A 52,286-nucleotide genomic window follows, 5' to 3' on the forward strand; every position below is an offset into this window, starting at 1 on the left:
AGCAGGTGTTTTAAAAACCTGCACGCACACGCTAATTTTGGTGGAAAAGGGATGTTATACATTGACACCTGGGGGGCAGTTATCTTTTTCTCCCGGGGGTGAAGGGAACCCAGTGCACTGCAGCAACGTGCTTCAGTGAACTGAAGCCTTACAATGTTGTGTCTGTGGATGAATCAAATCCATCACACAAGCTCATAGGGCACATATCAATGACATTTTTTGTGATCAGGGGTCACCAACAAAGTACTCTAGAGCATGTGTTGTTTGGTGTTGTTGATATAAGGACCAACAGTACAGACACAAACAAGAAGGCAGAGTTCAGTTGAAAAGAGTGACTTTGCTGAGGACAACAATCAGTGTGTGGTTGCAGCCTTACCTGGTAGAGGTTCTTCATTGTTTTGGGGGCTGAGGTTCTGCGCTGGAGAAGGCGGTCCATGAGAGAGGCCGAAGATGCAGGACTGAGGCAGATTTCCAAAGAGTTGAGGGATTGAGGCAGACATAGATTTCCAGGTGTCTCAGTCTGACTAGACAGGCCCATGACAGGAAAAAAGGAGGCTGGGGTCTAAAGAACTGCAGAGTCAACAAACAGAGCACAGGGAAAATTAAAATGATTCTCAAATGTCTCAGTTGACCTAAGCAGAATAACATAAACTGACAGTCCAGGGATGTGGGAAGACCGGTCCCTGACAAAATAGTTGTCAGTAGGGTTGTTTTCTTACTTTGAAAATAGTCTGCAGTAAAAAAAAAAAAAAAAAAAAAAAAAGAAATACATCAACATTCCACGTTGCAGATTCTGTACTATTCGCAATACTATTATGAATAGATAAATTAAGACACGGTCAATAGGCTCAAAAGCCTAACTCTATCTTTTCCAGTTATTCAGAAGTGAGAAATATATGGCGCCTATATGGAAAATATCCTGTAGAATCTAAATTTATGTTTTCTATTTAATCTATTATTTCTCTTTTTTCAGAGTAAGAAAAAGCTGACAAAGTCTCAGGGTAGTGGTAGCTAGGCTAATGTTTCAGTCTTCAATGTATAAACCTTTTAAGGTAAGATAAACATAGCTTGTTACTTTTCATTAACCTACATAGTCTTCATCATCCTCTGTCGCGACACACATGAGCATAGACATGAATAAGGACACACGCCACTGCATTGACGAGAGGACTGATGTCAAGGTCAATAAATGGTTTGGTCCACATACGGTTAGAGTCTTCCCGGCATGAATATGGGAAAATATATTGAAATGTCAACAATTACAGTTAAGAAAATTAAGCATACTTTTTGAATTTCCCAACCTGTCATTTTGACCTCTTTTGTACACTTATGCAAGGTCCCCGGAGGATGAATCCCACTACCTTTTGGTCAACCTCACTTTTCCACTAGTGCCACCATGAGGCTAAACAGTCATTGGATGGATTGACATATATTTAATAGGGACAATCATGTCATTCTCAGGATGAAATGTAATAAATTAAAGATCCATTAACTTTCCACCAAGGTCCATCATCAAGCCAAAATTCTAATTTATCCAATACTTTGGTTTATGATTAAATACCTGCAAAACTAACTTTCCCATCAGCCTCAGCTGTACTTTGGATTTAATGCTAATTAGCACATGTCAACATGTTAATACAGTTAACTGAGATGGAGAAACACTGTAATAATAATATACACAATAATATACCTGCTAAACATTAGCATGTTAACATGCTGACATTAAGATTTTGCTCAAAGCACTGCTGTTCCTAAGTACGGCCTCACAGACATGGTAGCATGGCTGTGGACTCTCAGTCTTGTTATGTGTTGAGTGTGCAGTCACGACCACAGATATTTGTGGTTGGGTTTTTTTCTGACTTGTGCTGTAATTTCATCTTTTTGTGCTTGTATTAGTAATCGACCACATTTCCTGGAGCAACTGCCAGAAAAAAAAAAACTATGTCACATATGGCCTTCATCAGTCCTGCAAGTTTCGCACTGCAATTACTTTCTAAAAGTCATATAAAAATTACTATTGAACTCGCAATTAAACAGATACATCCCCATGACCACTGAGCAAACTCAATCAGCTGATGAGGACTGTGTGACATTGTTTAAAGATCCTGAAAAAGCCAAACTGCTATTTTCAAGGTCAAGAATGAACAATTGACAAAAAAAAATTAAAAGTTGTCTATATTTGTTTAAAAATGTTGTGAGTGAGAGTGCAAGACTTCAATCAAAATGCAGCAGGTGTGAAAGTTATGTTGTATTATATTACGTTTCTGTTGGTGGAAAACAGGGTGTTCTTTCTGTCTTCAGTCTGTTTGTTTGTTGGATATCTGTACAAAACAGCAAGTCTTGCAAGAAAGATATTACACTACAGAGGGTGACAAAAAGTTTATACTCTGAATATTTGATTTTTTCCATGTTTATTAACAGTTTCAGGGGGAACATCTTAACATGAATACACCTGTTTTAAAGTGACTTTAACCCTAAACAACAACTACATCTGTTTGTCTGGTGGTCGTCACCACCTCACGAAGGTGAGATGATTGAAGCCATGTTTCACTCACTATCAGAGGCTGTGATGCATAAGCACAATCTCTAGACGGACACTCAGTGCTGCTGAGATGTATCACTAAAAGTAATTGACTGGAACTCAAGCCAACAGATACAGGAAGGTCCCTGCAGAGTGGCTGCAGCTTTGGTTTTTTAAACACATTACTATTGATTTTTCAATGTTCTCTTGTCACTACAAACTGTGCAGGCAAGAGTCAGAAAGCCATATTGGATAAAGCTTCTTTGAAAGGTGAACTACTTTGTGATGATTCATATATCTAAAGGATTTGAACTTGAACTAAAACACTTGAAAAGGCAGAAGTGTTACTGGCCAAATTAACAAAGAAGAGTACTATAATGATAAAAGTAATTATAGTAGCCTTTATTTAAACAGACTGTCTTCTGCAAAGGTTAGTACATACGTGTTTAGTATCTAAGGTTTGGATCATGTACTGCAGTTACAATATTTAATGAGAGAAGAGGTGCGAGATAGTTAAAGGGCTTTAACAGCAGAGCATTATAGATAAATATCATGGATGATTATTCATTCATGTCATTAAGGAAGTCCATCCAATTTTGTGATTCCGAGAGCAATAATGACATTAAAACTTGACATCAGTGACAAAGTGTAACGCACTGAGGCTATAATGGGGCAGCGTGCCAGCACAGAATATCTCTAATATCTCAGGTACAGACGTAAAAGTTCACTGTGTTACAAATTAGAAAAGACCGAAAGTCTCTAGTTTATGTGCAGACATACTTGTTTGACTTATTTCCTAAGTATCTGTATGACCATCACCATTTAAATTCTGATGGTAGGGGTAAATGTGGAGAACACCGCGTACTTGGTCTTATCTGCAAAACAGGCCTATGATTATGAAGGGATTTCTCAGAAGCAGACTGAAGACGGGTCAGAGCCTGAGCTGGAGTGGAGCCAGGGTCACATAAAATTGTACCATGAAAAATGGATTTACATGTCAGGAAGAAAAATATTCTTGTATAAATAGAAATGGACCCAAAGACCGCTGTGGCTCCTGACATTAACCTCATCTTGAACTATAACTACACTACTAAGAATACTAAGAATAATTTAATGATCAAATGCTCTTGAAAGATCAATTAAGAGAGCAGCTCAAGAGTGGAGACCATGTCATCAGTCACTGAAGCTGCAGCTATTATACATCATTACACTGAACAAAGTTTAAATGCAGCACTTAAGGTTTTGCTGCCAATTTACACATGTTTAAGTTAAAGATTCATGACTTTTTATGCACTCAAGAAACTCAGGAATGATTTATCTTAAATTTTGTTTGCGAATTTGTTAAAGCCGTGCTAAAGCACACGTCTCTTTTTCCAAGATAATCCTGACACACCTGACAGGTGTGGCATATCAAGATGCTGATTAAACAGCATCATTACTGCACAGATGTGCCTTGAGTTGGTCACAATAAGAGGCCACTCTAAAATCTGCAGTTTGATCAAACAACACAATGCCACGGAGGTCACGAGTTTTGAAGTAGTGTACCACTGGCATACCAGAGCTTAATTTCTCTACCATAAGCTTTCTCCAAAGTCATTTCTGTGAATTTGGCAGTGCATTCAGTGGTGTAGAAGAGGGTATACTTGGGTATAGGGGGTATAGGGGGTATAACCACCTCTATTTCTGGCCAATTGCACCTATCAGCTAAAAAGCCATTGGAATTTTGAAGAGAATATACCCACTTCCTCCTCGGTAATCTACCCATCTACTTCGCTGTACACCCAACTCATCACATCACTGAGATCATCCAAACAGCTTCACAACCACAGATCACATTTAACCAAACCTACTCAGACACCGCGTATATTGTCATGTGGATGGGCAGTTTGTCAACATGATGGCGGTGAGGTTACGGTATGGGCTGGCATAAGGTATGGACTACAAATACAGGTGCATTTTATTGAAGGCAGTTTGAGTGGAGTGGGCTAACACTCACAGGCCACAATCTACAACCCCATAGAAATTGTGTCACCCAATGCTGTTTTTCTGGGGATATTTGTAACAAAAAAAGCATTTCTGTAACCCTAGTCATGTGAAATCCTAATAAATATCTCTTTTCAAGATAAAGCTGCAAATTTTACAGTCCCAAGGCACACCTGTGTAATATTTGATGCTGTTTAATCACTAACATGATATGTTATACCTGTCAGGTGGAGAGATTATATTGGAAATGTAGAAGTGCTCACTTATAGGGATTTTTAACAAAATTGCAACAAAACTGAGAAAAGTGTTGCAACCTAATTTTTGTTTAGTATATATAAAACTAAACGTTTTAAATATTTCTAATAATATCAAGACTGAACTATAGTGCCTCCAATTTTCTGTGCACCAGCTGTCAGAATGAAAGAGTCACACTGCTGTCTAAACAGTCAACCACAAACCTGTGCAGCTATATATGTGAGAGTAAACAAAGACACAGACTGCGCTGCCTGTGTAAATACAGGTGGGATTTGCTGTGGACAAATTGCCTCTTATTACTAATGCAAACATAAAGGAACTCCAGAGGGGAAAAACATCATCCATTTTCAATTAGGTGTTACTGCTAATGAGAACTGAAGCCCTTCATTTTAATTACAAAACAGTGCGATCACAATCACTGGCGGGCAGGACTATCCACGTTAATAGAAAAATTATGCATTCAACAATATGTGATGGGAAAAACAAAGATATGAGAAGCATTTAATATTAGTACATATTGTGTTAACATAGCAAAGATATAAATGGGATAGTATATTTGATTAAGAAAATGTAGTCCAAAAGTAGCACCAACTTGCAAAGAAAATGCCTATAAATCCTTACGTAATTGAGCCAATTAGGAAATTTATACAACGCACTTACTTTAATTCAGAAAAAATAATGTTTTAGCCAGGTAAACAACAACAAAACATACAGATTAACACTAGAAATGGTTGAGAAAAAGGGACAATATAAAGGGAATTTAAAAAATGTATTGCACAGCCTTTTATATGTGCATTACCATGACACATATATACAGTCTGAATAAGAAATTTATGCTTGCAAAGGTGAAATCTGACAACAAAATACGTGGAATATTACCTGAGCATCAATACAGCATCAGTGTACATCATCCAAATAAATAAATTATGGACAGGAAATGGCAGATGATGAATCCTCAGAGGGCGAACGTAACCTTGCACTCCAAACTGCCAATATTCCCCTGACATGTGCTCATGTTCACTCCCTCTCCAGAAAATGCATTAGACACAGATGATATCCCAAGCCCGGGCCTTCAATCTACCCCACACAACCACTAATCTGTTAATTGATCTGGTGAGGGGAAGGAGAGAAAGGGTGTGTGTGGGGGGGGATAAGGGGGGATGACATTACAGGAGAAATATATAATCTTTCATAATAGGTTCAGGGACCTTGAGTGCGATGAAAGCTGGCTGTTGTTTAGAGGCCCTCTTTAAGAATTCATCCATCCCAGTTTATTGTTGCAATCTCTGAGAGCGATTTATGCTGCTGTCTTACAATAAAGATCTCAAACTGTGTTGAAGATGTAATTCAGATGCTTAAAGGGGGTAATTTTTGACAGATAGTACCGCCAGGAATAACTATATTTTCCACCTAAGAAAAACATTTCGGAGGGCACTGCATTAATCACTTGCATGATCTGGAGTTGCCAACTCAAATAGTAAATCTGGAGAGGTCCATGTTAAATGGGATGTTTTGCACAGTAAATTCAAATTAGAAACTGATGTTCTGCCTTGTCTTTCATTCTCATTGTAGTAAGAAGACTGAGACTCTGCAGCCATGCTGGCAGCTCTGTGAGGTTTACTTTTGGCTTAATGCTAACGTCAGCATGCTAACATGCTTACAATGACAACACTCTGGTCTTAAGCATTTATGGTGCGTTCCCTCTGCACTGGGAAGTCAGAATTTTCAAGTTCCCAGTTGGAAATTTTAACTGGAACACCGCCTGAAGTCTTATTCTGACTCAAAAAGTCGAAGGAGCCTCACCAGCCCTGGCCCCAGGGATGACGACGTTTTTCAGCAGGACGATATGGAAAGCTAGCTTCGCCCTGGTTCCCTCATCAAAAAGCTTATGGGATTTTTTCATTGGATTTTGGAGCTGTGTTCAGCGCAGCCTGGCATGATGACGATCTGTGGTCTCATTGAATGACTTGTTAGTAACCCCCTTTTTAAAGACACATTAAAGCTTTAAAAGTTCACAATTGGGGTATTTTCTGATGTATTTTATGTTGTAGATAAAAACGTCTCTTAAGCTAGTGTTAACCATAGACCTTTTTCAGGCCTCTTACCAAAAACCCATTCAAAAAAACGATTGACTCTGAGACAAGGGAGCCGGAGGTGCTGTATACTAACTCATCAGGTTTTAGGACTCATTCCTTGGGGTCTCTATATGGCTGCATCATGTATAGCAGCAGTGAAAGCTGTAGCAATATGTTTTTCTAAGCATTTCTCTCTTATTTGACTGTGAGCATGTTTCTGTGGTGTTTGTATGTGCATAATACTTAATGAATTGTTATTAAATGGCATTGTTAACAATCGCTAACCTCTCTAGAACTGGTTTTGCTTACAAGTTGGGTCTAATGTCATTCCCAGATCTGACCTTCAACTTCTAAGCTAAATAAAACGCATCATTGTCACGTTTACTATGTTTACCATCTTAATTTAGCATGTTAGCATGCTAACATCTGCTAAGTGGCAAAAGCCATAACGTAAAAGTCAAAGTTTTGCAGGGTATTATACTACTGTATAAAAGTTGAGTTAGAGGCATTTTTGCCTTTTCAAGCCTTTGTTTTAACTTTTGAACAGTTTATCAAAAGGCATAGAAATGTCAGGAAACATTAAAATTAGGTGAACCAGCTAATTGCTCAGTTGCATCAGTTAGGCTGGTGATGTCACAGGTGTGCTCACTCTTATTGCTTTTTAGATAAAAGATCGAACGCCAGCACTTTTAACATCAGGGAAACAAATGCAGTTAGCAGAAGCTTTAAGATCACTGTTCAAAGATCAGTGCATGATCAAACAAAGGTGTGTATGATATCTAACAAATCAGAGCCGTATGAATGCCATATTATGTAGGCCTACTTAATGCAAAGTTACATGGGTTAGGGTTTAGGTAAACAAACATGATGACAACATACCTTAAAAGAACCCAAAGGTCACTTGCTTCATATAGTCCTGAACACCAGTCTCCTCAGGGAAAGTCCTGTATTAGAAGTATTAGGGTATTAGGCATTAAGTCAGTGTAGGTGAGGTTTAGGGAAAGAAACATGGCCATGAAACATAGGTAGACCTGATTGTGTGCACCTGTGACGATTATCCACTGCTGCTCTGATTGCCTGACACCTGCCTTGGTATATCTGTGAATTGCCTCTTGTTTTTACATGCCCTGATCAAGACTAAAGTTAAAAGCATAGGCACTAAACCCATCTTTTAAAGGCTTTTTAACTTTTGCAAAGTGTGCCTGGGTATTTTTCCAGTTATGATTTATTGACCATGAAGCAAAGCAAAGGTCTAACATCTCCATCCTTTTTTTACCTGAGAGTTCACTTGGTTTCACACAGGACTCAAACACGAGTCTCCTGGGGGAAATTCCTGTGTTTGACCCATCCAACCTGCCTTCTTCTGCAGACTTTCGCTCTTTGTACTGCTACCTTCTTTACTCTTGTCGGTGCATTTGTCACGTGATCACAGCCTTTCCTTTGATGTGGCCGATACAGGATTTATTGGCTCATGATTACATGTGATTACAAATTCTGGTGCATTACTTTTGAGAGCCTGAACAGTTTTACCTGCTAATGTCAAGTGGTTCTTTAAAAAGCAGGATATCTCAATATTAATCTGGTGTATTACTTCTGTGTTTTTGTATTTTGTCTCCTGATAAATGCCTCCAGGAACAAAGCTAGTCTATCAGCTATTTTTTTCTGAACACTCTACCTGATGAGGGTTTGGATGTAAAACTAAAAGCCTGAAACTGCAGCAATCCCTCTGTCCCATTGGAAGATCTCCAATGCTACTATTCAGTCCATCCACAACTAAACTATTTTTATTTTTACTTTATCTTTATTCAGCAATGTGTTGCCACATCGAAACAGGTAGAGGTCTTTCTCAAACTGTTGCCATGAAATTGGAAGAGTGCTAAATCCTATTGATTGATGCACCACTTTTTTTTTTTTTTGCTCCCATTTTTTGGCAGGTTTTAGTTAAAGATCTAAGATCTAAGACTTTATTAAGAGCCCAGTGGATATATTTTTGCCAAATGTTGGTTGCAAATTTCATTGTTGGTCAACATCCATGACTGACGTGCGGCTTATCAACATGCTAATTAAACAGCATCATTATTACACAGGTGTGCCTCAAGATGGTCACAATACAAGGCCACTCTAAAATGTGCAATTTTATCACACAACACAGTATGTAGAATTTTGTTTTTGTTCCCCTTTTCCACAGGTTTAAGTGAAAGATCTAAGACTTTATCAGTTATCAGTGTTCTCCTATTTCCCAAATTAAAGGGATCCTGTCCTATCATGAAAACAGCTCTTCATCAAAGCCTATAAAAGTATGAAGATGAAATGTAAAATATTAAAGCCAAAGTTCCCCCCAAAACCCAAAATGCACATTTTTCCTTTTACCTGTGGTGCTATTTATCAGTCCAGATTGTTTTGGTAGGAGTTTCCGAGTGTTGGGAATATATAAGCTTATTATACCATGTTTTATACAAGCTCCAATACGAGTGAGGATCACATTTTGTAAAACCGAGAAAGAGAGAGCTTTGATTTGACTCCACCTGGTACCAAACAGCCTGCCTACTTCTCTGAGGGGACCTGGAGAAGCTGAAGAAACCTCAGACCGGGGGAGTCTGGAGGATGACAGCAGGCATTATTTCACAGAGAGGATAATGAATGCAAAAGTGTTTTGGTATTACTCCGCTTCTCAACCACTAAAGGGATTAAGGGCCCGATCAAGGCTGCAGTGTAGGTGATAAGAGTCAAAAAAACAAGAACAAGAAGTGAGTCACACGCTCTAATCCCTTCTCCACCGTTCTCACCAGCAGACATTTAGCATCCTCCTCTGCTTGACACGTCCTCCTCTGAGACGTAAGGAGCTTAGATGATGCAGCATATTTTTTTACACCTCGAGAAAAATGTTTAAAAAAAAACTGAAGAAGAGCTTGTGCTCATTGCCTGCCAGGTTATTTTGACACTTGTGGTTGAGGTTACAGACTATGACATGCAGTTGGGTTGATTTTAAGACAGCTATGATACGATATTATTTTACCATACCTTTTTTTTTTTTACTAAGAAAGCTATTCCTTTAATATATGGCTGCACCAGATTATTGCTGTCAAACTTATTGATTAATTAGCTCTGTTTTAAGGCAATACGGGCAGTTTTTTACCAAAGTCAAATTCAAGAAATTCAGAAAAATTCTGTCTTTGAGGTGAGAAACTAAAATGAATCCAGGTTGTGAGGACTCAGTGTACACAGAAAGAGAAACACTGTGAGGTTTGCTGTCCTTCCCTCCTTATACCCACAGTGCTTTTGTGCCAATATGAAATATCATGAAAAAGTTGCAGTAAGTTCATCATGATCGATTGTCCGATTATTCCACCTTATAATACTCACTGCTGGGACGCAGGCTTTGAATCAGTTCACTCTGTCAGCGTTTCGCTGAGAAACATTTCTTTTCATATACTGACACCTTGTGGTGACTAAAAGTGAGGCAAAATATTGTTGAACATCATACACTTAAAGGGTAAGTTCTGTATTTTTCAACCAGGGACCCTATTTTCCCATGATTTTGTTTCAAAGTGACTAATAGGAACGAAAATTTCTGAAACTGGTCCATTATTGAGATTGTTGCAGCCAGCAGAAGCGAAAAAGGCTGCCATGTAACACTTTGGGCATGTTAATGTACGTCCATGGAAAATACTTGTTTACAAGTTATGGAAAGGATTCCTACAGAGGCAGACCTTTTGTTACAGAGAAATATCCTTTGTGTTTAGCAAGAAGGAGTCCCTGAAATTTCCATCACCAGTTTCAACACATGAACACAAATTTTAACGAGTACAGGGCCAACATATTTTCACATCTAACTGGATGAATTAAGGCATTTCAACCAAGGTTATTTTAGCTTAGTAAAACTAAACTAAAAACTCAAACTAGGCGTGGAAAAAATTCAGTTAAGTAAAATAAAAATAAGAACTAGACACTGGAAAATACAAAAACTGAAACTATACTGTGTATTTAGAAAACTAAAACTAAAACTCTGGAAACTAAACTGAATCAAAAACAAAAATAAGAAATAATATCCTTATAATCCCTTCAACAAAAAGGTCCGTCTCAGTAGAGATATTATCCACAAGTGGTCAGATGCTTCAAAAAACAATCAGAGCCCGTCAGTGGTAGAACCAGGAACTTTTAGTGGACGTAAATTCAGGGTGTGAACATTACCCAGCTGAGGCACTCTCGTTTAATAATGGACAAATTAAAAATGTTTTGTTCCCATTTTCACTTGGACACAAAAACAGGATTAACTGGGCTCAGGTTGAAAAATATTGAAGTTTAAAGAGGTTAGTGGTACAGTGCACATACTGTAATATAACGACACAGGGTCTGCCCTCTCTTTGTCATCTGTTCATCAATGAAAAGACTTTCACTGTATAAAATGAATAACGTTATAGCCAACAACATGTCCCCATGCAATCCCTATATTCATTCAATATGAATTTTCCAACCCTTAAAAAACACCTTTTAGTTTCACTCTTTTCAAATAAGTCAAATCCGCTTTGGATAAAAGTTTAATTCACAAAAATACATTGACCAATATAATGAAAATGTACTAAAATGTACTTTAATAATCCATAAAAGCTGGAACATCATTGACAGAAAAACACAAGAAGCATTATTAGAGTTGGTTTAGTATAATATATTTCAGCTTCAAGAGACATAGAAATCAATCCTTATTTTTCCCCATATTTCTTCTATAAAAGACCCATTTTTTTCTGAAGCATTATTATGCAAAAAATGGCATTAGAATATATTATGGGAGCTATGAAATCCCAGTGACTGAGTATAAAATTAAGTCACATCAGAGAGAGATATTTGCAGAAGAGAAGTCCATGAACAACAGGGCGAACAAAGAAAAGAAATATATAATAAAAATAATAATACATATTATAGACCTTGATCTATCATCACTGACATGACAGGCATGGAGAATAGGTGTATGGCTATAAAAAAATTCTCACTTTTCCACTTGATTTCACTTGAAAACATCTACACTTAATAACTGATGCATTTTTTTCATGCTCGTTTTTGAAGAATATTTATAATCATACAACTAAAAAGAGGTCAACTTCCATGTCTTTCAAATACAATATTGATATTGAAAAAGATGAAAAATACTGAATCTAACTTTTGTTTTCCTTCTTTTTAATGCTGTTATTTTCTTTTTGTTAAACTGTCAAAAAAATGAAAATAAGTGGGCTGCTCTCTGGCCATGTAGGCAGCTCATGGACACTTTTTTTTTTTTTTAACTTTCAGAGGCTTTTATCATCATCATCATCATCATCATCATCATCATCATCATAAGTTTGTGGTGTTTGTTGGTACAGAAAATGGAGACTGTCCGTTCAGGGTTCACACTGAAACTGAGACACAGAGGAAAGTCCTCGGAGGCGACAGACCAGAGTCTTCTCTCTCTCTTACTGTCTTCTCGTTCTCTCTCTTCACTCTCTCCATCCATCTCTCTCTCTCTTTCTCTCTTTCTCTCTCTCTCTTTCTCTCTCTCTCTGGTGTAGATCATCCTCGTCTTTGATAGGAGCAGTTCAGTCAGCTGATTCACCGTTTATGGCTGATGGAGGGAGGGGGGCGGGGCTGTTGGAATGCTGGCACGTTCCAATCAGGGCAACAGTTCTTCATTACAGCATTTCTGAAAAACAGCACAGCGGTTTAGTCGTTTCACAGCCTGACACGAGTTATCAGTGCCCTCTAACGGCCGGTCAGTGACATCACAGCTGTAGAAGGAGTGGGAGGAAAACGTAGGAGGAGAACACAAAATTCAGAGCCACTATTACATATAACCACCCAAGAGTAAAATTTTGGTCCTGAGAGCAAAGATGCATTGCACATTCTTATTCTTAGAATCAGGATTAAGTCAATTTTATTTGATTGAATATTTGATTTATTTGATTTCAAGCTTCCAGGCTGCAAATGCAGCAAAGCGAGAGACATCCGGTGGTTCGTAAAACTTTAAGCATCCCTTCAAGATTGGAGCCGGAGCACTACAACAGCCCTGTTACTGTAGTCTCATATATCATCAATAATTATCAGATTCAGTAAAGTGTGTCTAACTCTGATATGTGAGCACTAAAAGTTGAACTACATGTTATTATTAAATTTGTAATGCTTTTACTCAGAATGTCTTTTTCTTTTATTACAGGCTTTTTTGGGGGAGGTTTTCCTTAGCTGATGTGAGAGTCTAAGGGCAGAGGGATGTCGTATGCTGTAAAGCCCTCTGATGCAAACTGTGTTTTGTGATAATGGGCATTATGAATACAATTGAATTGAACTGAATTTTATGTTCGTAGACAAAGGTGGGATGCAGTTATCTGATCTGTTGTTTAGTAAGTTTGGCTGACATGTTCACTGTTGCATTGGCTGTGCGTATTGGACTACAAAATTACATCTGTATGCATTTTTTTGTTTTAAGATAAAAACCTTCATGAATAAAGTCACCAAAAAAAAGAGATGAGGCATTAAATGTAGATGGTATTGCTTCCGAGCTCATATCATCACTACAAATCAGCCTGGAGGGGCTTTACAGTCTACACAGCATATGACACCCTCTAACCTTAGATCCATGATTCACATAAGGGACAAAAATCTATTCAAAGAGCAAAAAACTGTAGGAAACCTCAGGAAGAGGAACAGAGGAGGGATCCCTCCTCCCTGTCCAGGACGGACAGACAAGCAATCAATTGATTTTGATTGAATTGATTGAGTCGTAGTGCCAATCATACAAATCGACTCTAAATATTTTTACTGTTTCAATACTCATTTTCTGACATGTTAATACACCAGTGCACTAATCTAGATAAGTACCAGAGTGCGGACAAGTATAAGCTGAGCAGTAAAGTGCAGGAATTTCAGTGGGTTTGAAAGGTTATGAACACAAACATAAAAATGTCTGCTTAAAATGATTCTAAATACATGAATTCATATGTAACTCTTATATGGAGGGGCTTTTTTTTGCTTTTCTCAATAGGATTGCTAGAAATGACAGGAAAGGTCTAGAAATGCAATTGAACCCAAACTGCTGCATTGGACTCAGCCTATGTGGAGCGCACACTACACCAGGCAAGCTAATGGTCACCCAACACAGACATCAGTCTTGCAAGTGAACGGCGAGGTGGCTCTTTGAGTGACGAGCATGTAACCACCCAATCAGACGGTCAGGGCAGGTGACTGGTCTCAGGGAAGTAAATCAACGGAGGTTTTTCACAGCAGACATGTTGACTGGTGACAGTTATAAAGCACAGACATTATTAACAAGATTAATGATGTCTGCATTCCAATTAAATGTTCTGAGACCGTGTTATTGTGCATGATACTGTAGCTCGTTACGTGGCATGGACAACTGGAGAACGTCAAATGAGAGTAGCCATAACTAATGTTGTTGGTTGCACCTTTTTTATTTCATTACCAAGTCTATAACTCTAATGGAAAAGTCGTGTATTGTGGTGATAAAACAACATGTGGGCACATCTGACTCATCACTGAGCAGAGTAAAGTTTGGTATAAAATGTTCCATAAATTGATTTTTAAAAGCTTAAACAGGTCAAGGGAAAAAAGTAAACTATAATTCTGATTATTATAATTACATATTTAAAAGTATGTTAAAATAGAGAGAATTATTATCATTTTTGAAGTACATTTCTAGGTCATTTTGTTATTTGTGTTTTAACTTTCTTTTTTTTATTGTTCAGGTAATGCACTTGTACTTTTAACAATTTTTTTGCTAATTTCACTTCTTTCATTGCTCATTGCCTTCTTCCCATGTTTTTGAAAAAAGTCCATTTGCTCAGGTTTCATGGGTAAAACGCTGCGTGTACAGTAAACTCTACAAAGTCCAGGTTTCAAAAGGTCTACAAAACAACAAAATTGCAAACACTAGGACTGTATTTGTTGACTCCTTAACTGTGGTATGAACCAAGCTGTGACTTTTGTGCATCATTACACCATTACCAAATACTTGTAGTCTGCATCAATATTCCATCATATCAAGTGTCAGCTTCCTGTCAATTTCTGTCCTAGTGAGCAGCTAAAATCAGAGGCCGGCGGCTCATGAGGTCAGCAAACTGGAAAATGCCCATGTTACACAAAGAGAAACGTCCCATTAACTCTCTCAGTGTGTCCTGTCCGAGGCTGGCACTGTAACCCCTCCCTCTCTCTCGCACTGTATGAGCTTGTGTGTTGTGAGCAGTGGAACAGGGGGGCTGTAATCCCGTTAGTGCTGGTTCATTGGGCTGGCCAGCGTGTGAACGGGGGCGCGGACAGACACCGCCCCAGGGCCTGCTGACAGAGGCCCCACTCTCACACTGGACCACTAACTGACCAACACAGATGGATTCAGACGAGGAACGCAGTGGGTGGTTCAGTGACCCTGGTGTCTGGGCTGGGCACAATGGTACTGTCTGTTTCACTAATCCCGTGTTATCTGTAATATCAAAGTTTTATTTCCCCCCCTGCCCTGAAAGTTAAAAGTGAAGGTAGATGTCAAATCTCTGCTGTTGGCTCGTTTGGTTACGCTGAGGTTTTGTGTTTATAGTTATTAAAAGACGCTCTGACCGAAACTTTTGGAAAAACTCTTGTAAATTGTGACTTGTTCAGCTACACCCATTTTTAATTTCTGAGCAACAAAGAGGCCCGACTACTGACACAAAACCCAAAATATTTTATGTCACATCTGTACACTTTTAATGAAGTGTTGATGCTCACTGTAAAACTTATGCTTACCGTAATATCCTAGCCTGGGATATTATTTGCTTAAATCGCTGAAGTCAACCCGCTTATATTTGGGGCAGGCGTCTCGATGGGACTGGCTTTTATTTCTTTTCACACAAAACGGTTGCTCAGCAAAAATGGGAAATACATTCAAATTGCTTATTTAAACCTCTTTTTTGCATCTCTCTTGTTTACTATGCCAGTATTCATATCTGGTTTCAGTGAAATGAACTGAATGACTGAATTGTAGAGAATCTTACCAACCTAACGATGTATGAAGTATGTCAATATTGACAAAAGTTTAAACATTTAGATTTTTATGCGTGATCTAAGCAGCTAACTAACTTTAGCTCCAACAGGTAGCCAACAACCAGGTTTTATACATCCAACGAACTTCTATAAAAAATGAACTGCATGACAACCGGACCGTGCCTCTAATAGAGACAGGCCTTTATTTGTCAAAATGTGTAGCCAAGCCGGGCTGGTAAAAGGGACTGGACATTTAATTGGACTAGGCTTACATATGAAGATTTACGGTATAATTTTACAGTATGTTATGCGACTTCTACTGAGATAACGTTCCAAGAAGCATGGCGATGGATGTTCACAACATTAGCAGGTATTGCTTTTGCAGCCAACGCACTTGCCGTCATTATATCTTATCTATGGAGACGTAGATGTGTTATCCGAGCGATAATGGAACGGCAAGCCCCTTATATTTGGGAGCAGCCACGTGTGAGGGATTTCTAGGAGGTGATAGTCCACGACTTCACAGAAGAATTGTGGATTCAAAACCTCCAGATGATCTGCTCAACTTTAAAAGGATCAATCAGTGCAATAACACATCTTGTAGCGCCTGCTGCATCATGCCCGAGGGAGCCAGTTCCTACCGATAAGCACATAGCCATAGCATCATATGACTTATAAAAGCCAAGTTTCCATTGCAGTTTTGCAAAATATGGCCCTTTCGACCTTTCGATTTGCCTGAAATACCACCTCATGCGAGTGTAAAAAAACTTTTAATTGATTTGATCCATTAGGTGTATTCTATATTCACAATTTCAATTTGTGCAATTTGAGGGTTAATGGAAACCTGCTTACAGTCTCATATAGAAGGTATTACTCATCAGGATGTCTAATGTCTGTGATTACAGTTTTTTCTTAAACTGAGAAAATCAGTTGAAGTCAGACATATTTAAATCTCTCCATTCATAATGTCCAGTAAAAAAACTCCCCTAAAAATATGTAGGCCTAACACAGTTACAACAGTAAAAGAAAATGGGGGATTACTTTCTATCCTCCTACATTTGTACTTTAAACAAAAAACACATCTTATATTGTGACATTTCGTAGAAATGGTACAGAATTAATATAATTTCTAGAATAAATAGAAAACACAGTGTCCAACAAAGTTCAGCTCAGGCCAACAGAAACCACTGCAATCAAACTGATTGTCGCTGACGCTCATCACGTCACATTCAGCTAGAACATGGTGTAAAGCTGAAGGAAATTCTTTGTGTCCATTTTTTTGGAATAAAATGTACAAGCAAAAGCAGCCTATTTTTCTATTAGCAATATAAATCTACATATATTTACTATGATTTTTTTTTATTTAGCCTGACTATTATTATAAACACAGATAATTTTTCAATAATTTTTTGGGCATTTTCACATTCACTGATAGGACATCTAGGAAAAGTGGGAGAGTTAGGTGGGATGATATGCAGCAAAGGGCTGCAAGCCAGAATCAAACCTGAGCTGCTGCAAAGTAATCAGCCCATGAGGGCCACTCACAGTCTACCAGGTGAGCAAGAGGTTGCCTCATGCACAGATAACATTTTACTGGAAAGTCTCCATTTTGTCTGGGACATTAAAATCTGCGAGGACATGTGGGCTGGCGCAGAAATCCAGAGTCTAATCTATTTTGATAACAACAGCCCTGTATGCTATAGCAATGCTGACACCAGAATTTAGGGGATGAATGAAGCGACCACACCAGAGACAACAGTCTCTCTCCTGCAGCTGTAACTCAGACCTGAATCCAGAAACAATACAAGAGATTCACCAAAAGAGGTTCATGTTCGGATGCTATCAGCTGATAATACTGTTATGATAATATGATTATGACAATGTGTTATTGAGGTCCTTGTAAAGAAAGTATTCGTCCACTTTGATATAGGACAGCAGCCCTAAGCATGGTTAAGAGTCGGCATCAAGGACACTTCAGCCTGGTTGACACCCACAGGATGACAGCTCATACTGAAGTCCTCCAGTTTAAAGACAAAGTGTCCTTACTCAGCTTGCCACCCCTGCTGGACATTAGCCTCACTGACTAAACGCAGTGCGGGTCCAACAGGATGCTTCTAAAAGTTCAGTCAGCAGCATTGTGTGCAGAGGTTCCTTTATCATCAACAAACACAGGCCGACTAACAGAACAAGTGCTGAGGCCTTAGTTACAATATTTTTAACTGTCGACTGACAAATCACACCCCCTGGCAGGGTTTGAACTTCTCTGACAAGCTTTTATTCTTCACACACCGTGTCCTTCAGTTTTGGTGTTAATCCCAGTACATCATGAATGCTTTTAAAAAGACACAATCCAGCTCTTCAGCCTGCCTGAAAGAGCGGCCACAGAGAACAATTCTTTCAAAGTATAGTGAACCCTCTATAGGCTTATACCTTCAATGTTTGGAAATACTGAGGCTAAACTCCGTAATCTCCATGTGAGGCAGGATACACGTCATGAGGTCTCCTAAGATTTGCACAACTGAATGAACCTAGACTCATCTTTCAAAGGAAACTTTCCACATCAGGGTGGAAACATTCTTACTGAGACTTTTTAAGTCTGTGAGCAGCAGGTCAACTGGGGTTAAATCTTATCAGGAGCTCAAAGTGACCTCTGACCTACAGTGGGTTTTTAGTTAGTGTGACCTGCAGCAACTGGATCAAAAGGCACAAGACCGGAGAGGATGTACAGCTTTTGTTGATGGCTTATGTTTCTTTGGGAATACAAAGGCCTGAGTAAGTACAAATATATACTGTGAAGTGACAGAGATTTGTCTCCCTACAGTGATTTTGCCTTAGTGCTTAAACTCGGGTCGCTATGCCTTTAATGTTTCTGGCTGTTTAAAGCGATTAGGGACATTGTTACAAATCAATAAGCACGACTAGGTTATGGCTATTTTGGCATTATAGGAACCTTGCATCAACGTGATGAGGTACATTGATTTGATCAGGTATTTTAAGGAGCAGCATGTAGGATTTAGTGGCATCCAGCAGTGAGGATTGCAGATTGCAACCAGCTGAAACTTCTACTGTTCAGGGTTCCTTCAGGTGTTTATTATTTAGGGTTTTTTTTTTTTACCAGGAGCCTAATTATCCACAGATGTGTCTTCCTCTCCAAAACAAACTGGTCCAGTGATTATACTGGTAAAAACAAAGAATAAAGCAGTTCCCTGTTAAAAATCTGTGTTTTTCCAACACTGTTTGACTTGTCTCAAAGGGGCTACTAACCACGGTGGTCGACTCAAGAACGAGAAGGGCCCTATCTAGAGCCTGTGTTTGGTTTGTCAGTTCTGGGCCACTGTAGAAAGATGGCAGTGCAACATGGAGAAACCTGTGGACGAGGACACGCTCCCTAAGTAGCAGGTGATTATACTCTAAAGAAAAACAACATATTATTACATTAACTTCCATTTCTGCCAATATTCCCCCCTTTAATTCTACACAGTGGACCTTACAGTCACTAAATTACCCCCCAAACATGTAAAGCTACCTGGTTATAGATTCTCACTGATAAAAGTTTTGCAGCTGAATTTTCTAGAAAATCAAGATAAATAGTGTATAAAAGTAGATGTATTGTCACAGAGGACCTTGTTTACATTGATAACCAACTAAAATAAATGTGTAAAATATTTAAGACAACTGTAGAAAATGTCCTTAGAATTACAGCAGAAGGGGAAAAATGCAGCTACTAACGTTTACAAAAAGGGCTACAAGGACAGTAGTTTCAGTTTACTGTCAAACTGCAATTCGACACAGAGTATGAATTAAAATTTGTTACATCATATACAGTAAATATAAGTAAAGGCCAGATTAAGCCAAACCAAATCAAACCAGGCCGAATTAATAGACCAGCTTCTCTGTTTAGATTGACGGGAATAGGCAGCATGGTTTACAGAGCGTGTCTGTTGTCAGACTTCCTCATAACCAGTCTCCGGCCGAACTGTAAAAAACGCTGATAAATAACATGAAAAAAGAAGAAGCAATTCTGATTTTCATGGGAAACAACCTGATGACAGATCCGGATTTCCTCAGATTTAACCAGCGGCTTCAGTCTGCTGAGGTCCATGTTTTCAATCCAGCCATAATACAGTGACTCATTCATTCAACAGCAAAGAAGATGTAGAAAAATTTGCTAATGAAAGCACTTCACATGTTTTGAAGGCTGACTCAGGGGATGTTTGCCTGTCCAGAAACATTTATTGGATCTGTAACTAATCAGCATCAAAGAAATGCTATTCATTATCAGAGGATGACAACTGCAGTCATTTAGAGCAAGTGACAAGACATATTGTACATAATATATCACTTATGCGAAAGATGGCTGGTCTGTTGTCACATGGAGTAGTTCCTCTTTGAATCACTGCATTTTTAAGCCAGGATATAGAAGAACTACACTGCTCAACAACAATAAGTTGCACAGTAAAATTAGAGAGAAGTCATTAATTCCAATTTTTTAACAAAAAGCACTGCTATTCCTATCTGTCCACTAGGGGGTTGTACTGAAACGCATTCATTTTTTTAAAGAAAAATTGACCAGTGAGCCAGTTTAATTGGTGTGCTCACAGCACCTTTCAGCGCTCAACAAATATAATATTCCCCGTCACAATCAGACTCATTATGTATAAAATGAGGGGAGAAAATTGTTAGTTAGCACATACATAAAACAACCTCATTGAATTTAAAATGTGATAGCTAAATGAGAGCCGTAGAGCAACTGTGAAATTCACAATCCGAAAAGTCAGTTGTTTTAACAATTGATATATTATTCAACTATCAAAATAGTCTTTATTTGCAGCCTTTTTTTAAGCGCATTCTACAAAAAATTAGACATATGGTTGAAATTGTAATCATTTTTCTTAAGACACCGGACATTAGACAGTTCATCTGTTTTTTGAATGGATTGTTCATTAATTGTGAACGTTTTCAGTATGTACTTGTACTTCTTTATACTAGAGGAAAGGGAAAACATTGGAGGTGTTGTCATTTATAGGTTATTATGTCATTGTTTTATTGGTCTGAGCGACTTGACCAAATGGGGCTGTATGTGGCCAATGAACTGAAATGAGTTAGATGAATCCAGGTCAGGAGTTACTGTGTAGTCAGTTTATTTGAAATAAACTGGCACTTTTTACCTAATAATTTAACTAAAATTACCAAAGAGACTTTATTTTGTAACCCTTTAACTCTTTTAGTATTTGTTGCACCCCCATCTGCCTGGAGGGGGGCCTCTCTACTCCAATATTCCTCATGTGCTGTAGTCCTTGTTAGAGAGCTCAAGAACAGTCAGTAAACACTGTTGACACAATGTAATATCAAGCTATACAGATGAATTTGACTCTTCTTCACTGCAGGTTAACAAACTCGTAAAAGGCCGTGATGAATGATGAACTGCACCTGATGTTAGCCGCAGCATCATGTAAGGTGACACAAAGATCAGAGCTATTATGTAACACTAATTAACCTGACAGCCTGTGCCCATGCATCATGACCTCATGAATAGGTGAGCTGCTGGCCCTTTATGACTTACACTATGTGTTATGAAATTTTAGTCGCACACACCTGGCTCAGAGCTGCTGCAGGGGCTGAAGGGGGGTCTTTAAAGCAGGACACAGTTGGATTTCTTTTTTGCCTTCTTCTTTTCCACTGGCGTTTTCCTATTTATCTGTCTGACCAGGTCATAGAAGATCTAAGAAAGAAACAACAAACAAAAGGTAAAGCTGTCAGTGATTTAAGAGTGGAAAAAACTCTTTATTCTTACAAGGAAACATACTGTGGCATCTTTAAAGGGGGCCTATTATGCATTTTTTCAGGTTCATACTTGCATTTTTGGTTTCTTCAAGAAAATGTTTACACGCCTTAGTGTTTAAAAACACTTTATTTTCCCCATAATGTCTGTGCATGAGCACCTGTATTCACCCTCTGTCTGAAACACTAAGTTTTAGCACCTGTCTCTTTAGGCCCCCCTATGGAAAAACCCCAGTCTGGGTGTTCCTGGATCTTGTGAATCTCTGCGTCTCTGCAACATCATTGCAGCTGAGGAAATAACCGTAAAGCAGAATAGCTTCACTTTCTACCATAAAAAACTCACCAATAAAAACTTCTAAGCTCACAGCCGGACGTGTTCCAGTAGGAATATGATCCAAAACTGGGGAGAAGTTAACAACATCGGCAACCAAGAACAAACGTTTCCCTGACCTTAGCATGCAGCTACATGTAGCAGTGTTCTTACAGCCACAGAATGACTGTGTGCAGTTTCTACTGTTACCAATGAACAATAAAATCTTCTTAACACAACTGGACATGTTCCAGCAGGAGTTTGGACCAAAATTGGGGAGGAATGAACATTTATGGCCAAGATGACATGCTTCCCAGATGTTAGCATTTAGCTCTATGTAGCAGTGTAGGCTTAGTAATGTACATACTTGCAGTAGCATGCCATGAGCAGATGACCATATTAAGAAATCTCTCACTACCTGATATCATCTTTTCACAAAAATAGAAAAAAATGGAAACCGTATTCAGAATAGTCTGAAGCATGAGGTTTTTGCTCAAAGGAATTACTTTTAAATATGTTTTTGTTATTTTTAAAGTTATCATTATTTGAAACTTTAGCCACTCTCAGTATGAACATTTAATAACATAATGATATTGTTACATGTTAATATGGCAGACATACAGAAAAGCATTATAGGTCCCCTTTAAGCAAACAGTAAATAACATAAAAAAGCATAAAATGGATTGATACTACTGTTCACACGCACTAGGTTTAAACCAGGTGTATCACTGAGTAGCAAGAATAACCCAGTTGAGCTCATTACCACCACCATACTGGTCTTTGTTAACTCTCACAAATCGGTCAGTATTCAAATAATTCTGAGATATAAATGCGATTGTTTACAACATGTGCAGTGTCACCAGTGGTTTGCATCTGTGTGTACTCACATCGAGGACGTTGATCTTTGACTTAGCAGAGGACTCTAAAAAGGCACAGTGGTTCCACTGTCTGGCCAGGTTCTGGCCCTGTTCCTTCCCCACCACACGCTCATCCTCCAGGTCGCACTTGTTCCCCACCAGGATCATCGGCACCTGCGGAAAAGCAAACAGAAAGTCGGCATGAATCCCTTTAAGGCAAGTTTGTGATTTTGTGTCATGAAAATTTAAACTTTTCTTGACTGAATACATGCAACTAAAACATATAATTCTCCCTTTTAAAATGTTTAATTTATGTAAAATTGTGGAAAAACAACAGATTTAAAGCAATGAAAAATGTTAATCAAAAACAGATGTGTGTGACATTTATTTTGAGTAAGCCTGAAGGTTCACAAAAAAGCCCGTAAAAATAAATAGAGAAAAAGAGGCCAGTGGAGGAGAGTAGAAAGAAACATTTGGTAAGAGAGGAAAATCAAGAGTTAGATGATAGAAAAGAGAATAAAGAAAAAGTAAGTAGAGCAGGAACTGGAAATGGGAGCTGGAACAATATTAGTGTGAATGTGTAAAGTTTGAGCAAGATAGCATCTGAGGTGTTAATTATTTTAGATTATTTATTTATTTATTTAAATTACTTAAGATTATTTTTTGGGCTTCTTATGCCTTTATTTCATAGGACAGGTTGAGCGTGAACGGGGGAGAGAGAGAGGAATGACATGTAGCAAAGGGCCGAGGCCGGAATCGAACCCAGGGTTCCTGCAACGTAAAGCAGGTTAAATTTAAGACGTTTTAAGACTTTTTTTAATGCCTCTTGGAATTAATTTTAAAGACTAATTGTCTGATAACCAAAATTAGATTAGGACACTTAATTTTGCCCAAATGTTTAACATGACACAAAACATGAAATGCCTTTGGTACAGTGAAAAAGTTAGATTATTTGTGTCAAATATTGAAAAAAAAAAACCAACTCAAAACCTTTTTATAGTGAAACACATGGACGACGATGAGTAAAGTATATTAACATTAAAGTATCTTTTAGGTTAACCAATTGAAGCGGGAAATATCTGGCCCTTCTGTCTGATTTTTTTGGCAATTTAGTGTTTTTCACTCTGCATGTGAGATTCAACAGTCTAGATTCCAATCATGATGAGTTTAAAAAGAGGAATTTTTCAATTATTTAACAAAAAAATAGATGTTAGTTGTAAAAAATAAATAAATAAATAAATAGATGTTACCAGTTATTTTGAGATTTTACAATGCAACAAAAAAAATTCAGAAAATCCTACATGCCATGTCTGAGCATTTTAAGACTTTTGAAGGATGAATTTGAGTCATTTTCATATTAATAAGGCCTTATTTTAAGATTAAAAAATATTTAAAAACATGTTTATTTCTGCTGTAATGTCGGTCCGTTGTCTTCATTTTCAAACCCCTGAGGTTGAAGCTTGGTGGAGACATGATTAACAGCTAAGTAGTTTATTCACTTCAATTTGAAGCCCTGATTACAGGGTCACAAAGACAATCAAGAAAATCAATGCATCCCTGGGGGAAGGCAAAAAAAATCATTTAGGTTACACAACAGTTACAAAAGAGATTAAAGAATCAATATGAACTTGCAATTAAAGCAGTTTCTTTTGGTTTTGTTTCTTTAAAAAGGAAACTCTTCTCAACCAAAAGTGAGAACACAACCACTGACATGCAGCTGGTTTTGGAATCTCGCAAACAGCCAACACTTCTTCTTTGTGCCCTGACTCAGATGTTTCAACAAACCAAGGTCAAAAAAACAAAAATTCTCAGAGGAAGAAGGAATATTCTGGGCATAACTTCATCCCTAACTGTCACAGTAGGCAGAGTCGGGGCAGTCAGGGTGTTGGGATGCGTCTCATCCTGCCTGCTGTTTCCTGACCGTCTATCTAGGGAGCACGCTGGCCCGGAGGAAGTCATGGCAGCCCCGCCCAGCCGGGATAACATCGCTTTCCTTCCTGAATGTTTTCGAACATTTCAGCTGGATTCCACGCTCTGACTACACTCTGGAATTACATGATAGTGTCAGATTGTGTGCGTGTTCATTCTGCATTAAAACTTTATTATTAATCTGCATGACAACCGATTCAAGTTTGAGAAAGAGTTCAGTTTTTTGTCTCAGTTTTCAAGGGGGTTCACAGGATATTTGTGTTTGTGGTGCAGCTTAGCAAACAGACATAATCAACTAGTGGAAACTTTTGCAGGCAGCACAACAGGCGCCAATAATATATCAGCTGGGGAAATCTATTTGTGGTGGGACTGCAACAAATAAATCCATGCATGGGAAATCCTGCCTTCAGTGCCTTCTCCTGGTCTAGAAACAGCACCCAGACATGCCTTGTGAATCTGGAAAAACGGGATATTTTTGTGAGCAAAATGGTAGTACCCTGACATGCACTAACTTGCTTAAACTTGAGACCTTCTCCCACCCTCTGGTACTGTTCAAGGGTCGTTTTTGACAGCGGTGTGACCTCCCTCCTCCACAAAATGCAATACTTTTGAAGGCATAGGATGAATATTCCAGGGTTTTCTTTTCTTTCGCTCTTTCTGGGCTGTGGGCAGACGACAGGAAACTGCGATGTTTAGATTAACCCCATGGAGGTTGCTGCTTGATGTTTGATATCCAAACAAGCCCTCGCTCTGGACTGCTGAACGACATTTCTCCCAGGGGTCCTGGGAGAACGGGTGTTATGCCCCTCCTAACACAAACTCTGAGCCAAGCTGGGATGAAAAGGATGGAGAGCGAGGGGATGGTAGGATGGAGGTATGCAGAGTAAGAAAAAATGTTCAGTGTCAGCAGCACACGAGGCAGCATTAGCCTACTTTAAGAATCCACGCAGCCCACAGAGAATCTGTTCAGAGGCTGTTAACATGCTACAGACAGGTCCTGTCCCGCCCACAATGGCATGCTGAAGATTGGATTGCGGGGAACACAGAACTCAGTATAGAGTAGCTTAAATGAATGGAGCCAGTCGTTCCAAATGGAGCGGTGAGTCACAAGCATGGAGTCAGGCATTAGTCCCATCCGAGTCACACAAGCAGAGAAGGAGATGGCCCGGAAAAGTCATAAGACCTCTCTTACATAAGAACAGTGGAAGGAAGTAAAGAGAGCGAGCTTTTAATACACTGGTGACTGCTCACACACTTTATTCTTCTCTGCTAACGACTTTTTCAAGGAGATGGAATTTGGCCCTACTGTGTTCATTGTACAGTCATTAAAAAGGCTTGTTAATTGAGCTTGGCGATATCAAGTGCTTCTGTGCATTTCGCCAGCTATGCAGTAAATGTTGCGTGGAAGAGCTGAGAGTGAGAACAGCTGCAGCAGCAGCTAGAATGTCTGCTTTAGCAAAAGCTTGAAAGCTTTCACCAAATAAGAAAATCGGTACTCTTGGATGGAAAAAAAGAATGAATGTTAAGCATTTCCTTGATGCATTCCTGCAAGGGGCAAAGAGAGATAAACAGATGTCACAGTCACAGGTAAAGGCTTAAATCACAAGTAGCCTGATAGCCAACAGAGTGGCCGTAACACTCAGATAAGCACAACCTGGAGATATATTCAGAGGGAGCACAGTTAAGAATAAGGATGACAACTGTTTTCTTGCATGTTGAGGAGCCACTGATCCTGCAATCCATCTGTTAGCCTGAGGCTAACCTCAGCTCCCTAACCACGTAGGCCCTAATGAAGAACCACAACCTCACGATCCTGTGTGTTTTTGATGAGCTGAAGCTTTCCTTGCACATCATCCCTGACAGTCCAATCACCCGCACAGAGTGCCAGACCACAGTAAGACCACAAGGCAGGCCATAGAGGAGCGGGGGGAAAGCAGAGAGCAACAGGCGCTGAAAAGGCCAGTCACAACAAAAGGCAGGGGAGTATACTGGCACAGATACAGAGGAAGGGGCACAAGAGAAGGACTGACAAAAAGATGGACAGAAAAGACTGGCAAAAAACGTCTGCAGCAGGGTGCAGAAGGACTTTTAAGACGGTTGACAGGGCACAGGGAGAGAGCGAGGGAAGGAAAGAGTGAGTGAGAGTGAGAGTGAGAGTGAGAGTGAGAGAGAGAGAGAGAGAGAGGGGCAGAGAAAGAGGGTTATGGTAACATTCCCTCCAGAGATCACCAAAAAAGGGCATCTGAGATCTTGCTGACGCACTATCTGCCCCACCAGAGAGGGGACGGAGAGCTTACTCACTCTACAGCCTCACAATTAACCAGAAAAATGGAAATATGCTTTGAACAAACAGCAAACCCAGAAAATAATGACACATCCTCTTTTTATTTGCACAGTTTCGGGCAGACTTGGAGGGGAAAACCACATTGTACGTGTGTAAAAAGCAAGACTAAGAGTTGAACGTCCACTAATGAGACAAAAATATTCATCTGCTTTTTACTCAGCTAAGTGGGGGCTTTGGCTCCATGTCCATGTTAAACACAGATGACGTAATCACACCACAGAGACTTAACATTTGCTAACGCTAGGCCATGTACAGTGCACAACTTTTGCTAAGTGCTTTCTCATTGTTTTCACTCCTCGGACAACACGGCAATGACACCGTGCGCATTATGTTGAGCTAATACAAATTTGTAATTACTGGCATAAGATGCAGTGATTACAGTGTTGAATGGTATCCATAGCGACAGTGCAATCAGGTCCTGAACAATGTAGGCGGCTGAGAACACAGAAGTGGGGAGCTTGTAACCTATCCGTACAGTTTTCCACCAACTGTGTTTCCACAAACAATTCAACCACGTTACAAAATAAAAATGAAAAGGAGAAAAAGTTGATGTGAGGGTGTGGAGGAGCTGGTCTAAACATCCTTGTAATTGTGCGTGGTGTTTACTTACATCCTCTGTGTCCTTTACTCGTAGAATCTGTTCTCTCAGGTCCTGGAGGTCGTTGAAGGTGGACTGTGCTGTGATGGAGTATACCAGAGCGAAGCCTTGGCCGTTCTTCATGTACAAGTCCCTCATCGCTGTGAACTGCTCCTACACAGCAGGAAAAACAAGACAGGCCATGAGCTCTGTTATACGTTCTCTGGCATTTTAAAAAGTCATTAGTCATATTGTACGAGTCCATTGCATATAAGAGGACATTATAACGTTGAGACCTGTTCTGAGATTCAGTGACATAGTGGCAGATACAGTGCAGTGGAATTGTTGGATCTCTGTCAAGTCTTTCCACAGCACTCTCACACACATCGTTATGTAGTGTGGGTAGAGTATCAACATGCTTGGAAATTTTTTTCCACTCTAGAAACAAGCATGAACATGTATGTTGGCTCTGCACCATCAAGATACATACAATTACATACATTCTTCTACTTGTGCTGGACAAAAGAGAGAGCTATTTCTATGTGAACAAGACTTTGTGTCTGCAGCCAAACTGTGAGGCTGCACTTACTTTTGATGCGCACATGCTCATGTTTAGCAGGTTTATTTATCATGTTAACCATCTTAATTTAGCATGTTAGCATGCTACCGTTACTAATGTGCACTAAACGTTGAGCACATTAAGTCATTAGTTTTGTGGTTATTTGGTCATAAACCAAAGTTTTGAACTCATGATGATCGGAAACAACATGTTTACCCTTTGAAACCTGTTCAAATTGGTTTTATTTGTTTCGAAAATGTGGGGGGAACATGCAATGACCAACATGATAAGAAACATCACACAAAGTGTGAGAAATTAGTGAAAGGTGACAAGAAAATGACCTGAAAATGATATTTAGAGAGGGGGAGGATTGTTAGAAAAAATAATCTACAAAACTGCATTAACAATTATACATTTAAATTATGTTACAGTAAAAAAATTTACATATACCATATATATTTTGATTTTTAGCCCTTTTCTCAGGTCAATTTCTTGTTTGTTTTTACTTTACTTTTTTTTTTGCTTATTTTCAGGAAATTTCTCATAAATTTTTACTAATGTCTTGCTATTTTTAGGGCAACCATTTGTTCAGTTGCTGCCTTCTCCCTATGTTTTGGAAAGAAACTGAACTAATATTCTCAGATTTCAAAGGGTTAATAGACAGAGAAAATTCAGAGAACAGAGAAATTCTTAATTGATCACTTAAAGGTGGGGTCAGCAATTCTAGAGTAAGATTTTTGATATTTAACCTGAACATCTAAACAAATAAACCCATCAGTGCTCCATCAGGTGTTCTGGCAACACCTCAGATGTTATTATGTTTCATTACTGTCATGATATATTTGTTCCTATTGGGAGAAGGCATGGAAGAGGGAGATTAGCCGGTACAGAGATTTGTAGCTCGGTGACAGCCACTTTGTTTCCCATTTACAGAGCCACGGTTACGTATAAACACTGGAACAGACAGCAAGCAAACCATAAGGATATATTTGCCGTATTTGACGAAAGGTGTAGTGGAATATAATGGCAGACTGCACTTTTAAAATGAACAGGGACATCTGCACCAAATATGATAGTAATGCATCCAAGAGTTGTCGAGATATTTCACTCAAAACCACAAATGTAAACCTTATGGTGGCGCTAGGGAAAAATTCAGGGGATCAACAAAGCCAGAGGGATTTATCCTCTGGGTGCCTTGAATGTCTTAACAAAGCTTCATCTTAGTCTATCAGTAGTAAATGTTGTTGTAGTCTGGATCGACATCTTTATCCCTAGATTTACATAACTCACGTGGCTAAAAAATTGAACACCATGCTGTGCAAGAACAGGTATAACATGGTCATTTATGTAAGGGTAAAAAATAAACCTAGTCTCTTAACTAGACAGCATGTCAGCTGGCAAAATCTTTGACTGCAACTTTAGTTCATCTATCCACCAACAACTTTTTTTTGTTGTTTTGAGAATTCCTCCAGACATTCATATCTTGAGCCTGACATTTCTGAAAGGAGTTTTCCATCACTTAAAATGTCAGCGTTCAATAGAGTGACTCAGGGGTCTGTCTACACAGCAATGCAGGGTATCGACAGAGGCTTCCATGGTGTAGAGTTCACTTACTGTGCCTGCTGTGTCGAGAATTTCAAGCATACATTGCTGGCCATCTACCTCCACTTGCTGTGAGGGAGAAAAAGGGATAATGTAAGGTTTTACTTCAGGTCAATGGGCACATCATAATCCACCTTTAATATACTGCATGCAAGAACAAAGACAGACAAGCACACCAGAGGAAGTGATGAGACAAAAGTAAAGTAGAAGTGAAACGACAAAGAAAAACAGGAGAAAAAGAGAGATGAAGAGAGTTGAGACGAGAAAAAAATAGAGCACAATGTCATGACGTGAACCTGCAGAGCAGCTGCTAACAATCAGCTCATTCCTCTCCTGCACTCTGCCTCCCCCTCTCCCCTTCCTCAAGGGACACTCACCTTTCTGTACGAGTCTTCTATTGTAGGGTCATATTTTTCCACAAAGATTCCCTGTACAAACTGAACTGTCTGTAAGAGAAGACACAGAGCAAGCCAGCGTCAGATCAATGTGACCAAAACATCTAGAGTGGTGAAAATGGCCCCAAGTGTCATGCAACCTTGCTAAGCAGGACACTGACGAAGAGGATGTTCGTGATGTTGCCAGTGAGACCAGCCAGGATGCAAGAAAAGGTATGACTGATCTTTTAGACACGTGAAATATAAATGCAAATACAACAGTCGTAATTAGCGCAACATTAAAGAGCCATTTCATCCAAAACAGATAAAAATACATATTTTTCCTCTTACCTGTACTGTTATTTATAAATATAGATTGTCTTGGTGTGAGCTGCAGAGTGTTAAAGATATCAGCTGTAGAGATGTCTGCTTTTCTTTGAATTTAATGGAGCTAGATGGCACTCTGGTGCCGTTACGTTATCGTTATCTTGGCTCAGGTGAGCTAGCAGTAGATTCACACCTCCTTGTGCGCTGTGATACAGTTGGTGGGTGTAATTCAGTAGAAATTCCTAAATGAAACGGCTCACAACAAGGTCTGTGGATTATCTTGAGTAACTGGGTCATGATTTCTGCAAAGAGACACTGCTGTTGAGTTTTTTTAAATGTATTTTTGGTGCTTTGAGCACCACAAGCTGAGTTCCATTATATGGGGAGAAGGCAGACATCTTTGTAGCTGATATCTCCAACACTTGCGAACTCACACAAAAACAATCTAGACTGATAAGCAGCAGTTAAGAGGGAAACTATGTATTTCTGATTTCAGAGTTAACTGTCCCTCTAAGCTCTGTGCTTATTGGTAGGTTTACATTAGGCATAGACAGAGTTCACCTGATAATGTCTTAAGGTCTAAACATGGCAGGCTGCCAGTTTGAAGGATTAACCCGACTTCAACACCTGGTCGAAGTTAGCTAAAGAGGACATGCAACATTTCACAGACATTCATGGCCTCCTGGCAACCTTGTAGTGACAATAAAACACATTCGAGTTCAAGATTTTGCGTCTGTTTTTCATCATAATGGTGAAACTGAAAATGGATTCCCACATTTAGAACCTACGTTGAGCCTAGAAGTGGTATATCTGTCTATCCATGACAAATGGAGGGAAGTTCAAACACAGACTAGCCCGCAGAACACATTTTGAATGAACTGTACTGTATAAAACTGGGCGAGAAGACTGTAGATGTAAACATTTACCTATAAATAGTTGCAACAAAACAAAAATAAGTTGAAGTAAAAAATAGGAAACACTGAGACTGAGACTGCTTCCAGTTGAGCAGTCATTTTTTTCTTTGCAGTGTCCTTCAGGGGACATTTTGGACCCCAGATTTTGGTGCAGATTGAGTGCTTTTGACTCTAACAATACTCTTTGCAGCTGCAGACATGCAGACAGCCGCAAGGAGAGAGAGAGAGAAACCACACTGTAAAGTCAAGTGGTGAATTTACAGCTCACAGCAAGTTTATATGATACAGTCTTTGGCTTTTGTTGATATCTAGTGTCAGCAAAGAATGTCATTTGTGCAGTTAGCTTGTTGACTATATGACATGAATACCACTGTCACACTGAACATCCTGCAGGGCTTGTTCAAACTTTAAAACTTTGTATGGAAAACGAAACAAATTGTACAACCAAATCCGATTCAACTGGCATAATTCTGAGTTGAGTACAGCCCTTATTATTTTACAACATAGTTTTACCAGAAACTCTGAACCAACAGTTTTTTGCTGTTTCAATGACAGTCCTACCAAGTCTTAAGGAAACAAACTGCAGAGGTGTTACAGGTGGGGAGGGGTTCAGGAAGCAATACTCACCAGAGCGGACTTGCCCACACCTCCAGAGCCTAACACCACTAGCTTGTATTCACGCATGGCGGGTTTGCTTCACCGGACAGCCCAACAGTCTGCACTAGACAAACGGGGGGGGGGGGGAAAAATGGGAAACACAAAATGAGAAAGCTGCAAAACATTGATGAAAACAAAACAAAAAACAAAGTCTACCTTTTCAAGCAAAACAAAGGAATTTTCCCAGTCTGGTCTGTGAGTTTTTCCACTCCAGAAAGGAAGGATTCTAGTCATTCCTGGAGGTTATGGACAAGAAGCAGCACAACAATGGAGGGAACACCCATAAGTGGAGCTGCTTCAGGGTGGAGGAGGTGAAGAGTATGTGACCCCTCTCTAACACAAACCAGCTGTGGTGTGTACGAGTGTGGGGGGGACTGAAGGGGAGATGATACACGGATCTGGCAGATATTCCTCCTAATGACACAATAATCTGGCCTTCACACACCAAAACACACCCTGCTGTCAGATGTTTTAGTCACTCACTCATTCTTTGGTTTTGTAAAACAGCAACTAAGTGTCAGTGTTTTTCGACTCATGACAGAAAACAGCTGAGGGAAGTGGAAACTGCTATGGGGAGGAAATTGTGAAATCACAGGAATATCCCTTTAAGGGATGCAGAGGCTTTGACTCATTGGCACACATTGTGGCGTAAAGTCAGTTGGGTTAGCCAACTGGGTCACTACAAGTTGGGCTACAGAGACAGAGAGACGGCTACACTGAGGGTGAGCTGTGGCTGGGTGAAGTCGGGGATTTCTGATTCTTTGTGTTCTTTCTGGCTTCATATCAAATTATATTTTTATAACAGCTAATGTTCAGCAGCCGGCAATAGATTTGCAAACAAAACAAACACTTTTCAAGGGCTAAGAAAAATAGCCCAACTCTTTGACAATCCATTTTTTTGTTTTTCAATAATTTGTTTAGTTTTCAGAAATAGAATAAAAGTCTTAACCCATTCAGAAGATCTTAATCCTTTCATTTTACAGTTGCAGAAAAATTGTAATTAATTAGAACAAAATCAATTTTGATGACCAATTCATCATTTTGAGTCGGCTTCTCTGGAAAAAAAAATCCCCAAATTCAGTTTCTCCTTCGGTTTTCATTATTCTCCTTTGACTGTTAATTTATCTTTTGGTTTTGTACTGAAAATGAAATACTGAAAGATAGCAAAATATATTTTATTATTAATTAAAAGAACATACAACTGTAAGAAAATAAGTGTTATTGTTTTAAATGTCAGCATAAATGAATGTTTGCTTTCAGATATTCAGTAAAAAAATAAACTAAAGTTATCTGTCATCTCTTTAACCAATAGCAAATTTGCTCATCGCCATTCAGTGCATAACAGTTTGATTTCATTATGTGAACAAGTTGGAATTTTACTGTTAATCACAAAATGGATTTTTTTTTTTAACATATCAAAAATTATACCGGTATATGATATGGCATACCCGCTACTAGTTGGAACCAAAATTGAGGAAGCCAGTTACTGATAAAAGATGGAGCTGTGGCTGCTGTATCCAAACTTTCTGTGGGAAAAACAGACACCACATTTCTGTGACCACACATCAGAGGACTACAATCCCAAAACCAGAGGATACAACTTTTTTAGTCACAGATTGAAAAGTGCATCATGTTGGCATCAAATCTTTGTTGAAAATCAGAAAGTGGCTCATGCTGAAATCAGGTCACAGGGGAGAAAGTATAGCCTCGCTTGATAATCAACCCTTTTTCCAAACCATTAAAAGCTAATCGCCAACCATTCTGGGAAGCAAATGATCCCCTCCTACACCGCTCTTTTTACAGCACACTACATCAAAACACTCAGGGGGTTGGACAAAGAAACAAGGACCTCAAACTTCAATCACAAGCAGTGACCATGTGGGAAATGAAGCCCCGACTGTGAATAATTCATACTCTCTAATCCTCTACACACAAAGAGAAGTTCTCCTTGCATGATTAGGGAGGAGCCATTGGAGGAGTAAAGAAAAAGACCAGGGCTGCACGGGCACTATGCAAACAGTCCCCGCTGCACTCTCATGTAAACATTCAAGTACAGAGTCAAGTGCATGCACAGTGTCACATATACAATGTCACACAGACAATGTCACACATAGATTTAGGCTAAGCCTCACTTGTCAGCTATCCACACGTCATGGTTCTTGTATGGACACTGTGGAAAGATGACCCGCTATTTGACTGTTTATTATTATTATTTGACAGCTTCAGAGGTCGTTATGAAGGACGTCTGCTACACCAAAAAGTGTACAGTCAAAGTCATCTGCTCCTTTCCACACTTCAGAAAAAAATCCTTGAAGGATGAGCAAAACTGAGGTTCATCAGACCTTGGTTATGAATCCATGAGACAGCGTCCGTCTATAGCCCTCTTCGCACTGACATAGTATTAACTGAGGACCTCCAGGAATTTGTGATTATTGCAGAGGTCATCTGTGAGGGTGAATCTGCCATGTCTGTAAATTTGTCAAGTAAAAATTCCACCAAATATCATATTTCCGCAAACAAATAAGTCAGGTGTTATTATCATTCCTGCACGTCTGTGATCTGGGGTCATATTTCTTTTATTTTTGCACGGGTTTTTTGTTTTCTCTGTACCTTTTTCTGCCCCTTTTCCCTGTTTATCTTTTAATAAAACATTTTAATTGTATGCCTTCAGTGGGATGTTTTCCCTGTTGCATTGAAAATACTATTAAATAAATATTTTTCAAGGTGTTTCATCAAGTTTGAAAATTCAGTATCCTGACAACACTGTAGCAAGGTAATCATTTCTTCTGATGTTGAGATGATGCACTCTTTAATTCAAGAGCAGCAAGACGTCCTTATATAAAAATGCTCAAGAAAAAACCTGTTTTCCACACATCAAAAAGTAGTTGTTTGCTACTACAAGGGTATTGTAACTAAACTGAAAATGAAAAGTCCTCTTGTAGCAAAATAGTCACAGGTTTTATTGATTAACAAAATTAAAAGTGCATGTTTCTCACCTATATTATTGCCTTTTCTTTAAATCTTAACACTTACATATCAAAAAACAAATACTCACGTGAATATCCTATTTTCCATACATATCAAAAACAAACACATAATAAGATTAGATATTATAAGATAAGATTTGTTTTAGGTTTTGTTACCTTACGCAATTGTGGGTGCTGACCACAGCAAAAAATGGTAACATGAAAAAAATCTGAGGAACAGTCACATTCAAAACATGAACTTATAGACTCTCTTCTCCAGACTCTCACAAATTCCAAAGCAAAACTCTACAATTTAAGATACGAACTTCAACTAGGGCTGCAATAACGATTATTTTCATTGTCAATTAGTTTTTATTTTCTCGATTAATTGATAAGCTTCTTGGTCTATAAAATGTGAGGAACTGGTGAAAATATTTATCAGTGTTTCCAAAAGCCCAAGATGACGTCTTGTCTTGTTTTGTCCACAACCTTAAGATCTTCAGTTTACTTTCACAGGGAAGAAACCAGAAAATATTCATAATTACAAGCTGAAATCTAAAAAATGTAGACCTTTTTTCTGAAAGAAGTACTCAAACCAGTTTATTAGTAATCAGATAAGTTGGTGATTAATTTATTAGTTGACAACTAATCGATTAATTGTTGCATTTCTAATACCAAAGTACAAATTTAAGTTTAAAAGACAAATACTTTGGCAACGTTAAGAGCATTGATTGAGTTATTGGAAAGTTAGCGGTTATGCGATTAACTTTTACATAGTAGCCTGTATGTCATAAAACTGTATAGAATTTGACAGGTAATGTGTTAGTAAGGTGTCAATGAAGCTCAGCGTTCGCCTACAAATAAGAACAATCAAGTCTTGGAAGTTAAAATGCATCATTGAGCTTTCAAGCACATAAAAAGGTAAGATTGTAAGTGTGTCTTACTGATCTCGAGTAGAAGTCAAGGACAACATTTCTAAACTCAAGTGTGTAAATTCATGTCCTCGAGAACGGCAAAGTGCTTGTATTATTTGTGTCATGCCTGACACAAATACGACTCTGCCCGAATAAAATGACCTCACTGATCGAGGCTCAAACAAATTCTGCCTAATATTCAACTACTGAACAACACCTGTCGTCTTTGAACTCTGTGTTTATTGAGCTTCCCACTCATCACTGCAGCATTTTCTCCACAGAGGCTGAAAAGGATGCTCTTGCTTTGACACCTTTTCTACAAACTTTCATACCAGGAAAACTGAACACAATGCTGCACTCTCTCAACCGCCTGCCTACACACTCACTACACACACACACACACACACACACAAGGCCATTTAAGGACATCTCCCTTTAAAAACCAAACCTCTCCCGCTTTCCACTGCCTTTAACTACACACTGTCATTCCCAACAAAACAAACATGCTGCTGCCGTTCCTCCGCTCTCGTAGTAACCCCAGCAAATAAGGAGCGAGGGAAAGCCACATGCCACAGCAAACATGCTCCACCATGACATCACCGCATCACTCACCCTCTACAGCCAAAGGTATGTATCCATCTAAGGCTGGAAGTTGGACGAAGTGGTGCTGCTAGCGAGGAATATGCAGCGAATGTGTCGGGATAAAACCACGTCTCAAACTAGAGGAAATAAGAGAGCAGGAGGCTTCACGGCTAAACTACAACACTCAGGATGCACGGTTTCCTGGTGCGGTGAGGCTAATCCAACAGCAACGAAGCTGTCACAGCACCTGACTCAGCAGGGCGGTGTGATTGACAGCTGCCCTCTGTATCTTCCACTCAGTGCGGATGGAGGAAAAAAAATGCACACATCCGTTGGTTAAGCTAAAGGCACGATACCAACTTGTGTGTCATCTTCGTATTTGCCTGCTTGTTGACCCACATGACAATTACAGGAGCGACACTGAAAAAATATCCTCTTGAGGTTTAAGGGTAGAAAAAAAACAGCGTGAGATAATAGTTGTTCTGGTGGAGTGTTTTTAACGTTGATAAGCTCCTGGTTACTCATTACCTCCACCACAACCATAGCTCACATCACTTGTTCACACAGAGCTTAGCACAAAAAAACCCCACAAAATTTAGGGGAATAACCCAACTTGTCAAGGAAATAGCTTAACACTTTGAAACCTGGAGTGACATCACTTTTCGTTTGCTGCCTGCAAGGTGTGATTTCTTCAATAAAATTAAGGGGAAGAGGCAATGAGCAACTTGATAATAAATGTTCCACAAATTGGAAGAAATTAGAAGATATAGGAAATTATTTTTTTGACAGGCTTCTTTCTAGAGAAAAAAAAAGTAAAAAACTACATTAGACTCATCATAAATACATATTTAAAATTATGTTACAGAACTGTTAAAACTTTTCTACCACTTTTTCAAAGGGTTGTAGGCCTTTGTTTGTTTTTTGTTTTATATTTTTTGTTCATTGTGTTGTTTTTTTAAACAAATATTCAGATCATTTTCTTGTACTTTTTTTCTCATTTGGGGGTAATGTATTCTCTTGATGCTCATTGCCTTCTGTCCATGTCATTTTTGTCTTTTTTTTTTTTTTTTTTTTAAAAAAGGCCCAATTTGCTCAGGTTTCAAAGAGCTTAAGTAAAGAAGGGGTCGTTTTATTTTACAGCCAACTTATTTCCTTCAAATATCCTAATAGCATCTTCAAATCCAGAGGAATTTCCCTTTTAAAGGGATTTGTCGCCAATTTTTTTGTATTCAGAAACATATTTAAGTGCTTTGATTAGCTGTAATAGCAAGAGTTTGTTAACAGGAAGTTGGCGCTATACTACAGAAAACAGAAGCCAAAAAAACTGAGATCAAACAATAAACTAAGCAGCGCTGATCAAATATAAACCAGTTCGCATAAGTCACTCACCAGCGGGAGCATTTATTGTTCTAGTGTGGCGTAGTGCATTCTGGTAGTTGTAGGTTTTCTTTCTTATGAGCAAAAGCGTCCTTTTTCTCTGATTTCTTTGGTCATGAAATTTCAAAAGTATTTGCATCTTTCTACTGCAGATACATCCTAGTGTTAACAGCCAATCTTTTTTCCAAGCAATGAAATACTTCTTTAAACTCAAGCTTAACTGTAATACTGAATTTATTTTATTATTAGAAACTAAATTCATCATATCTGTAAAACTGCATGTTCAGCTGACCTGCTGTGTCCCTACTAAAAGAGTAGTTAGCTTAGCAGTTGATTTGACTTGATTAATTGGACGTACACCAATTGAGCCCTGTCTCTAATTTAACCTATAATTAGTGCCAATTCACAAAGTTCTTTCTAGGAAACTTGCCAGGAAATTAGGAATTTACAAGCTTGTAAAATAAACCATTACCAGCAGAGCACAGCAGCAACTTGCTTTAAAAGCTAACAGATAACACTGCATTAACTTCGCTCAGGTAATCAAGACTAATGAGTGATGCGGATGCGTCTGATGTTAACTCTTGAGGGATCCCTTCATCTCTTCTAAGGTGGTGTCAAACATCCTGCACAATCTTTCTCTCAGAATTATACCTAAAAGAGCAAGCAATCAAAAACTCCCGTTATCTTCTTGTATAGTTCTTACATCTCTTTACAGGCCCACTGCAACCCTGAACGTCCTCCGTGAGTCAGAACAAAACTGCAGCCCGACACACAAAACTTTGCTCTGACTTAATTATGACAAAGATCTGTAACTGACAAACACCATCAGCCAACTACATCTGTGTTGCTGCTGCTGGGGCCTTGACCTGTAACCACATCCTCTTTCCAGAGCGCGAGAAGGCTTCATGCTGATAGGATGGAAAAGGAGTAGCTACCTACTAAAATAGCCTCTTCCAGTCTCTGTTCCTGTTCAAGACTCCAGACAGCAGGCTTGCATAGAGCAGGGGACGGAAGTGGGTTTCACAGCCTGCATCTCATCATCAAAAGCGGGGTTATGAAGAGATTCAGGCAGCGGCGGATAAAGTACCTGTACACTTGAGTAACCCACAGATGTCTTACCAGAAAATGACTTTGATAGATGTTAAAGGAATACTTCACCAGTACGAGTTTGCATTACGCCACCCACCAGTGGGAGCGTTTATGGGTCTGGTAGTTGTCCGTTCTCTATCTTTTGAGTGAAAGCGTCCTTTTTCTGAGGTCATGTAGCACCAATTTCATAAGTATTTGCGTCTTTCTACTGCATAGACATCCTTTTTTATTTTTATCAGAAGGTCATCTTTCCAGCAGTGAAATACTACTTTAAAGTCAACTATTTTGATATTACTTGAGTCCAAGTCTTTACTGCAGTTAAGTATCAAAAGTAATTTTATTTTCATTATATAAACTAAAAAATCCAGTTTTTCCTCCCCTCACATTCCTTCATTCATCCATTCGTCCTTCTTTCCATTCATCCTTCCCTTTTTTGTAGTAAATAACTGAAATACATATGGTAAATGTAGTGGGGTAAAAGTATACATTTTATTTCGGAATGTAGTGGACTAAAAGTGAAATTTGACAGAAATGTAAAAACTCAAGTAAAGAAAAGATACTCTCAAGAAATACTTGAGGGATAGTTCCCTTTTTCTGAACTGGGGTTTTATGGACTTCTCAGGCATAGACAGTATATTGCATTCAGTAGATATCACGCCGCACGCACCCAGTTTTCAGACGCAGGCTGGAGTCCTACATGAAAGTAAGCAATCAACTGCTGTGGATGGGTCAGCAACAAAACGTATTTTAGCCACCTAAAAAAAATTAAAGACTGCTTAAGTGTATGCTATATTGAGAATATTTTTCCTGCTTTACCTTTATGTGAGAAACAAGGTTTTCAACAGGGGAAAGAAGGCAATATATTGGTCTCTTAAAAGCCAGTCTCCATTAAGAAAAACTGTGATTTAACTGATCTCTGAACACAGGAGCTGCTGGTCTACTGCTGACTCCTATAGTTGCTGTCACATTACACTTGAGTAAAGGGGTTCTCAAGGTCTTCTTCACAACTTAAATTTTAGGGACAAAATGCAGTTTTTCCTTCTCTCCCATTCCTTAATTGATCCATTCGCCCCTTCCTCTCTCTTCCTTTACCAATTTTGTAGGTAGTAACAAAGATGTTTAGGGAAATGTATTTGGAGTAAAACAATGCTTTTTCTTTATGAAATGTGGCGGAGTTTAAGTAAATATTGACACAAATACAAAACTCAAATAGAGTACAGATACTCCCGCCCAAAAATACTTACGTTTTGTAAAAAAGTTACCTATCTTTTAAAATATCCTTCTAATTTGAGGTAATTTTACGGATATTGTGAAAGTTTTGTTGTATTGTAACCAAACTGTTTTGTTTGTTTTTCTCCCACTTATTGATGTATCCTTTTTCTTCTTATTTTTCATTGCTACAGTTCATTTTTGTCTGGTCTTGTCTTGTTAAGCACTTTAGGCTGCATGAAAAGTGCTGTATAAATAAAGCTATTATAATTATGATTTAGAATGGATTTCAATGTCCTCCTCCTTGTATACAAAGTTCTAAACTGGTTTAGACCAAGCTACATTGCAAACAAAAATTGGGGAATGCCGCTTTTGTCCCCAAAGCTATAGAACATTTTACCAATAGATAGAGAAGCTAGCTCACTATATATTTTTAAAAGAAAGCTACAATCTAGGGATGCCGGATATTGTATTTTTTTTTTTTTTTTTTTTTGTCGCTATCCAATATGCAGATATATAACAACTAATTTGGCCGATAACTGAAAACGGTAACTCTTTCTCCCCATCTAATTTTAGTAATCATCAAGTCTCCTCTGTCATGGAATTACCATCACATTATGCATACTCTTATCGTGATGGCCCACCAGCAGATGAAGACATAAAAAACAATGCTTTTAAATGTATGTAATACTCATTCATTAAGAAAAAAATTCTTCAACTAAGGGTGGATGTTTTGTGCATGTTCACTTTGTCAATAAAAATAAAGTATAGGTTTGTGATTGGCATAAGTCAGCGTGTTGAGCGACTTCGAAATTCCATTTTAGAGCCAATGCTTGCTTATATCGATGACGTGCCGATTTTATTGTGCATCGCTACTACAAACAAATCTGTTTACTCTAGCCTTTAACTAGCTCTGACTTTCTAAAACTCTTTTCATACTTCAGACTAATGCAAAACTTTTAAAATGTTGTATCTTACTTGATTTTATGATTTGTGTTTTGAGAATATGATTTTAAGCACTTAATTTTTGTTATAAACGCTTTTTAAATGTCTTTGATATGTGTTGAATTGCCTTGCTGGCCTATTTTATGTTCATTCTGTCCGTTTTCATGTGAAACAAATGCTAACAATGTCCTCATTGTAAAGCACTTTGTGCTCCATTTCTTGTATAAAACGGTGCTTTATAAATAAACTTTATTATATTATTATCACTATTACCACTTTATTAGCCTACACCACTGGATTCAGTGCACGTGTGAAAAGAGAAACCCTGCCTTGCAGAAATGTGTATTTCACCTGGAAACTGTGATAATCTATTATTAATAAAGTAGTCCTGCTGTGTGTTTATAGTTTGAGGATGGAGTGCACACCTTTCCCTGTTTCACATCACTCTCCCTGCAGAAGAAAAAACTGCAACAGGCTGGCACAAAGCTTGGCACCCAGACACGAGAAAGTCATTTGGGTTATCTCACTGTGAATCTACCTAATTTGCTTACGGCAGTAGCATATGCTTATCACTCCAGGTCATGCTAAGTCCCTGCAATCTGTGGCTGAACCACAGAGCAGTAACTACACTCCGCCGATGCACGATTATTACACCCTTTAGCTTCCATAACATTCATTAAATTCCGTTCAAATCACAAACCCTCTTATAGATAAATGCCATAATCTTTAATCCGGGCAACCGAGACCAGCATCTGTCCATAAACAATCTAGTTTCACACCAGCAACTGCACTAAGTCCCGTTATCAAAGCTTGTTAGCAAAATTCCGCTAACTAGCTAGCTTTGCGTCGGGCCGCCGACACTTCAGAACCGTTAGCAACCGTTAGCATCAAGCTAGTTAGCCGACACATTCCTGTCCTCGGCGTATCCTCAAAACACAGCCGGGTTGTCAGAAAAACGCCACAATCAGTCGTATTTTACACCTCAGACGTCAACGAGGCTTGGCAGGCTTTAAATCAACCCGCACCACGGTGTATTAGCTCGGGAAAGACCGACTGCTAACGTTACCTGCCCTTCCGCCTGGCCTTGACTAAAATGGGAGTGCACACTCGGTTTTGTACTTGCGGACAATTCTTCTCATTTCTCAGACACACAGTGACAAACGCCGTGCACTCTGCCGTTTCTGCTTATTCTCCCGCATGTGCGGACGCGACGTGCACCCACGCAAATGACTTATTTGACCGCGTTTAGCATGTAGTAAAGTTTGGCTTTATTTCCACTCACCGTTTCTCGCTCGCTGTCTCTCGCCGCTCCGCAAGTGTCAGTTTGCCTCCGGCCTCAGTGCGCAGCAGACGTCACTCCCCACTATTTCTCATTTTTCTTAAAAGGGCATGACACAGCGGCCACTCGGCCCGCATCGTTTGCATGATAACGGGGCTGCACAGTAATGATGAGTGTCAGCAGAAATACACACACACACACACACACATACAGTTTTATTCATGATTACTAATATGTTGCAAACATTTTTTTTTGCAGCAGTATTTTAAGATTTCACATTCTTGAAGCATGAGTCACTTTCTGTTTGTGAAATCAGTGCAAAAATAATAATAAAAAAAACTAAAAGACAGTATGTTTATGTGTGAAGTGACATCATAGTTAGGCTATCAAATTATTGCCCAGATATCTAAGATTATAAACTCCATGAGTAAAAGCTGCTGTAAGTCTAAGCAGTCTAAAGTTAAAATTGAGTTAAAAGTCTTGTCGCCTAAAGTTTAAAGTCCCTGAGAATAAATCTGAGTCAAAGCAACTTTTTAATCAATTTCAGGTTCCAAACAGTGGATGGCCTAAAGATATACTTGAGTTAACACTTTGAAACCTGAGCAAATTGACTTGATTTCAAGTTATGATTTACAACAAAATTAGTTAAAATTTGGAACAAAGAAAAAAAGGGTTAAAAATATATATTAAAAAAGGTAAAAAAAAAAAAAAAAAAACCCAAAAAAAAAAAAAATAAAAAAGGAAAAAAAAATAGGTAATAAAAATTATAAATATTGTTTTCTGTGCATTTCTCCTATTTTTTTTTATATTAACCTCAAATAACCCCCTAAGATTAGTTGCTTCTTACCTTTTCCTAAGTTCTTGCCATTTGTAGGACATTTCTTGCCAAGTTGCTCATGCCTTTATAGCCATGTTTTCAAGAGAAGTCAAACCAATTTACTCATATTTTAAAGGTCTGAATACTTGTGAAAGGCATCTGAACACAGCACAAGAAAACTGATGTCGATCCGGGTTTGAAAGGGTTTAACTCCCAGAGTCCTCTGCCAGAATATTTTGAGCATAAAATACTTTATTTCCTGCATTCATCCAGATTTTTCTGCACCAATTTGGGCTTTTTCTGCATCAATCTATGGTGTACGTATCTTTAATTTTGTCAAAATAACAGCCCTCTGCTGCTGTCATGTTTTTATTGGTAAGGACAAATTGACACTCTAAATATTGAGGGGGACATGTCCACCGAGTCCTCACTTAAATATACATCTCTGCAAAGAAATAATTGCAATATTAATCATTAAAATCTTTTAATGGTTAGTTGCAGTCCCAGGCCTAATATCTAGGATATGTGCCATGTACAAACTCTTTCTTTTTCTTGTTAAAAACTTGAGACTGAGTAAGTCAATTCTGGTTTCATGTATTTTATTTTTGTGACCTATGTCTCATGTGTAAATCTCTGCCATGACATGAATGATCCCAGACCCCACACATCAGCTGGAGTTACTTTAACTGTCCTTTGCTTATCACCTTATTCATCCAGTGTCCTTCACCTGTCACCACACGGAGCGGGCGTCAAACTGATAACAGGTGTGTGTGACACAGACACACGAGAATGTGAGAGGAAAGTATTCCCTTATGTGGTTTTAGTAAACACATCCTAAAAGAGTCAGTTACACAATTTTGGCTCAGCAGAGAAATAGCAGAACTGTTCTGTAAGTGTGTGAGGAGTACCCTCTGGTGGGGAATGAGCGGTCCTGCCCAGCCAAAATGGATTTTGGGTGACTGTAGCACAAGTAAAGTACACTTTAGAAGTTTGACATAAACTTACTGAAACTCATTTATCTTCACTTTTAAAAAGCCAGAACACATTGCATAAATACATTCATAAGACTCCAACAGACACACTTAACAACTTAATTTTTTATTGTACCATAGTATAATCTATCATACAGATTTCATACAGAATGCATCAATCCCTTGCTTGAATTTCTCCGTTTGTTTGTACTGCCGAAGCCATCCTTTGTCATGAGCAGCCTTTGCCACTACTTTGTGTTGAATGTAAAAGCACTGTCACATAAAATAAAACAATATGGTACAACTCTTTACAATCTAAAATAAATAAATCACTTTGAAACAAATCCCAGGAACAGCATTGCATCTGAATGGTGTTAGCCTTCGTAACTGATGACAATCAGATAAAAAAGGCCGACCAAATGTCAGCGGCCAGCCCAAGCAGGGGACAATATTTAAGGCAAATAAAGACTAACATAAGTGAGTACAAGTACAAAGCTTTTACTGTATGTACACATACTTATATTTAATTCATGTGGTTCCATGTGTGACGTGTTTTGATAGATTCATCACTGTCCAAAGCTTGTCAGTCTTGGCCTCCCACTTGTTGGGCTACATGCAGTACACACTGAACAAAACAGATAAACAACCTTCTTACCCACAAACCATCAAACAACAAATCTCACCACATGTCTGTATTTAACCAAAGTGAGGTGAAACAGATGACAAGGCTGAGAATGGCAAAAGGCAGATCTGTACATGGCTCTTGAAAAAAGGAAAAATGAAGATGTGTTTCGTCCTTCAGTTCTCTTAAATGGTCCATAAAGTTGGTTGCAGTTGCTTTTGTTTAATGAGTGGTATTTTACATCTCCATTTCTTCTTTGTAACTTCAGCAAGGAATTCAAAAAGGCCTAGTGGACGAGAGGTGTGTGGGGGGGGGGGGGGGGGGGGTCCTTTCACTGGTATTGTCGGTAGTCTCCAAATGAAGGGGTGGGCATGGGAGCAGGGGCGGGTTCTTCTGCAAACTGAGGCCCTGGAGAGTAAAAAAATGGAAAGGTCAGTGAGATGACAGTAAATCAGAGGTCTTGCACCTTTTAAATAGTTGTGCAAAACCATAAAATATAACTACATTTACATCTGAGTGGCAGACTGATTCCACATTACATCAGGGTTCCTGCAGCTTAAGGCAAGGCAGAGTCAAGACTTTTAAAGATTTTTAATGCCACTCGAGAGTTTAAGGCCAATTTTCTAATAACCAAACTTCAAGAAAGATAACTGTATTTTGTTCAAATGTTTATTGTAACATAAAGCATGATTTTCTTACAATTTTAGACTGTGTATCCCAAATGTTGAAAACAACACTTTTTTAGAGAGGAAAAAACATGAAAGACTTTGAAAATATATTATTATCAGAAGTTTTACTCACCAGTTGGGAACTGTGAAGAAGCAAACCTAGTAAGCAGGATTCCAGCGCCCTCTATCAACGCCAGCAGGATACCTCCCATGGCTGCAGAGCCGACCATGGCCACTGGTCCATCTGCAGAGGAACATGAAACGCAAGTATATTAACATGCACACAGTACATTCGTCTCTTTATTTCATGTAAGAAGTACATTAAACAGGGAGGCTGAGGTATCTTTACATGTGAAAATCATCCACTGTTTCATCACGTTTAGGAAATAGAGAAAAATCTACACGTTGTTTATGACGTTCACATAACTCACACAGATGTTGCACTTATTTTTCCTAATTTATTCTGTGTGCAGGTTTAAGTTAGATGGAGCTGTGCTGAAAATGACAGAAGTCCATGCACTAGTATGGTGTAAATTTTCCTGTGTTTAAGTGTAACAAAATGAACAGGACAGTGAAAAAGATGTCGAACAAGCCTGACCTGTACAGGCCCATACAGTCCTGATAAAAGGTTTAATCAGGCAAAATATGTTAAAAACCTGTGTCACTGGACGAAAGGTGTCTAATTATAACTTAGCTCAAATGAATAAATGTGGACATAAATGGCCTCACATTCGGCACAGTCACAATACTTGGCAACTCCAGTTCCTTTAATTCAATGAGGTTAATCTGCTTATTTCCAGTTTAAATTCTGCAAACAGGCCAAACTCAAATAAATCCAATAATTCTTCAGTCAGTGCTGCCAATTGGGCATTTTTCCAGTTGTGACACTTTTACTGAAGCTAGACAAGAACTATCTTTAGAAAAAAGGTAACATTTCACTGCGACCACAGGTGGACCTCGGGTGCCTTTTGATCAACATGACTGCAGTTTAAAGACTTACACAGGATATGTTTGAACGTGCAGTGCTGTCATCAACAGTGAATTTGTTAACACTATAAAAAAAGATTCTGGCCGTTCAAGGGGTTATATTTAAGGCACTTTTTTCACACCAACACATCAATTGTTATTCATGTATATGAGCAGAAGGCGCACACAGAAGCGAGCGCAACGCCATCGTGCTTCCCAAGTGTTCTCTTGCAGCTATTTCTAAGGGTGCGGTGGCTGCGATATTCATGGTTCAACTTATGGAACCCTGCAGCACGCACCACGTCATGTGACAGGGAAATAACAATCATAGTGGGTATATCTCTTTCCATTTATCCAGAAATATCAGTCAATAGTATGTATGGAGGGGAAGCTCATCATTTTAGCGCACAGCTGTATGACCTGCCCCAGGGACAATATCAATATCACACATTTAGAAAACAAACGGCTGTAAAGAGATCACCTCCAATGTTTGGATTTCTGTCTCGTATGCTGTGATTGTGATGCTGGTTATGATCTCTTAGCAAAGTCAGGCGCATCCTGCCTCCGTGCCCTTGAAAGCAGGAACAAAAGTAGCACCCAGGGCCCGACCTTGTGTTTTTCAGGCAGTAAAAGACACAGCCTGTGCCCCAGTGCCATGCTTACAGCCCATGCTTAGAAACACATATTTTATCCACTCTTTCCTCGACTTAAGCCACACACAGAATAGTACTCTAGTTTTGATAAAGCAGTAGATTTACTCGGTGCGCAGTGTTCAACAGCAACATCACTGTTTGCCTTTTGTCTGCGGCATGTGCTTTATGTGCCATCTGCTGACTGTTGACTGCCAGCTTCTTCTGAGCTTACTCACTTCTTGCAGCGAGGATCGCTCCAGTCATGGCCCCGCTTGTGATTGAGTTCCAGGGATCCTCCTTCCCTCGTACTTTTACTAAACCACAGTCAATCATGGAGAAGAGGCCTCCCCAAACTGCAAAGCTTCCTGTAACCCAATAAACATTTGCATAGGTTAAACAACAAACACTACAGAGATGCTTCGCATTTTGTCATTGTAAGATACACTTTACTCAAAAAACATTCATTTAGTATCAGATATTTAACAGCTGTAGGCTGAAATGGTGATCAGCATGATGCCAAACTGACTATAGCCCCTTTTCTTTGCAAAGCAAAAAACAGTGACCTATTTGATTTAAAAATAAAGCATCACATATAGACAGATTATATTCAAATTCAGCAGTTATTCTTACCTCCAAGCTGTGGGGCTCTGGTCTTGATGGCAGTCAAGCTACCTCTCATTCTGTGGCTCATTCCCTACAAGAGAGAGCAACGAGAAACACACATGAATGGAAATTCAGTACTTCAGTGAAACATCTATAATGCATTTTGAGCAAAAACGAAAATAAATTTATTTCTAAAAAATGACAAACTTAAGTTTAATGCCATTGATCTGACTTCACTGCATTTGTTGTTTCCCATGTAGTTTCCTCTTATGGAGAGAGTATTCGGTATTAAGCATACTTCTTTGATATTAGTGTTAAACCTCAATTATTATGTTTTACTATAGCTCCAAGTGGTGTTGATGAGCAGAAAATGTGCTTACATGTTGTCTGCCAGCAGAGGTGCACTGTTAAAATCATGTGAATTACGTAGTTTTTAAAAAAACTGTTTATTTATTGTCAGTTCTCTTATTTTTAAATGTATGCTTCTTGACACTTTTAAGTACTTGGGTTTATATTTTCTCTTCTCTGCTGTGTTTACTGTTTTGTACAAAACCCCAAGTCAAATTTCTTGTATGTGAAAACCTCCGTGACAAACGGTTTCTGAGTTTTCATGTCAACATTATCGTACAGTAAATAGCTGCTGCTGCTGAAGGAAAAGGAAGACATCTATACAGAGAGCTGACTGTTCCAACAATAATCCAACACAGTAGAGACATGCTTCAAACAGGCGTCAAACTAGTCTCATGTTGTATGTAGTATAATTTCTATGAGGATGTCTTAATTGTTGTATCTGACTGAGGCAATACAGCAAGAAACAGTGTGTAGGTACATGTCTGAACTTACTGAGGGTGCATTTCTGAAGCCTTTTACTGCCTGAAATATTCCTCCACCAATAGCTCCCATGGTGAAGGCTCCTCCACAGTCGTCAACAATCCTCCAGGGGCTAAAAGCACAAGAGAGCCATTAGCAAGGTCATTGTCATGTAAAGTACATAGTGTGCAAAGAGGTTGCACTGACACGTGCTTTTATCATGCTTTCTGATGGCAGGTTCAGCCTTGATATGCCTTACAAGTATGGGCTGGAGGCCAAGGGTGATTTTAGAACAAACGCTCTCTTATTATTGTTAATGTGGGAGTACAATAAAGGTAATCTTAACAGCAATATATATATAATTTACATTGCACCAGTGTACTTGTAGTGTTTAATTTATACAATACAATTATTAAAACACAATATAATCATATTACAATAACTCTTAAAGTCAAGAAACAAACAGATGTCATTATCTCCCAGAAGTATATCTACTGTATATATCTCAAAACATGTAAAATGACGACCAATATATCTGACCTCACTGGAACTTTAAGGGCATCTCTACTCAAGCAAAACATGGAAATCTAATACAGTAGGGACTGTTTGTTATTTATCAGAAGGGAGAAAGTGGTGCAAAACGGGGGAAGCACTTCAGGACATTTTTTAGCACTGGGGAGGGCATTATGATTTTTTGATATGGCTTAGAGGAAAGACATTCAATGTTAAAATGGTTGTAGTGTCTTTATTATAAATACTCTCAAAAAGCTCAAGGACAAATATTTGTAGCTTCAGGGAGAGTCATGACTTAAAAAAACACCCCAGCCACCATTGCTGGAAGGGTTGCTTTTGAAATGTAACATGTTAACGACTACTAGTTACCCTGTTAAAAATGTAATATGTTACATTACCAGTTTAATTACTTCATCAAAGTAATGTAAGTTATTACATTTGATAACTTTTCAAATGTTTTAAAGGGGGCAATAAAATATGCAACCCCTTTGTAATCACAAACATTTTGACTGGCAACTGTAATTTAATCAAATATTATTCTCAGTAACTTAAAGTGACTACAGTTACTTTCATTTTGTAATTTAAATTACTGTAACTGGTTCCATGTAACTAGTTAGTCCCCAACACTGCCAGCCACCTCAATACCCTAACAAATAATGTACAGTCCCTTACTGTTCTCACCTTAAATACGATGCTGAAAATCACCACCATATATGAGCACATACTTAACAATTTTTTAAAAAACAGTAAAATGAGAACTGCTTTCATTTATTCCAAAAGCTTCAGACATTTCTTTTGCTTTATGTTTTTCATTGTTTGTAATCATTACATTGTTTTTCGTCGGTCTGTTTTACCGCAATTATTTCTTTATTTCCTTTTTACATGTTCGAAATAAAATCAAAGCTTCTTGTCACATTAAAACTGCTAGCTGAATAAAAGCAGCGTAGAAATTAATTTCTAGAAAATGTTGTAATTGCCTGGTTATTACATTATGTACCATCAGATCCAGGACCAGCTCCATGGCTGTTATGAATGTGCTACTAATGTCAAACACAGGCAAGTCATCTGTAACTCCACGCCAACACTGTCAATGTCGGTTATTTTGTTTATTCAATTAAAATAGTCTAGCCTTGACTCGAGGTACCCTTCTCCAGCTGTTGTGCAACCATCAGGTTGCCCACAACTGATAACATTAGCACACCGGTGGCTAACAGAGCTAGCATACCAACACGCTAAAGCATCCTAAATTAACACTACACAGATGAAATTGTCACCGTGGCGATTGGCATTGACTGTAAGTGATGTACCGCCTTGTACACTGAGTGACAGGAGTCAGTGAACTAAATGTTTTGACTTACAGGCAAGTAAACCGACAAGGTCACTAACAACGTGATTTAGCACCGACGGCTTGATGCTAACACACACCGCTAATACATTTCTATGTAAAGTTAGCATTCGTGCTAACGCCAAGAAACTAACCGGATTTGAGATGTTTCGGGTTATGTTAAATGTTGTGCTAATGACATAATAATTCTCAATTAACGTGGGAGCAGCTCTAAAAAGATGACTTAGTAAAACATTGGGTAAAATATGTGTTTTATCCTGTTAGAGACTCACCATGGCTCTCTGGCATATTCCTCCATCTTGTTCTTTAGCTGTTCCTTCTGCCGCACGTGACGCTCTTCGGCAGGCTGACGTAACGATATGACGTAACATCTTAAAGGAACATTCCGCGTGTTTTTAGGCAAAGCGCCATTTCTATGTAAAACAGGCTAGCTCCAGGGGGTGATGTTACATTGTGGTGACAGGTATTATCAGGTAGGGAAATCAACATTTTCTGTTGTTTTGCGTGCTTTAGCATTAAAAAAAGAAAATATTCAGTGGACACAGGACGCACCAGCAGTTGTTTATTTATTTACTTCAGTTGGCTGACAGTTGACCCTGGGGTCCAATACCAAAGTGGCCAGGTATTGATGGCAGTACTGGGGAAGCTTGAGGTGAACCAGTGTGTCAAAGAGGTATGCTTTGAAGCCACACAATTAAACAAGTCATCATAAAGTTTATCCGATGATTTATTCAGAAACAAGCACTTTTCAAAGCACATCTTAAGAAGTGCTTTACCAGAGTCAGAGAGAAAGAGATTTAACAATGATAATAATCACAGCAAGAAAAATACTTTTTTTTCTTAGTCTATGATATTTGAATGGCACATAGACAAGAAAATCAGGTATCGGCTATTGAACAGGAGTTTACTGATTTTACATTTGTATCAACAGAAGCAAAAGTATTGTACTGATCGTATAAAATGTCCTTAACAATACACATGAGACAACAGAAAAAAATACAAATCCATGATCAATAAATATTAAATTATTAGAATAACCAGTGGTGGACAAAGTATTCAGATCTTTCACTGAGGTAAAAGTAGCAATGTTAGCAGTAAACTGTGAAAATACACTAGTTTACTAGTGAGAGTCAAGTTAGAAAATAAACATATTAACATCATTGTAGCTTAACCTATAATAATATATCATAATTATTAGGTTATATGTTGTATTATTAATCTGAATCTGCCAAGTAATTAGTAACTTTAGTTGACAAATAAATGTAATGCAGTAAAAAGTACAATATTTACCTACAACATTTAGTACAGTTGAAGTATAAAATAGCAAAAAATTGAGTCACTGTGTGGCAAGGAGAAGTTATTAGCTCTTGAGTGTTTTTCTGCAGCCTGTATTCACATGTCACGTTTTTCTTAAACAATATCCTTAATGTTCATGTAACACAGAAACACAGCACTCTCCCAAATAATGTAACAACCCCATAGATCTGAATTATGGACTGGATCCCCAAACTATTTCTTCACTTTTGGTAACATTATGAGAGAGCGCATTTGGCCTTGCTCTCTAAGTGCTCTTTAACTGGGCCGTCATTTTGGCACGTAGGATGGGTCTAAATACTACAAACACCCGTGAGCCTTGGTCACTGTTGGCATGGAGATGAGCTTTGTCAGAGGCAGGGTAGTGAATTTAAAACACTTTGTCAATGCAGTTGAGAACAAAACATGGAGCTTTAATTTTATTACCTGATTTTTGATACAGAGGTCAACATTTTGTTTTAAGAGCTTAACTATATTAGCTGATACTGCGCTTTAATGTTGCATATTGTTAAGACAGATTTGTTTTAAATCAAATGCCCAGGACAGGAGATTCAGTAGAGGCCCACCAGTTAATTTTTGTCCCAGAGCGGGCTAATTCAGCCATG

At 38.7% G+C, this 52,286-nt stretch overlaps 2 protein-coding genes across 4 annotated transcripts; both read right to left on the bottom strand.

The window, feature by feature from the left end:
* Positions 1-11,479: 11,479 nt before the first annotated feature.
* On the bottom strand, positions 11,480-42,518 carry LOC121957019 (ras-related protein Rap-1A-like). Of its 3 annotated transcripts, none has more exons than XM_042505510.1 (8): positions 42,424-42,518; positions 32,030-32,118; positions 30,165-30,233; positions 29,800-29,856; positions 27,660-27,800; positions 22,807-22,950; positions 21,424-21,550; positions 11,480-12,505 (listed from the first exon to the last, which is right to left on the bottom strand). In XM_042505510.1, exons 2-7 carry the CDS (start codon positions 32,084-32,086, stop codon positions 21,461-21,463), a joined length of 558 nt encoding a protein of 185 aa, XP_042361444.1. In that variant the 5' UTR covers positions 32,087-32,118; positions 42,424-42,518; the 3' UTR covers positions 11,480-12,505; positions 21,424-21,460. The 3 variants fall into 3 exon arrangements, with proteins under 3 accessions (XP_042361444.1, XP_042361460.1, XP_042361452.1); XM_042505526.1 differs by lacking the exon at positions 42,424-42,518 and adding an exon at positions 36,552-36,730 and having other exon boundaries at positions 32,030-32,123; XM_042505518.1 differs by lacking the exon at positions 42,424-42,518 and adding an exon at positions 36,552-36,729.
* A 1,801-nt stretch (positions 42,519-44,319) lies between these two features.
* Positions 44,320-50,708, bottom strand: timm17a (translocase of inner mitochondrial membrane 17 homolog A (yeast)). Its single transcript, XM_042495548.1, has 6 exons — positions 50,640-50,708; positions 48,543-48,642; positions 47,727-47,790; positions 47,333-47,461; positions 45,632-45,742; positions 44,320-45,238 (listed from the first exon to the last, which is right to left on the bottom strand). The coding sequence occupies exons 1-6, from the start codon at positions 50,663-50,665 to the stop codon at positions 45,162-45,164; spliced, it is 507 nt and encodes a 168-aa protein (XP_042351482.1). The 5' UTR covers positions 50,666-50,708; the 3' UTR covers positions 44,320-45,161.
* Positions 50,709-52,286: the final 1,578 nt, after the last annotated feature.

This window comes from Plectropomus leopardus, chromosome 2 (genome assembly GCF_008729295.1).
Source record: "Plectropomus leopardus isolate mb chromosome 2, YSFRI_Pleo_2.0, whole genome shotgun sequence".
NCBI lineage: Eukaryota > Metazoa > Chordata > Actinopteri > Perciformes > Serranidae > Plectropomus > Plectropomus leopardus.

Coding starts and splice junctions, on each gene's coding strand:
- timm17a (XM_042495548.1), bottom strand. CDS start 50,665: ATGGAGGAATATGCCAGAGAGCCATG. Junction 48,643..50,639: donor GAATATGCCAGAGAGCCATG/GTGAGTCTCTAA, acceptor TTGTGCTTTTAG/CCCCTGGAGGATTGTTGACG. Junction 47,791..48,542: donor GCTTCAGAAATGCACCCTCA/GTAAGTTCAGAC, acceptor TCTCTCTTGTAG/GGAATGAGCCACAGAATGAG.
- LOC121957019 (XM_042505510.1), bottom strand. CDS start 32,086: ATGCGTGAATACAAGCTAGTGGTGTTAGGCTCTGGAGGTGTGGGCAAG. Junction 22,951..27,659: donor GAGTAAAGGACACAGAGGAT/GTAAGTAAACAC, acceptor GCTTTTCCGCAG/GTGCCGATGATCCTGGTGGG. Junction 21,551..22,806: donor CAAAGATCAACGTCCTCGAT/GTGAGTACACAC, acceptor TTTCTTTCTTAG/ATCTTCTATGACCTGGTCAG.